The 70957-nt window shown below is 51.6% G+C and overlaps 1 protein-coding gene across 2 annotated transcripts; it reads right to left on the bottom strand.

The window, feature by feature from the left end:
* Positions 1 to 42255: 42255 nt before the first annotated feature.
* HS1BP3 (HCLS1 binding protein 3) lies at positions 42256 to 65141 on the bottom strand. Of its 2 annotated transcripts, none has more exons than XM_033125135.1 (7): positions 65042 to 65141; positions 61829 to 61994; positions 58009 to 58216; positions 57473 to 57683; positions 49640 to 49794; positions 48181 to 48316; positions 42256 to 44521 (listed from the first exon to the last, which is right to left on the bottom strand). In XM_033125135.1, the coding sequence occupies exons 1-7, from the start codon at positions 65071 to 65073 to the stop codon at positions 44257 to 44259; spliced, it is 1173 nt and encodes a 390-aa protein (XP_032981026.1). In that variant the 5' UTR covers positions 65074 to 65141; the 3' UTR covers positions 42256 to 44256. The 2 variants fall into 2 exon arrangements, with proteins under 2 accessions (XP_032981026.1, XP_032981027.1); XM_033125136.1 differs by lacking the exon at positions 65042 to 65141 and adding an exon at positions 64795 to 65012.
* Positions 65142 to 70957: the final 5816 nt, after the last annotated feature.

Below are 70957 nucleotides of genomic sequence, written 5' to 3'. Positions count from 1 at the left end.
CCACATTGTTTGCCTTTGTGTCCTTTTTCCTGTGCCTGAGCTATTCCAACTTCATTGCCCTGGTTTTCTCCAAGGGTCATTTGCCAAACTGGGACTGGCGCCACAGATTGGGGAAAAAACAGGATCCTTTCAGCCCTTAGGACAGCAGACCCCCCTCCCACCCTGCTTCCTCTCCTCCGCCTCCCTCCCCACTCCGTCCCCAGACCTGGCAGGACCCTTGTTCTGGCCCACAGAGCCTCCTGTGATCATTCTCTGGGCCCATGTTCACCAGAAGGTGTCTTTCTCTAGAGCCAGCCGAGTGCCCTAGGGGTACTGAACCCTGCCACGTCCCTGAGTCCCCAGCCAAAGCCAGAGGCTAACCCCAACAACAGCAGGTATCAATTCATGAGCTTGAAATGGAGTCTGCCACGCACCCCCAAGTGCCACTCTCGGGGTACTGAGACAGAGCACTATCTCCTCCTCCGGCAGAGCAGAGCCGCTGAGGAGAACGAGACTGCAGACTGGCCCCCACTTCACAGACTCCAGCACACCTGCTCCACTCTCCTCACATTATTTCCGTGGTGTCCAGGCTCAGAGGGGCTAAATCATTTTCTAAAGTGACAGAGCTGATAAAGCCAGGACTGGCACTTCACAGCCAGTGTTCTTTCCTTCCTCTGTCAAGTGTTGAGTTGGTCCTGAAGCTGGTTCCTTCAGAAGCAGCACAGGCCCCAGGGAGAGGCCCAGGAAGCGTGGCTCAGGCCTGGATCTGCTGCCAGCTTCTTAGGTGGGTCCTGTCAGGCCCTTGCTGGGCTCCGCGACCTCCTTCCAGCTCAGAGCACCAAGATTTCCAGGTTGGGACCACTTTCCTCTGATAAGATCCTCTCTTTGACCAAACCTAGTCAGGCTCTTCAGTACTGTTTCCAACCATGCCTTGGCTTTTGGGCTTCCATGTTTGTCTCTGCATTGTCCAGTTTTGGCAAGAATCCTGCCACATCAGTTTACCCAGAATCCCCATCCTTGTTATCTGATCATCCTTGATACCTGATTGGGTTTCTCATCCCCCAGGTGACATGTGATCACCTTGGCCTGTCTTCAGCAACAATTTTGTTAGTTTGTTTTATCCAGAACCCCATTACTCCTGAGGTTTCCTCTTAGTAATTTTCTACCCACTGACCCCCGGCCTCCACTTCTTGGCTATAAATTCTCACTTTTCCTTGTATTTGGAGTTGAGCCCATGCTCTCCCCCTACTGAGAAACCCCACTGCAGTAGTCCCCATACCTATTGTGACAGCCCCCCGAGTAAAGTCTGCCTTACTGATCTTTAACAAGTGGTATGAATACGTTTTTCTTGAATACCTGGGTTCCCATCCCGCTGCCCCCTCCATCCGTGACCCAGGCCACAGGGCTATAAAGAGTCTGATTCAGGTCTTGGTGCAGCCCTAATCCTGAAATCCTCTCCCCACACCCTCCTCCACCCCATGCCTGGGATTTAGACCTCTTACGTTTGTTCCAATGACAGATGTTGGGGAAAAACCAAGGCCTTGTCCTCTAACCAACCTGAGTTCTTATTTTGGTTCCATCACTTGTAGCTGTGAGAGCTGGTCCAGACTGCTAACGCTCTTAGAGCCTCAGTATACTCACCTGGAAATGGTCAGAATTATTATGAGGATTAAATGAGATAATGAGGAAAAGTACCTGGAACATAAAATGTCCTCAATAAATGGCCTGCCCCCTGTATTCTGCTTCCTGCCATGCCCCAAGGGAGAGGTGCCCGTGCAGCCTGTCACCTGGCACATCCAGACTCCAGTCTCCAGGACCAGAGCCAAAACACAGGGCCTGGGGTAGGTAGAATAGGGTCCCCCCTTAAAAAAAAAAAACCAGGCCCTAATTCCTGGAAACTGTGTTACCAGAGTGGGTTGGATTGTATTCCCCCCTTCTCCCACCAAATACGTCCAAATCCTAACTCTTGGGACCTGAGACCTTATCTGGAAATAGGTTTTTGCAGATGTAAATATGTTAAGGATCTCACCATGAGATCATCTTGCATTTAGAGTGGGCCTTGTCCAATGGCTGGTGTCCATATAAGAGAAAGGAGGAGATCTGACATATACAGAAGGCAATGTGAAAAGGGGGGCAGAGATTTGAGTGACGCAGCCACAAGCCAAGAAATGCCAGGAGTCACCAAAAGCTAGAAGAGGAAAGGAATAGACTCTCAGAGCCTCTGGAGTGAGCAAGTCTACTGATAGATACCTTCATTTCGGCCCCGTGAAACGAATGTGGGACTGCAGGCCTTCACAACTGTGAGAGAATAAATGTCTGTTGTTTTCAACCACTAAGTATATGGCAATTTGTTACAACAGCTGTAAGAAATGAATACAGGGGTGGCGGGCAGAGGGCGCGGCAGGTCTCTCTCCTCAGGGGCTCACCCATATACTCAGGGTTGTCTCACCAGGAGTAGCGTCCTGGACAGTTATCACCCTGCTCCCTCACTTCCCAAGCCCTGGACAGAAAGACGGCCCCTCCCCTGAGCCTCTCTCCCACAATGTTGGGTTCACAGTGTTAGCTGTGGAGGTGAACATGCAAACACTTCTCTCCAACTCCTATTCCTGAAGTTTAATATGAAAGTGGGTGATCGGGACCCTCCCTGCCAATGCCAGCCAGGGATGTGGGGTGGGGGAGAGGGACAGTCTGGGAGCCTGGACACTTGGGGGAGGGGAAACCCTGCCTCACGTGCTGTCAGCCCTGGATACAGGAGCCAGGCCCTGGGGTCTTGAGGAAGAGAGGCCCAGCACATCCAGGACCCTGCCTGGCCTGCCCCCACCTCCTCCTTCCCTCAGGAAAGTCCTTCTCCTCTTCGATCTCAGATGCCCCAGCCCCACTCTCAGTGCCGGGTGTCTCTCCAGGATGTATACTTTGTAACTTACTCTTCCCAGGGAGACCCCAAACTCTTGATTCATTTGGAGTCAGCATTTTATAGACTGAAAACCTAAGATTCAGAGCTTCATGAAACAGGACTAGCTCAAGGTAGACCAGCAGTTCTAACGCAGCCACTGCCTCCTGGCTTTTGCTTGTGGAGGTGTCACCACGTCCACAGTGTCCAGCAGTTAACTCAGTAAGGAGCTAATGGGTTTCCCCTTCCTGTTCAGCTATTGGCTAAGTTGTTTTCTTCTGGTCTGCAAGGAACAAAAACAAGTCATTTTCACATAAAAAATAACAATTAGCAAAGCCCAGATTCCAGAGAGCTTCCAATCAGAGCCAGTAACTTCGTCCTTGTCAGGGGACAGAGAACTTTGCCCCGGGGAGAGCTGAGGGCTTTGCTGTACTGCACTGTCAAGAGTGTTGTAAGGAGAGGGAAAGTGATCCGTGGTGAGACGAATGTCAGAAAGCAACATGTTTGATACTCGGTGTGGTTTTGAAGGCCATGGAGAATGCAAAGCCAGGTCCTTCCTTGCATGTTGTCTTCCCAAATCCAGAGAAATGCCATGTTCACAGCAAGGAAAACAATTGCACTGATTAATTGTGCTTCTGTTTATGCCTCCATTCCCCAGACTTCTGAGTGCATTCCAGCGAGGCCATCTGCCAGACGGAAGTGCTGTCACACACAACTTCTTGGTGCAAGCTGTAAGGCTTGTGAGACTCAAGCAAGCCTGTTAGAATGCCACTTACTAAATGGCCATAATCAAAGAAGCAGCTCTTACTTATCTAGCAGTGAGCTCTGGAAATAGTGGAGTACACAAAAATCATAATTTATGAGTTCAGCAATTTTTCTTTTTCTGCTAAAAATATTAGCCCTTGAAAATCTTACATGTGGGAGGAGATGCAGTCAATTGTTAATGATCTGTAAGTGGTTTATCCATTGCTTCCTTCTTCCCACCACTGGAAAGGGCCCCAGGCGTGGTGAGCAGGGCCGAGCTGGCTTTGGAGCGGGAGTGTTGGAGCCCTCATTCCTAGGCCCCAGCAGGCCAGGGCATCAGTGGGAAGATATGAATGCTGCATGGCTGGGAAAATACGTGGCTATAGACAGGGAAACATAGTCAGTCTGGGCTGATGAGAGGATGGTGGCCTGACCAGCCCCCAAAGCTGGCACCTGGCCTTTGTCAGCAGCACTCAAGGCAGGCAGTGCTGGGCAAGGCTGGCCTCCTGGCCACCTTGCCAAACAGTCTGTTTCCTTATCCTGCTGATTCCATGTGGGAAAGCTCAAGGGAACCAGGCAAGACCCTTCAGACCAATTCAGGCCCTGGATGGGTGCAGCTAACCCCACCGAGCTGGACTAGAAAGAAATGAGGGCACTGGGTTTGAGTCCCAGCTTTGGGGTTTACTACCACTGGCACCCTGGGGAAGTCAGGGGGCCTCTTGGAGCCTCAATTCCCTCATCTATATAATGGGATGCTACTTTTAATCCTGTTTGGGTTTTTGCCACGATTAAATGAGAACATGGAGCGGGTGGTGATTGTTATTGCTGGCATGAAAAGAGCCATTTCCCTACTCATTAATGTGGAAACTGTAAGAGCCTGGACGGCTAGGACAAAGGATCCAATGGCCCTTTCTGCACTCCCTCCTCAGTCCCATATTGTTGGGAATGTGTTTTGATTTCTCTGGAACTTCCAGAACAATGGGCTCTGGGGGTTGGTTCTGCAGCTATTCACACCCCGCAATGGATGCATGTGCTGAGTGGAGGCCACTTGCCAAGGGTAAGGGGGGCCTGGCGGGTTGTTTGCCATGACCCCAAGAGGCCGTGCTGGAGGCAGGAGGCACAGGGACACTACAGTGTCAACCTGCAGCTGGAGTTCCAGCCCAGAGCCTTTGGGGCTTATTTTAAACCATCAGAGGATTCAAACTCAGAAAAGGCCCAAAAGTGCCAACTCCCTCCTCCTCCTCCAACTCTGCCCTTGAAGATGCTATCTGGCCCCAATGCACAGGCCCCAACTGCCAGGCTTTCCAGGGCCCCAGCCCCACTGCTCCCCCTTGTAGGTCCTCAAAGGCAGTGAACCCCTCTTTTGGCATCCCTGAAGTCCCCGCCACAGCGCCAGGTGGCGGCAGGCACTGGCAGGGAAGTCAAGGCTGCCTCGTCCCTCCTCTGCCTTCCAGGTTCGGCGCCTTGACTCGGGGCCTCAAATCACCGGCGTTATTTATCCACAGGCGTGGTGCCCACGTGCCTGGGCTCTTCCATACGGGTCTGTGACTCCTCTGTGCCACTGCCTCCCTCAGGCCCACCCACCCAGGGAGGACAGGAGCAGCTGAGGACTTAATTTAAAGTGAGACTATTAGGCCCCATTTGTGCATTCAAGAGAGGCTGCTTGTTAAAAGATGGATGACCGTGAAGTTTCTGACAAGCCACTAAGGAGGGGCCTGAAATACAACTGATCCCATCTTCCTTCCGGCTGGGCTTCTTTCCCTGCATCGTTGCTCATGTTCTTCCCTCCACCTGGACGCTGCCTGTTCTTCCTCTTCTCCTGTCCTCTGAGCACTAGCTGGAACCTCCCCTCCTCCAAGAAGCCTTCCTGGCCAGACTCTTCTGACACTGAAGTCACAGCACAGGCATCCCATTTTCGATGTTTCACAGTCTTCTCTCCCCCATTGGTCTGGGACCTCCCTGAGACTCAGGCCTGATGCTAGAGGCTCTGACACTTTCTGGCCATATGACCTTCTCTCTAATGTGGGGACAGTGTTCCCTACCTCACAGTGTTGAGAAGTGCCTGGCACATAGCAGGTGCCAGCAATTATTGCTGCCCCTGATATTCTGCAGGAGAGGGAGGCCTTGAACGGTGCCCCCACTGTATGTCAGGGGCACACATCACAACCCAGGATTTTTTATTTCACAACAGAAATGGAAACCGATCCTGTCACATAGAGTGTACACTTTCTTGGGCCTTTCCTGCCTTCTGGGAAGTATAATGTATGAAAGAGACAATGAAGGCTGAAGTTCAGTTTCTGTTTCTGTCTGTGTAGAGCAGTTGTTTCTTAAAAATAAAAATACACCCAGTCATATCCTTTTGTTCAGTGGGAAATAATGGGGTCAGAATTCCCACTAATGAGCGTTTCCCATTGGGATGTCCAGGGTGGGTGGTTCTTGGGAATTCCCTGCATCAGTTTGCTGAGGGTCTCCAGTCCCTGGACAGCCTCTTTGCCTGAAGCTCTATCTCCAGATGTGACCACTCTGGAGGAAGGCCAGGCTTAGACACATGTGTCATTCAAGTGTCTGCAACGGCCGCAGCTCGAGGACTTTATGCTCAGAGTCCACATTCTGCTAGGCTGTGGCCAGTCTGACTCTGGGGGCCTGTTTGGATTAGTGTCCTGTACATAGTATGTGCTAATTACATGAATTAGGCCGGGGCCAACTCTGTGGAACAATCAAGCCCACGGGGCTGCAGAGGAGGGCAGAATCATGGAGGCTACATTGGCTGAAGGAGGTAATGCGGGAATCTGAGAGCTGTGCTGGCCCTAGAAGATGGCAGAGGTTTGATGGGCCAGGCAAGAGGGCGAGAAGAGAACATGGCAGGTGGAGAAAAGTCAGGGTTGGAGGCCCGTGGGAAGAGCAGGGACTGTGAGGGGCCACAAAGAGGCCAGTGGGCTCGGAGCAGAGGGTGTAGGTAGAAAGGCTAGATGGATAGGTGTGGCCGTGTCACCGGGGTACTAAGTGGCAGGCAGTGGACAGGAGTGGGCCTGAGGCTGTGTCTGGAAGGTGGAGTCATGTCATTAAGAAAGCTGGGCTTGGGGATTACTGACCTGACTGTTTCTGGTGTTGGCTGGCAGGCCGAGGCTGCAGAAGGCCATGAGGTCCCACGTAGAGAGGATCAGAACCTAAATTTGGGCCCGGGCAGTCTCAGGTGGGGTGTGTGGATTTGATGACAGACTCCAAGTGGGCTGAGCTGGGCTGAGAGGAATAGGGACATCAGAAAGGGAAACACGTCTGATGCAGGAAAGACATGAATCTTGAGATAATTGCACATATTTCTCATCTGCATACGCACCGAAGTAACGTGTACATTTGGCCATAAGCGGGTCTAACAGAGTGTTCACTGCCGACTCGGGGTAAGAGGCCCTGTGGTCACTCACGAACACTCTGGAGCACATTCTCACCACGTACTGTGGGCGGAACACTGCGGTAAGCTCAGGAGAAAGAACAAAAAGCAGTATTTGTTTAGCGTTTATCGTACGCCAATCTTCCCCAGAAAAGAGCCACTGAGCTGGGTTTGTAGGGGAAGTAGGGAAGCGCTCTGGGGTCTTCATTGAGACATGGGGTGGCTCAGTGCAGGCTAAGGATATGGGGCTCTGGGGAGGTTAAGAACTGGGACACTATAAATTGATACTCTTTTACTATTGGTTCAATATTTATACACAGGGTTGAGGCTGAAAATGGAGAGGGAAGGAAGTAGGAAAGGAGGACGCTTTCTGTGCACCTGAGCAGTTCAGCTCTGGCTCCACGTTCAGAAAGACAAAGGTCTTGGGCCCAGCCTCCTTGGAAATCTCCAGTCGTCTGCTGGGGCTGAGCGAGATCCTTGGGAGTCTCCCCTCCACCCTGTATCTGGTCCAAGCCTCCCTTTGAACCAGACGCAGTATCCTCCCAAAGAGAAGCTCCAGTCTATGCGGTCTTCCCATCTCCTTGCATTTCCTGTGATTCGTCAGTGACTTTGACATATCAGTTGGAGCTGCTAATACAGCTCCAATGTGGGCAGAAGGGGGCATGGGAAAGAAAGACCCTATAGGCCGAAGAGGGACCATCTGAGAAGTGTGAGGGTACTTCTCTGTGGCTGGAGGGGAGACTGGGACGTAGAGATGGGCAGGAGATGGAGACAAATGGGGCCTTGGTGCAAAGTTGGAATTCTGGCCTTTTGAACCTTAGGCTAGGTCCCGTTCTACTGCTACTCCAGGAAGGCAGGAGGAGGCAGGGGGAGAGGTATAATGCAAGTCCCTGGTACTGGGGCTGGGTGGAGATGGGCCTTCCAGAGACTGTGGGACGCAGGTCAGTAACACACATGCTGGCTATGTCAGAACCACCTGAAAGACATTTCCAGGCCCTGCCCCACTGTGTGGCCTCTTTCTTCAAACCTCTCTAGTGTGACTCTTCAATTCCCTTCTCAGTTGGGTATTTTGTGGCTGGGGTTGCCTATAGATTTGCAAAAGCCATGGTAAGGCACCCAGCTTCTCCTGATGTTCCACCAGGCTGGGAAACTGAATGGGGTACTCAGTGCTTCCCCCCAGGGCACTTGCTGATCCCTGGCATGGAGTACAGGAAGAAGGCTCAGGAGCACAGCTCCTGGATCTTGGGGAGTGATACAGGGTACAGGGGGGCAGGCAGCCCACTGAGAACGGCTTCTCTTACACAGTGCCTGGCGTCTGACCTGCAGCTCCTCAGCTGCTCCAGGGCTGCCCTTGGAGGCAGGGCAGGCTCAGTCTAGGCAGGACGGTCCTTGGTCTTAGTGGTTTCTGGAGCCAAACCCTGGGCTCCCGTCATACCTCTCCCCTGGGCCCTGTGGACCTGGACTTTCCATCCTATAGTGTTTTTCTCTGGGCTGTCCTCTGAGCAATTGCTCACCATGGTCACCAACCAGATGTGGACCCCATCAGAAGGCAGTAATGACCTCATTCTCGGGCCTCAGACTGACTGGGCTGGTTCTTCCTCCAGAGGCTCTGGCAGGTGGCCCATCACCTGCATCCGGAGGAGAGGTGGGTGTTTCCAAGGAACATGTTCAGGCCACGAGCCTGTCGGAGGTGAATCAGAATAGAAACCCAATCAAAAGCTACCTCAAAGCTCTGGGGGGACGAAGGGAAGTGAGAAGACCACTGTAAGGGCCAGCCATGAGCTAGGCACCACAACAGCTTATGGCCACACCATCATCCCATTTTACAGAGAAAGAAACTGAGGCTCAGAAAGGTAAAGTAACTTGAGCAAAGCCACACAGTTAGTGGGTGTGTGGCTGTGTGACCCTGGAACCACACTCTGTACCAGCCAGTGGGGATACTTCCAACAACAACAGCCATGTCCACATTCTGGGAATGGCCTCAGGAGCACGTGGCTTCTGTTTCTGAAATTTCTGTTGAATTCAGCCAAGTGGAAAGTCCGGCCCTCGTTCCCTCCCAGGCCTTACAGGCTAAACCAGTCCTCGGCTTCCCGCCAGTCCCAGGTCAGCTCCCCTTGGGGATACTCTTAATGCACTTGTCTGGGGCTTCTCTTGAGTCCAGGAAACTCCACAGGACACAGCTGAGGCTGGGTGGCCACACACACGTGCTGTGTCCGGTGAGAACAAAATGGGGATTTCCCTGGGCTCCACGAGCACAAGGGTCTTTTGCTGGCTGGCTTTCTCTGCCCAGCATCCACCCCCGGCCTCTAGCAACCCTCTCAAGGTCAGGGGACCTGGACTCTGGGCCATTAGTGGGCGGTGAGCTTCCCGGGACTGTCCAGTGACAGGGCTTCCCCCAGAACAGCCGATGAGATCATCTGCCATTTCAGGCTGAGCTGAGAGCCTCAGGCACAACAAAGCAGGCTTAGGAGATATCCTGCATGACTCATCGGTGGGCCACGCACCAGGGGCTTCCGGCCCTCAGGAGAAGCCAGACACAGGGCCATTGTTTGCCCGGAAGCCCCCGCTGACACAGCAGGCTCAATGGGGTCATTTGTGTTTTCTCCCGCGTTCTCTGTAACCATAGTCCTTCTGGGGCATGGGGGTCTACCAGGCTGCCTGGGTCCCTGTAATGGGAGGAAAATCAATAACCAGTCTCCCCCCCGCCCCCCCTACACACAAATCCCCTAAGGATACCCCTGATATGGGCCAGGGCCCAAGCCTGGGAAGAAGGAAAAAAACCAAGTAAAAAGGTTGTAAATCAACAAGAGAGACAGCTATGGAATATTTCTGTCGTAAGCTCTACAGACCTTCCTCTAGTGTAGGAATGCCCTGCGCTCTGCCTTACACGTGGGCACACGGACCCAAGGAGCTGGTGCAGAAGGCACAGGCCCGGTGGAGAGAGCTGGGCAGAGGCGGGCAATAAGGAGGGGAGGGCTGAGTGTCTGCCCCTGGGTTTGGACCAAGCTTGGACACCTCCAGCGGAAAAGAGCAAAAAATCATTTTTTGAGAGGAATCAAAGGACATAAAAGAATCCACAGAGAGGGAGATCGGAATGACTAATAATTTTATGAAAAGGTGATCAACCTCACTAGTTATCAGAGATGCAAATTAAAACAAGGAGACACTATTTTACGCCCCTGAGCTTGGCAAAAATTACCAGGATGGATAACATCAAGTGCTGACAAAGACGTGGGCAAGAGGAAGCCCTCAGGAGCTGCTGCTTGGCGTGAACACCAGGCAGGCCAGTGATGAGCAACCGGGCAGGTTTTGCTGAAAATGTTTACACATGTTCCGTGTGCACAGACCGGCCACTCCTGCTGAGTTCACCCCAGGGGTACTGGACCAGGCCCTAGGATACCACTGCAGAGGACCCCTCCCCAGGTGAAGGCCCCACACAGGTGCCAGCCTAAGTCAGTCGTGCGCTCCTGGCAACACCCTTCCCCAGCATGCAGGCTTTCTTCAGCAAAGCCTGGAAACCAGGCCAAAGCGAGGGCCCACAGCCCTCCCCGCGGAGCCCGCACAGTCCAGCTGCTGACTGTGGGCCCGACAGGGGCATGGAATCAGGGCTTGGACCCTGAAGAAGGCAAGACATTCCACTCCCTTTTCAAGCTTCAGACTGGCATCCTGACCCTTCCACCTCTCAGCTGGTATTCGTTTTGTATTGTTGTGTAACAAATTACAACCAATTTAGCAGCTTGAAACAACACACCTGTATCATCTCATGGTGACCATGGGTGGGGAGTCTGGGCACAGCTCAGCTGGGTCCTCTGCTCAGGATCACACGAGGCTGTACCCAGGTGGGAGCTGGGCAGTGTGCTCCTTTGGAGGGGCACGCCTGCGTCCAAGCTCAAGCGTTTGCTTGCCGCTGTATGGCTGCGGCCCCGCTCTTTGTCTGTCCGCTGGAGGTCACTCCCAGGTCTTAGAAGCCACCTGTGGTTCTTTGCCATAGTGGCTTCCTCAGCACAGCTTATTCTATCAAGCCAGCGGGAAGGTTCTCAACCAGGAAGGGGCCAATGCCTCTTTGAAGGGCTATCACCTGGTTAAACCAGGCCTACACAGAATAATCTGTTTTGGTGAACTCAGAATCAACTGATTTGGGATCTTAATGACACCTGCAAACTCCCTTCACATTTGCCATCGCCTATCAGGGAGGAGCCCGTCACAGATCCCGCCCACACCCCCGGGGAGGGGATTATACTGAATGTAGGGCAGGCGACACGGGGCCCCCGGAGGGTCTGTCCACCACAGCACCTGACGGCCTTCCTGAATGAAAAGCCCCCCTGTCTGCGGAGGGCGATGAAGCCTCAGCACAGCCCTGGAGACACTGCCCTCCCAGTGCAGGGTGGGAGAGGGGCAGGGCTGCAAACCTGGGAGGGAGGGCCAGAGGGCCGACAGGGGTGGTGTGGAGGAGGCAGGGTGAGAGGTCCTGAGGGAGGCCTGGCTTCTCAGGCAGCATCCCTAAGTGAGGAAGGGGTGGGGACCCGGGGACGGCCATTGACCTTGTCCATTTCCAGCTGAGAAGGCCCCGAGATGGGGCCCCTCTCCCCCTCTCAGGTCAGCCCCTTACATTGTAGCCTCTTCCTCTGTCCCCACCATCCTTGCCACCCACCCCCTCTCCACTTGGGTTTCACAGGCACCTAAGAGGTCAGCTCAGGGGCAGCTGGGAGGGTGCTATATGTGCCCACAGATATAGTGGGAGGATTGTCACTAGGCAGACGTGACCTCAGCCCGCCAGGCTCAGCTCCTCCTGCTCCAGGGAGGAGCTCTGGCAGACAGGGACAGGCACCCACTCTGCTGGGGTCAGACCTGGAGACACTCTCGGAAAGGTCAGGACCTCTGGCGCCTGTGGCCCTGCCCTGGGAGCCCACACTCCAGGCCTGCATGCCCTGCTGAGACAAGGCACCAGGGGCTGGTGGCCCAGGCAGCTGTGAGCACTGGAACATGCCCACCTCCCAGTCCTGGTTTAGTACTTCTGTCTTCCCCGCCTCTATGCCTTGACGACCTTTGACCTCTGTGCCTGCCAAGCTGTCAGTTGGTGTTGCGGGCTGTTGGGGTACTTGCCTGTTCTGACCAGGCCGAGGAGGAATCCCAGCCCTGAGTCATTCACCAGACCCTGGGCCTGCGTCAGTGTCCCCTCGTATTCTGGCCTACCTGCCACTCTTAGCCTAACCTGAGAGCTTTCAGGGCCAGTTCCTCCACCCAGAACTGACCACCAGTCACCCCAGCTTCTGCTCATGCCCTAAGCAAGCAAGGATTCTAGAGCAAGTTGTATAGCAGCAAAGGTGGGGTCCTGGCATGGGGGACGACCCCCCTGAGCTGTCCTGAGCCCGGCTCTGTCATGACCAGGCCTTGGCACACACCAGTTTGTTGCACTTGGCCTTCATATGCAAACCACAGAAACCAGCTTTGGCTAATTTACTTAGAAAAGGATTTTAATGGAAGGATATTGAGCAGCTCACTGGATTATCAGGAAGGCTGGAGAACCAGGCTGGGAACAGGCAGGAGCTGGGGAGGTGAGCACAACTGCAACTTTCTTCCCATGGGGACAGTGTGCTAGGACCTGCCACTCCTGGACGGACACTGCTGGATTCTCCAGTCCTTCCAGCCTCTCTCTGAAACCTGGCATCACTCTCTCCAGATTGGAAGGCCCAGGGAGCAGGGTCTGACTGGTCAGGTGTAACCATCACTCTAGCTGAGGAGCAAGGAGGGGACGGCAGCTACACATCACCTTCCACGGTGGGAGGGGGTGGGGTCACCTTCCCTGGAAGTCCTCTAACAGAGGAAGGGTGCGGCCACCACAGGCTAGGTGAGGTCCTCCTGCCTTGTCTGTCATGGCCTCTGCGGCCCGGCCCTGCCCGTACACGCCAGGCTGTGCCGGAGACGGCAAGGTCTCTGGCCTGTCTGAGGGCAGCTGGAAGGCAGATCACTCTTTGGACCCAACCAGCACCCTGTGTCTATATATGGTGAGTGGCTGTGTCTGGTCCCAGCGCTGGGACCCCCCGCCAAGCTGCCCAGGCCTCTGCTTCAGGCCAAAGGTCTTACGTTTATCAGCCTTCTTTTACTTGGGGCTTTTGACTCTTTCCATTTTTGGCATGTGCTCATGGAGTTAGAGTTAACTAGTGTTTTGCTCCTTAAGCAAATGGCCACCCTCACAGCCATCAAATGGGGGGAGGGGAATTATTCTGTGATTTTAAGAGAATCCCTAATCAATTTCTTGGTGGTTCTGAACAATGACACAGCTGTGTCCCCAAAAGATCCCTGGCCTAGCCTGGGCCTGGTGGCACTGCCCCCTGAAAGCAGCCAGCATGCTGGAGGGCCATACTGGGGAGGCAGGACAGAGACTGCTCTCTGGGTCCAGATCCCGAGTCACCTCCTCTCTCCTACTGCTCAGGGGATGGGCCAGGGAGGGACTGGGGGTGCCTGTCCCCACCATGGTTCTGCTCCCGGCCTCCTCCTCCCCTGCTGACTCAGCCTCCCTGCTCCACTGATCTGAGCCGTAAATTTGAACACGGAAGGAGGTCCTTGAGCACGCCCCCAACCCCCGCACCTTCCCCCACCCCAGTACCACAAGGCTCTGGGGACCTGAAGGGGAGGAATAGAGCCAAGAGGCTGCAACTGTAAGAGGTTGTTCCCCCAGAGTCCGTCCAGACCCCCGACACGGGATCAGACACTGGAAGCAGCAGAGCTCCTCCAGGGCTGCTTGGCCTGGCCAGCTAGCTGCCTACCTTGGGATGAGGAATTTGCCCCCCAAGAGAGGGGATCTGATTGCACATTCCTGAGGCCTGAGTCACTCCTGGTTCTGCTCCGGCTTTAGGAATGTGTTTATGCTAAGGGGGGGTGGGAGGCTGAGGGCCCAGGAGGGACTGCACACACCACATGTCTGTTCACTCTATATCCAGTTGGCTTGGGGCAAGGGATGAGGGGCCTTCTCAAGGATGAGGGGGATGAGGCTGTGACCTCTGGAGCTACTGAGATGCTGTTCTGTGGGGCCCCAGAGGACCAGACGAGGGGAGGGCCAGGACTGAAGCCTTTGCCTTGTCCAGAGCGGGCTTGAACTTGCTTCAATGGGACAGAGAGTGGAGAGGAGCCAGTAGAAGTGAGGCCTCCCCTGCAGCGCCCCTGGGAAAGGCACGTGCTCCTTCATCGCCTCCTCCCACGCTGGACAGCCTCCCAGAGGATCAGAGGGCTCCTGGCTCTGCCCTCACAGTCGCAGCTGGGAATCCTAGCCCCTCACCCCTCGCCCCCCCCCCCACCCCATCCAGGGCTCTCTATTGAGAGGTGGATGGTTCTTTTTGGTCTCCAACATGGGCCACCCAGCTGTGGAACGAGTACACACACACTTACTTGGGTGACACGGGCTACTGTCACTGAGGGCACGGACAATTACTAATAGCACCTCTTTCCACTCTCAAAAGGGTCTTGGTCTGGAAGATAACTATATATGTGCCCCACCTTTGTAGATATTGTTGTATTTAATCCCCACAATGCCCTACAAGGGTGGGTGGAGCACTGCTAATAGCCCCATTTTATGACTCAGAGACTAAAGCTTAAAGAAGATAAGTCACATGCCCAAGGTCACACAGTTAGAAGGGGCAGATCCAGAAACTTAGGAACTCAGCTCTTGACTTCAAAGCGTCTTTGCTTGGCCACAGCATCGAACTTCCTGTCCTAGAATCCTTTGATGCTTTGAAGAGCTGAGAATCTAGTATCTGCAAATAGCAGAGAAACAACAATTAAAGTCCTGAAGTTATCTTGGCTCTCTTCCCAGGCCACACGTTGGCCATCTTTTCCCTGATGCTCCCTTTTCGAGGGATCGTGCACGCAAAGCTGGTTAGCTCATTGCCAATGGCAGCATCCGTTCGTCAGGTGAACAGGCATCATTGCACCTACTGGCTGCCAGGCACTGTGCAAGGTACAATCATCTGATCCACACAGCAACGCTGCGGGTTGGATGTTATGGTCCTCCTTCCAAAGAAAGGAAGCGCCCCAAGGTTGAACAGCTGGGAGGAGGCAGAGCTGGGCTAGAACTTGTGATCCCAGCTTTGAGCCAAGTGAACTCCCCACAGTCTGCCTTCTTGGTGCACGTGCTATGGAAACTCAGCAGTGGGTTGCCATTTGGGCTACAAGGGAATGGGGTTCCAGTCACCCCATGGCACCGAGGGAAACGGTTAAACCAGGTGTATGGGCCCTGGCCCCTCAAGCCCCCCAGGCAATCTGGCTATGAAGCAGCAGGACCTCTTGCCCAAGGGGACAGAAATGAGCCCTTTGAGTTGGTCTGACCCCATCATGGACGGTCTTCCCTTGCTGATACATCACGTTTAAGAGGTTTTTAGACAGCGCTCTCATTTCTTTGGCGGGAAAGATCAGACATCTTTCAGAACACAGCACGGCCTCCTTGAAGGTGGAGAACAAGCCATTTGTGGAGTCCAAACCTCGCTGTCCTAGTTTCTCCCCCCAGAGACCGTCACACTGTGAGAGCCTCTTCCCGCCCCGAGGCGCTGGCCTGAGGGACGGTGAAATAAAAGCAAGCACATCCAGATGTCCCGGGGAAAACGGGATTGGGGAAAAGGATGTTTGTTCAAAATTTACCAAAAATAGAGAATCAGCAAGAGGAAGAGGCAACCTCTTGACTCATTTAAAAAGCCATTTCCCAAGAAGGACTTTCTAAGTAATGGACAATGTCACAAAAGGAAAAGCCCGTGGGTTTGACAATGTAAAAATACAAAGCTTTGCTACATAAAGAACCACTAAAAACAAAAATAAAAGTCAATAATACACTAGTAAAATACATACGCCACAAATGTCACAATGGAAATGTATAGAGAGCTCATAAAATGATTTTTAAATCCATCAAATAACTTATTAGACAAACAGGTGAAGAAACCAGATAATTGACCCCAAAGTTTTTAAATGTCTTAATAATTATGAACATTTTTGTCTCATTGATGATCAGATGTTATAACTTTGAAATACCATCATTTGCCTTGTGGGTAATAGGATTGGCTTCACCAGTGTTACCATAAACTGGTGCAGACCCGTGACCCTGGCCCTCTCAGACTTGGGCTGGTGATGCCATAGAAAGGGGCAACCCTTCCCGAAACACCGTGGCAGAATTTATCAAGGATAATTAACTGGAAAACTTCCATGTCTTGGAATTTTCTCTGAGGAACTAATTAGAAATTCAAGCAGAAAACTATGGACAAAGATGATCAATAAAGGGAATGTTGAATAGCAATAAAGTGGAAGCTCAGATGCTCCAAAATAGGTGAACAATTGAAAATAATTTATATTCGTTAAATGGCAATTTAAAGAATATCATTATACCCAGAGTCTCCACTCACCCCCGACTCTCCTCTGTTCTGCATCAGACCATGCTTACCCTGCAGAGCCCGAGTGCTGGCAAGCATGCGTCTCGGAGCAGTGGAAAGCCTGGGGGAGGGCGGAATGCCAGCCTCAAAGGCAGGACAGGGCAGGATGGTCATGCTGGGGGCTTGGAGCCAGCCATCCAGGCTCTGATAGTCGACAGCTGTTCTCATGGTGCAGGAGGAGAATCAAAGCCTGCCGCAGACACTGAAGAGGACGTCTCCATCTGTGCCCGTGTCCCTGTCATGCCACCAGTCCCTTCCTCCGTGGGAGCTGCCAAGGGAAGAGAAACCTTCTGTCATGTTCCTGGGGCAAGAAACAGCCCTCCCGTGGCACTCACTCCCCACACACCCTCTCTCTTGCTTTCCAGAAACCAGGACCAAGTCTTGCTTGAAGCCTCCCCACCGCCAGGCCACACAAAGTTGTTAGACTTCTGTTGGCTCTTTGGAGTCCCATGTGTTCTTGTCTGAGATTTCTGAGCAGCAACACAGCCACAGGTGTCTGCCTGGGGGAGGCTATGGAATCTGACAGCAACTGGCGGATGCAGGGGGTCGTTTCAGCATCACCTCCCACAAACCGTCAAAGGACAGCACAGCCCTCCAAAGCTGTACTCCCTCTAGAGGCTAGAGGGGAGAACCCTTCCTTGCTTCTTCCAACTTCTGTGGCTCCTGGTAATCCTTGGTTTATGGCTGTGTCACTCCAACCTCAGCCTTTGTCTTCACATGGCATGGCCTTACCCTCTCTGTGTGTCTCTTACATGGACACTAGTTGTTGGGTTTCAGGCCACCTGGACAGCCCAGGATGATCTCACCTCAAGGTCCTTAATTTAATTACATCTATAAAGACCCCCTCCCCTTCCAAATAAGGTCACATTCACAGGTTCTGGAAGTTAGGATCCACCTTTGGGCGGGGGGTGGAGTAGGGGCACGATTTAACCCATGACAAGTCATTACATTCCACATCCCAAGTCTTTACACTGATCCGTGACGCCTGCAAATGGGCCATCCAGCCTATGCACCTCCCACTTGCCCCACGGCACCCAGCCCTCAGCCCTCTACTCTCTACCCCACGACCCCTCCCTGCCCAGGGCCCTGCAGTTCCTCTAGGCCACCAGGTTCCCTCCTACCTGGGCTTCGCAGGGCTGGTCCCTCTGTCTCAGTTACTCTTTCCCTGAGGTCCACACGACTTTCTCTAGCATTTTCTTCGGATTCAATCAATCATCTGTTACCTGTGAGGCTTTCCCTGGCCACCTCATCTACACGTGTGACCCTCTCGCAAAACTCTCTCCCTCCTCTCTCTCACTCTCCTCTCTCCTCTCCCTCTCCCTCTCTTTCCTCTCTCTTTCCTCTCTCTTTCTTCTCTCACTCTCTCTCCTCTCTCTTCTCTCTCTCTCTCTCTCTCTCACCTGCTTTATCTTTCCCCAGCACTTATCAGCATTAAACATGCATGCGTTTTACTCGTTTATCTTGTTTACTGTCTGCCGGCTCTACCAGAAGGCAGAGATGTTTTTTTTTTAATCCTTTTTGTTCACTGTTGTGCCCAGCAGCGAGAATAGTACCTGTGCTAGTCAGCCTTGGTTGAATGAATGAAGGAAGGAATTAATGAAGGAATGAAGGAATGAACAAGCCTGAGTGCTAAGCTCCCAGAAGCCCTCATGGACACGCCAGGCCACATTGACCCCATTTCTCTGAACTCCTGGTACACCTGGACTATCATGAGGGCTGAACAAGTCAACCTCTAAGTATTCTCCTTTTCAGGTGTGTGAGTCTAGAAGGGGACATTGTTGATTCAGCAAACAGTCCCTGAACCCCTACCACATGTCAGCCTCAGGCCCTGGACCCTTCCTGGCCCCTCCTTCCCCACCTGGCTTTCTCTTGCCCTTGTCACATTCAGCCATGTGTGCCCAGGGACCAGTGTGGGAAGGTTAGGTGGCCCCTGCTGCCCCTGGCCACCTCAGAGCTGCCATAGGCGTGAGGGGTGCACATTCTTCTGACCCACTAAATCCTGGGATGAGGGCCTCCAGGGTAAACATGGAAGGACTGCACATGGATTGGCCCCAAGGCCTTGCAACCCTAACTGGGGGGACCCCCCAAAACACAACACCCATTTTTGGTTGGAAAGTCCTACCACCACCACAGTGTCCATTCTGAAGTGACAGACTGTGGTCCATAAGAGAGAGCCCTGGGCCTGGAGGCAGAAGGGGCCCTGGTTTCCAGTCGTGGCTCTGCCAAAGAATGATTGATTGGCTGTGGGACGCTCACACCTTCCTTCCTGCTGTTGGTCTCTGGTTTCCTCATCTCTAAACCCGGCATTTGATCACATCGAGGATGGCTGAAATAGGTTTCATCTCATACACCCACTCACGTAGGTCTGCTGTGGCTGCCCGAGCACTGAGTTGAGAAGGATTCTGAGGTTGTGTCCAGGCTTAAAAGGAAAGCAGTTCAGGGTCGGTAATTGTGATGTCTGCCACGGGGACAGGGGAGAGGGGTGAGTGCCAAGGTGTGTGGAGGCCTGATAAGATGATTTGTGAGGGTGCTTTGGCCTCCATGAGCCTATGGACGTGTACGGTAGAGAGATGGGCCTGCAGTGAGTGGCTGGTGGTACCAAAAATCCTTGCTGAGTTTAGCTGGTGACTGTGAGGCAGCTAGTGAGGGCTGCCAGCAGAGAAGGCCTCCGTGACCCAGTGGAGAGATGGTGGAAGCCATGGGACAATAAGCCAAGAGCTCTGCTCTGCATTTAGACTTAGGTGTGGCTGTGGAGCTCACGGCGGAGGTGGGCCTCTGGCCTGGGGCTTGGATCAACGTGGCCGGGGCGCTGGCTGGGTCTGGCCAAGAGCCCTCATGGCTGCTGGTCGTGGGGCCTCCTCAGCAAGACACGGAGCCCAGCACACCTCTTCCCGGAATGCCAGGGAGACCTTCTCTCAGCCAGAGCAGTGAGATCAGGGCAAGTGCCTCAGCAGCCTTGAGAGGAGGTGCCCCCAAATGATTAGAGCCTCAGTTTCTCACCTGTGAAGAAGGAAGGGATCATACCAGCCATTGACTTTTCAGGTTGGGCCGGTATAGCTGTGCCTGCAGAAAGGTAATGTCTGAGGGCGCCACATGCCCTGGGGCAGAGCCGTGCCTACCCAGAGGTAGAGGCCTTTTCCTAATTTCTAATTTGCACAGAGGTGCCCTGTGGGCTAGTGGCAGCTCTGGGTTTCCACGTCGCGTGAACCACTATGTTCATCATTACAATTACTGTCATGCCGCGTCTCTGGTCCCGCTCTCCACACAAGAATGCAGGACATGGTAAGGACAAAAAGGAACACCCACGGAGCCATAGATAGGGGAGTCATACCACTAGATTCTCCCTGGTGGCTGGGTTGGAGACACAGGAAGCAGGAGCCACACGATCCGCAACCTGCCGTCCGCTTCTCTGCCAACAACCAACCCCTTGCTAATTGCAATCCGCTCTTGCTAGCCCAGCCACGGCAGTTATATTAGTGGCTAACTGGTTACAGCTGATGGCCAACTAGTCACAGCTGATGGCCATCTACTACCTGAGCCAGCGCCTTTCCACGTGAGATCGAGAGCCTAGAAACTGCTCTCTGGGACTCTGTCCCCACAATTACTCCTGCTCTACCTGAGGCAGGCAGGCCCAGAAAGCGGGACGCATTCCCATGTAGCATTGGGAGGGCTGCATGGAGGAGGGGGAGTTGTGCTGGACTTTGCAGGGCCTTTAACAACCGTGATTCCATGCATAGTCCATAGTCTGGCCAACCGACGTCCCCCAGAGGGGCTGTGGCCTGCTCTGTGCTGCTACCCTTCCCAGCACAGCTGTTCTTGTTCCCATTTCCATACTTTGGTTCCTGTTGACTCTTCTATAACATAAATGCAAATGAGACAACAGACACACCAATTTCAAAGCCAAGGAAGCCTGCTGCTGGACTCTGCTGGGCAGGGAAGGTGGTTGAGGAGACAGGCACAATGTCCATCAGTGCCCACCCTCCAGGGCTCAGCAAGGTGAGGAGGACGTTTCAGGGTCCCGAGTCCTCTGAGTGGCCAACAAGAGGCAGTCGCTAGAAGGCAGAGCCCTGGTCTAATCAACAAGAGTGTCTAGCATGCCTTATGACTGGATTTCTCATGTTGTTTTTAATCACGGGGAATTTAGTTCAAAGGTTTTCCTGCCCCAGAATATAAAATGGAGGAAGGAGTGACCCAGCACTTCCCACCCTGCCCACACCTTTGGAGCCCTGCGGCATTTCCACCAAATCTAGGGCTCCTTGGGCCACCAGTGGTTCGAAAACAACTGATCCACCAGATGTAACCGAAACATCAAAATCTCATAACTTCTTCCTCCATCTCCCCAGCACCTCTCTAACCCCACCTCTGGCCACAGCAGACACTCCCTGTTCCTGACCTGGCCCTCACATATTTTGACATTGTCTGCTTTGTCATTCTGGAATGCCCAGTTTTTCTCCCTTTCTTCCTCCCTCCCTCTCATTCTTCTCCTGGGAAACTTCTAGTCATCCTTCAGGACCCCAGTTCGGATGCCACCTCCTCCGAGAAGCTTACCTTGATCTCCACCACCCCACCCCCACCCCCGTCCTCCCACAAACACAGGCAAAGTGGTCCCTTCTTCCCCTCCCTGTCTTCCATCCTCTCCATCAAAGTATTCCTTCTGCTGTTTCTGAAGTATCCATTTCCTTGTTCCCACACGTGTCTAGGCTCCTTCATAGCCTGGTATCTTTTCACTTCTTTATCCCCTGAGGTAGGCTCTGTAAATGCCTATGGGTGACGGCTCCACGCAGCCCTGAGGCAGCCACAAGGGGGCTCAGCAACCTGGACTCTGGGTGAAATGTGGGCCACTTGAGTGTGTTTAGGGTCTAGCTCAGGGCATCCCCCGTGGCCACATAAAGCGGATGAGCCTGCTTCCTTGTTAATCTCTACTTGACGAGAGAGGCCCACAGAAGGCAGGGCCTCAAGACCAGGCCCCCAAAGGTACCTCATCCCCCATCCCAGGGTCTCTGGGTTCCCTCCATGTTTATGGCCCGGCCTTGGAAACTGAAGTTTATAGGCCCCAGCCCTGGCCATGTCCCCCGAGCCCAGCAGGAAACAGGCAACTGTTCCAGGACTCTGGAGCAAAAGGTCACTTCCTGGGCCAGGGGAATCACAGCAACACCATTCCCCAAAGCCTCAGACTACCAAAGTGTCCTCAGAAACTCTAATTTTGTCCAAAGTTACTGTTTCAGGCTAAGGAAGGACTTGGGCCAGCTTTTGAGCCCTGGACAGATTTCCAGGTCTCCTGGGCAACCTTGGATCTTCCACTGACTTGGGGGGCTTTAGCGGCAAACCCCCCACCCTGCCCCTCCCCCCCAGCCTTCTACCTCCCTTTTCTTAGCTACAAAAGAAGGAAGATGATTTCAATGAGAGGGGATCTAAATTGGACTGTAGTAATCTTAGGGTTTCCATAGACATTAGAGTACGGTTGCCAAGCAAAATACTTTGCCTGGAGATGGCTTCTCTTATTGATTTTATATGTCAGACATATTAAATGCCTGGGTAAGATTTTGGGCTTGAGAAGAAAATAAAGATTTTTACTGATTTAACAATAACAACAACAACAACAAAAACTCTGAAAACTGCTGGATATGATTTCCACACATTGAGAAATCTAACCTGAAATTGTGGTAGATTCTCAATGACTAGACTGGCAGAATTCAAGGGAAGACCTGCTTCCCTACTGAGAACAACAACAGCTGTAAACTATTGTTGTTTTCATGACTCTCATTATCTTTCCCTGCGGCCTCCTTAGCCAGGGCCTCACTGCCTCAAAGTCTGGAACAGGGCTCAGACCCAGGTGGTTAGGCAGCCAAAAGTGGGGGGCCCCAAGGACCCCCATTTGGTGTGAGGTAGGTGTGCGAGGAAAGCCTTTTCCTTCCTTGGGACTTGTCCTCAATGTTGGGCTCTCTCTCCTGTAAGACTAACTTCTTCAGATATGTCTGAAGTTCTTTAAACGATTCTTTCAAACATTTTTCTTTCTTCTCCAGTGGGTACTGAGATGGGCAGCTGAGCTTCTTCCTGGCAGAGGATCCCAGATGCTTGGGAGGGAGGGGACAGATTCTGGGAAGGTAGGGTAGGGGTTGGGGAGTGGCGGGTATGGGTGCTAGTGGAAACCAGAGGCGGGCACAGGAAGCTGAGCACTGTCCCTTGGGGCCTGCGGCCTACTGGACAGATTGCTCAGCCCTGCTGGAAAAGGTTCTATTTTTCTGCTCAGACTCCTGGCATCAATCCAGGTGAGTAGCAGGGGCTACTGGGATTCTGAAACAGGAACTGGGGCAAGAAGATGGAGGAGCTGTCACAGACCCAGGCTGAGTGAGGACACAGCAGTGCCAGCCTGTCCCATACTCCCAGCCGCACTGGGACCAGAGGGATGCGTCCCAAGTGGGCATTCCTGCCAGACAGCACAGTGAGATGCCTGGGCTCATGTCCAGTGAGAGACATGGACCTTTGTCTCCCCAATTGTCCTGGCCACCCAAGTCAAGCAAATGAGATTTGGGTCCTTCAAACCCAGAGAGTACTGGGATTGGAGACAGAGGGCAAAGGGGCTTTGAGACTTCTCTGCAATGTCTAATGTCTTTTTTTTTTTTTTAAGGAAAATGTATTCATTGACTTCTTGGGTAATAACAATAAAATAATAATAATAATAACAACAATAAAGTTTTTTTTAAAAATCATACTTAAAGAACTTACTGTAAAAATATCAATTGTCTTACACGAGACTCCAAACATGTTCCTTTTCAGAGATGGGGCTGGGATCGCCTGGTTCAGACAGCGCTCCCGACTTGCCTAATGGTTTGGTGTCAGATCTGGCTCCTTGGGCCTCAGTTTCCCCTTCTGTACCACAGGGAGATGGACCCGATAGTCTCCAAAATCCTTCCGCACTGACATCAGGTGACAAGAAACTTCACAGTGCGAGGTAGCAGACAGTCTGTCTGTCTGGGCTCCTCTGGCTCTTCTCTGCAGTGGTGGGGGTTCACTTCAGATGCAATGTCCTCTGAGAGAGTGGGGACTGGTCCCAGAGCCATGGAGTGACAGCAGAACACCCCTGGGGCTCTTGGGGCAGGTGAGCTGAGCTGTTTTCCTGAGGACAGTTTGACAGGTCCCCAAAAGCCTTCAGGGTCCCCCAGCCTCAGGGCAATCAGAGCAAATGCTGGCATTGGAGCAGGTTAGTCATGTCTCTCTCCATGTTTGGGATTTAACAGCCGTGACCGGCATGTGTCATTAAGACAGAGATGCCCTGGTTAGGGCCATTGCCCCTGTGACCCTGCCCCCACACCAATCACTATGACAACAGCTCAATAGAGTCCCAAGGGCCTAAGAATCCTGCTTCCACTGAGAGTGAGGTTGGCTGAGGTCAGACAAAGAGGGATTAATAGAGCCCTGTTCTCATTAATCCACAAAGCGCCATTATTACAAGTCGCAACAGCCCTACCAGCAGATGCATCAGGCTTTCAAGTCCCTGAGAGCCCAGGACACTGAAGAGAGTGGTTCCAGCGTCAGCCTCAAAGTGACCCTGAGCCCAGATCAGAAGAGGAGGAGGAAAACTAGAAACAACCCAAATGTCCAGCAGATGGTTACATAAAGCGTGGTACAGCCAAACAATAGCACAGGTTGCAGTCATTCAAATGACAACGTTGATTATACTTATCACATTAAAGTTTTCATGATACACAGACACAAGGTCACAGAAACTGTCAAAAAGATGCCATTTTTATAAAAAAAGAATCATATACATATATATACACAGTAAAAATATAGAAGAAAATATTTCAAAATGTTAGCAGTAGTTATCTGGAAAGTGTGATCATGTGTAATATTTTTTCTTTTGGTTGATCTGCATTTTCTTTAATAAACATGTATTTCTCTTTATACTTAAAAACTTTTATTTTCTTAAAAATTGGTGCCAAGCATTAGACGGTGGTCATTCTTTTTCCCCCTGTAATCAAACTTCAGTTAATGATACCCATGAGAAGGCAGTTTTGGAGACTCAAATTTTCTTGATAACAAATATTTTATGAATTCAAGAACTATTTTTTTAAAATTTGTTTTACATTAACCAGTGTTTAAAAAAACTATTCTAAACAACTGTGCATATTCACATGCCCTCTTACAACAGAATGCAATGAAAAGAATTTGCCTTTTGTCATTGTGAAGGGTCCAAATTCTACTATATCATGTAAAAGGCTCATCTTCGGGATACTGGATGATAAGAAGAATTTGCGCTGCACTAAATAACTAGAGATTACTCTACTTATTGAGTATTTAGATTTAGTATTTAGACTGTAGACTTTATCCTGAGGGCCATTGGGAGCTATTGAAAAATTTCAAGAAGGGAAGGAAGTGAGGTGCTCATATCTGTGTTTTCAGAAGATTCCTACAACCAGGACAATTTTATGTGTGGCAACACTGTTGGCAGGAAGAGATGTGGGTCTGGAAACAGAAAGAAAAGGAAATTTTGCTGTGAAAAGATAGGTCAGCAGGGACATTATATATGTGACTTCTTCTGGCTGGTAAATCCAAACACATTTCCCTTCAAGAGGAGCCATAGGAGAAATTTATTTGTGGCTTCTCTGCCAGGAAAAGTGATGCCTCCCCTAAGCAATAGATATATCTTTATGTCACAGGCCTGTGAATCTTATAAATAATTGCATTTTCCTCTTTGCTTTGGCCACTATGAAGCCCTGTATGTAGTAATTCTACATGCTGATTTTACCGTTGGTTCCAACTCAGATACAAACTCTGATTTTGCCTAGAATTCTTTATTTATGGTATCCTTGTTATTATTTGAATTTTCATAAGCAACATCAACTCATTTTTGGAATAAAGTGGAGTATAATAAAATAATGATTTAAATGTCTCAGCTTGAAAACACAACAAAAAAGAATCAATTGCTGTTTTGGTATGGGCATGGTTCTCTATGTTAAATATTTCTTTAAAAAACTAGGACGTCTATGACTTCCAAAAGCATAAACTACCAAAAAAAAAGTGGATAAGTTGGATTTCATAAAACTTTAAAACTTTTCTGCTTCAAAGAACACTATCAAGAAAGTGACAAGATAGCTCACAATGGAGAAAATATTTGTAAATCACATACCTGATAAGGGACTTGTTTTAAAAGAATATATGTACCTCTTACAACTCAACAATAAAAATCCAAGTAACCCAATTTAAAAATGGACAAAGGATCTAAACAGTATTTCTCCAAAGAAGATATTCAAATGGCTCACAAGAACATGAAAAGATGCTGTCAGTTGTCACCAGGGAAGTGAAACTTAAAGCCACAATGAGCTATATCACTTCATATTCATGAGGATGGCTATCATAAAAAAGACAGATATTAACAAGTGGTGGAGAGGATGGGGAGAAATCCGAACCTTCATACGGGCTGCTGGCAATGTAAAATGATGCATCTACTTTGGAAAAGTCTGGCAGTTCCTCAAAGAGTTGAACATAGAATTACCATATGATTCAGCAATTCTACTCGTAGGTATAATCCCCAAGAGAAATGAAAATATATGTCTACACAAAAACTTGCACATGAATATTCATAGCAACATTAGTCATAAAAGCCACCAGCGAATGAAAAGATAGACAAAATGTGGTACATCCATATAATGGAATAGGATTCGGCCATAAAAAGGAATGAAGTGGAAGCGCTATGCTAAGTGAAAGAAGCAAGTAACAAAAAGCCATATATTTTATCATCCCACTTATATGAAGTGTCCAGAATGGGCAAATACAGAGAGACAGAAAATAGATCAATGATTGCGTAGGGCTGGGGGGAGGGAAGGGATTTCTCCCCCATTTCTCCCCCATAGCTAAGGGGTGTGGGGTTTCTTAGGTGATGAGCGTGTTCTTTCTAAAACAGGTTTTGATAGTGGTTGCGTAACTGAATATAATAAAGACTATTGACTTACATACGTTAAATTGAATTTAAAGTTAAGTGAATTTTAAGTGTACAGTTTGGTGCATTGTGCAGTATGTGAATTAGCTCTCAATAAAGCTGTTAAACAAAAACGACTGTGAAGTCACCATGCTTGGCCCACTCAGCAGGCTGAATAGTAATGGGAACTCAGGTCTACGTGACGGTACAGAGACGGGTTCCAACTCCAGCCCAGCCACTTCCCAGCTATGCAACCTCCTCAGACAAATAAATTCATCTCCCTACAATGGAGACAATGATGTGTGACGCACAGTGGGCTTATGCGGGGCCTAAGAGTGTCCGCACTCGTAGAAACTGAATGCTCTGCTCCCCAGAGGGCGGTCCACAGCCCCTGCCCTTCCCTGCAAGGTGCCAAACGTCCTTAATGCGTGGGACTTGCATATTCTCTTTGTGGGGATTGACTAACATCGATCTGTTGTATAACATTGATCTGTATTTAAATAACAATTCATCAGATCTTCCTGATCTGGGAAACTCAGAGAAGGTGCTGGAAAGCAGGACTCTAGCTGGGGCCACCTCTTCCATCTTTGTTTCCAGGGAGCCTGGGCCAGAGTGGGGCTGGGTCTCATTGTCTCTGGAATGGTCTGAGAGGTGGCTGTCCATCCACCTTTCAGTGGTCATTTAACAGCCTGACCCTTAGCTGAGGAATCAGAAGCTTTTTAGTCTACACCCCGCACCCTGCTTCTCTCAGTCCCTGTATAAGCCACCACACTTTTGGACAATCCCCAGGGTCAGCCTTGGGTCTGGAGTTCTTAGTTATAAAATCACAGAAAGTCAGTGCCAGGCCCCCTTGTGTCCAAGACAAGGAGACTGAGCCCCACAGACAGGCAGGCCAGGCCACAGTGGCCTCTCAGCCCAGTCTCTGCAGGGTTCAGAGCATTTACGAGCCCCTCCAGTGCTACACTCTGCTCATGGGTCACGTGCGTTCCCTCACTCAATCCCAACAACCCTGTGAGGTAGATATGATTTCACACGTTTGCAGATGAGAACACAGACTCACTCACCCAAGGTCACTCAGGGAGAAGCAAGCTGGTATTCAAGCCCAGACTGTGAGATGCCAAAGCCCGTGCTCTTTCTCCTGGACCTGTCCCCCAATTTCTCTATTTCAGAAGTCAAGCAGGTCACACAGGAAAGACCTGTCCTCCACCCCTATCCCTCAAGGGGGACTCTGCTCCAGACTCTGGATTTTCACGGCATTCTCAGGCCTCTTAAGTTTGTGCTGCCTGCCCTCCCGTTTCCCTCCACTCTCCGCCCCCGCCCCCACTCATTTCTCCCCCAAATTTGGATTCTACGCAGCCCAGGCTCCTTGGGTCTGACCTTCTCTAAACTTGATCTTGGGAGCTTCCGTTGAAACTCCCATGCGAGAAAAGGAGAAGAATTATGGATGTTCCCAATTCTAAGCCTCGAGTCTCTCTCTCTCAGGATGCCTTTTGTTGCCAAGGAAAATGAAACAGATGTCTTGGCAACAGCTTCAAGCGTTTCCTGCCAAACCAGGGGAGAGCTTGTCTTCAGTGTAGACGCAGCCAAGAAAGACAAGTCCCAGCCCACACCATTCCCGGGAAAGACACAAACACACATGGGCTTCTTAAACCTGGAAGGCCTGTACTCCCAGCAGCCTCTCTCACCGGCACTTCAACATCAGCTGTAGAAACGAGTTGCCTCCCTCTCCCTTCTCTTGCCTCACACCTTCCATCCTCCATGGGCCCCCAGATTTCCCACCATCCCCCTGTTCCCCATTATCCAGTGACTCCGCAGCCTCTTGGCCTGGCAAGCAAGGCCAACTTCCTTGCCGGGCTTGTCCCCATCATGCCCTACGTATTCTTTTGTGTGTGTGGTCAAATACACATAACATAAAATTTACCATTTTAACCATTTTAAAGTGTACAATCCAGTGGTGTTTAGTACATTCACAACACTATGCCACGATCACCACCATCTACTGCCAGAACATTTCATCACCCAGAAAGGAAAACCCATACTCATTCACTCCCATGCTCCCACGCTCCCATCCCCGGGCAACCACTAATCTGCTTTCTGTCTCTGAATTTGCCTATGCTGAACATTTAATATAAATGGCATCATGCAATATGTGGCCTTTGGTGTCTGGTTTCTTTTGCTCGGTTTAATGTTGTCAAGGTTCATCCATATTGGAGCATGTTATCCATACTTCATAGCTGAATAATATTCCATTGTGGGGATGTACCACATTTTGCTTATTCATTCATCAGCTGATGGGCATTTCAGTTGTTTCTAACTTTTAGCTATTGGGAATGGTGCCACTATGAACATTCTTCTGCAAGCTTTGTTTGAACAACTGTTTTCAACTCTGTGGGGCGTACACCTAGCAGTGGAATTGCTGGATCATATGGTAATTCTATGTTTAACTTTTTGAGGAACCACAACATTTTTTTCTACACCAGCTGTACCATTTTAATATGCCCACAAGCAGTGTATGAGTGTTCCAATTTCTCCATATCCTCACCAACACTTGTTATTTTCCCAAGTTTTTTTATTATAGCCATGCTAGCTACTGTAAAGCGGTATCTCATTGTGGTTTTTGATTTGCATTTTTCTGATGACTAATGATGTTGGCATATTTTCATGTGCTTGTTGGCTATTTGTATATCTTCTTTGGATAAATGCCTATTCAGGTCCTCTGGGCATTTTAAAATTGAATTACTTGTTTTATTTTATTGCTGAGTTATAAGAGTTCTTTATATATTCTAAATACTAGACCATTATCAGATATATGGTTTGAAAATACTTTCTCCCATTCTCTGAGCCTACTTTTCACTCTCTTGATGGTGTCCTTTGAAACAACATTTTAAATTTTGATGAAGTTAGTTCAATTTGTTTTTTCCTATTGCTGCTTGTGTTTTTGGTGGCTTATCTATGACTCCACTGCCAAATCCAAGGTCATGAAGATCTACCCTTATGATTCTTTTCCCTAAGAGTTTTATATATTTAGCTCTTTTTTTTTTGAAATTTTTATTTTTTTCTTTTATTAGTTTCAGGTGTATAAAACAACATAATGATTAGACATTTACACTCCTCATAAAGTGATAACCCCAACAAGTCACCTACCCAACTGACACCATACACAGCTATTACAAAACTGTTGACTATATTCCCTATGCTGTACTTTACATCCTGTGACTATCATATACATTTAATTACAGTTGACATTCAGTATTATTTTATATTAATTTCAGGTGTACAAAGCAGTGGTAAGCATTTATATAATTTATGAAGTGATCCCACAAATAAATCTAGTACCATCTGACACTATACATTGTTTTTACATTATTGACTATATTCTCCACACCGTATTCCATATCTCCATGGCTATTTCGTGACTACCAATTTGTACTTTCTAATTCCTTCACCTTTCTCACCCAGCCCGCCAGTTCCCCTCCCATCTAGCAACCATCAGTTTGTTCTCTGTTTCTATTTATCTTGTTGGGTCATTTATTCTGTTCTTTAGATTCCACATATAAGTGAGATCATATGGTATTTGTCTTTCTCAGTCTGATTTATTTCACTTAGTATAATATCCTCTAGGTCCATCCATGCTGTTGCAAACGGTAAGACTTCATTCTTTTTGTGGCAGAATAATACTCCATTGTATAAATGTACCACAATTTCTTTATCCATAATCAGCTATTCCAGTTGTTTCCATGTCTTGGCTATTGTGAATAGTGCTGCAGTAAACATAGGGGTGCATATATTTTTTCGAATTAGCATTTTGGATTTCTTTGGATAAATACCCAGGATTGGGACTGCTGGGTCATAAGGTAGTTCTATTTTCAATTTTTTGAGGAACCTCCATACTGTTTTCCATAGTGGCTGTGCCAATTTGCAATCCCAGCAACAGTGCACCGGGGTTCCCTTTTCTTCACATCCTCGCCAACACATCATAAAACAGTTTTCTATCAGCAGCCAGACGTTTAGAGGCCAGAGTCTTGGTAACATGATAGAAGGTAAGTAATGCTCTGTGCTGTCGAAGATCATCTTGGACTTTCACAGATTCTATTAGAGTGGGAATTAGCTCAGGCCACTGTCTGGGACAGTCCAGTCGAGCAACTTTTGCAATCAGCATGGCGATCTGAGTTGCAATCTGGTTTATTCGTTCATTGAAGTTGGTGATCAACCCTGCACGCAATGTCGATTTCTCCTCCTTTGAGAGAGCACGACGTGCTATTCATGTCCAGTAACGATCAATTCCATTTCTAAAATATAGCACAGCAAGCCACCTTACATTTATATCCAGAGCATGGTTTGTGAAAATATTCAGCAGTACTGAATAGAAATCTGGCCGTGTCTTCCATTGTTTCAACTGCTCTTCAGCTGGTTTTAACACAGCGGTATCCTGACTCGTGGCCTGCATTAAGACCTGGAGAACAACAGTGCTGGCACTATTGAGATCCATGGAAACCGCTTAGTTCAATCTGGAACAGCCCGGCTCTCTGGCTTCCACTCCCCAACACCAAGCGGTGTCGGTTGGGCCCGCACCCCACCTTTCCAGTCCACATGCCGCTGCCTACTTATATTTAGCTCTTATACTTAGGTCTTTGAATCCATTTTGAGTTAATTTTTGCACATGGTGTGAGGTAGGGTCCAATTTCATTCGTTTGCATGTGGATACCTCCTGTGGTACCATCTGTTGAAAAGATTATTCTTTCTGCATTGAATGATATTGGCACTTCTTTCAAAAATCTATTGACCATAGATGTATGGGTTTATTTCTGCACTCTTAGTCCATTCCACTGATCTATATGTTTATCTTTGTTCCAGTACCATACTATTTTGGTTACTATAGCTTTGTAGTAAGTTTTGAAATCAGGAAATGTGAATCCTCTAACATGTTCTTGTTTTTCAAAATTGTTTTAGCTATTCAGGGTTCTTTGCAATTTTATGTAAATTTTAGGGTTAGCTTTCCCATTTTTGTAAAAAAAAAAAAAGCCATTTGGGATTGCACTGAATCTGTAGATCAATTTGGAAAGTATTACCATCTTAACAATATTAAGTCTTCTAATCCATGAGTATAGGACTTTTTTCCCACTTATTATTTCCATCTTCTTTTATTTCTTTCAACAATGTTTCAAAGTTTGCAGTGTACAAGCCTTTCATTTACTTGGATAAATTAATTTCTAAGTATTTTATTGGTTTTGATGCTATTGTCTATGTAATTATTTTCTTAATTTCCTTTTCAGATTGTGTATAGAAATAAAACTAATTTTTGTGTGTTAATCTTGCATCCTTCAACTTTGCTGAATTCATTAGCTTTAATAGTTTTTTTGTGAATTCTTTAGGATTACCTACGTACAAGATCATGTCATCTGCAAATAGAGATAATTTTATTGCTTCTTTTCCAATTTGGATGCCCTTTATTTCTTTTTCTTGCTTAATTGCAGTGGCTAGAACTTCAAGTACAAGGCTGAATAATAGTAGTGAAAGCGGCATCCTTGTCTTGTTCTTAATCTTGCGGGAAAGATTTCAGTCTTTCACCAAGCACTCTCTTGGCTCTTGTTGGCTTATCTCCCCACTGTCTCCAGGGTGTCCAGCTCCCTGCCTTTGCTCACCCTGCTGCCCAAAGGGAAGTCACTTTCCAGTGTTTGCCACATCCTCCAGTCTCCACCTCTGTCCTCTGCATGCCAGTTGAGCTCCCCATCCTTTAAATTAAGAGTTTATTGAGGAATTCCCTGTGCCTCAGTCATGTGGTCCCACCCAGGCAGGTAGCATCTCTCTTCCCTGGCCTTTACCCTTAGTCCTGAGCATGATGGGGGTAGGGACAAACTTCATAAATGCTGAGGTCTTGAAAAGCAACTGGTTTTCAGGAGCCTGAGAGGTCAGGCTTGCTGAGAGGAGCTATGTCTGGGCCTGCTTGGCCACTAGAAAATCAAACCACTAGCTCTTGCTGGCATGATTGGCAGGATCCCAGAGAAACTGATGGCCATCCAAGAAACCCGGGTGTTCCAGGGCCCTTGGCTCCCTGGGAGGTGGAGTCTGCTGACTTGGCATGGAAAACCCTATGTGTGGGCAGGACCTTTTGCTCCCTTCTCTCTTAGCTGGAGGGGAATCCTGTAAGTGCCCACCTTAATGCCCATGCTCCTGAGACCAGGCACCTCTGTGAAGACAATGACTTCAGCCACACAAAAAAAGTGGGCTTGGAGCATAAGTCCAGAGACAGAAGCCAGATGAGCCCAGGACCGTGAGCACCTTTGGCTAATATGAGGTCATACTGTCACAGGAGCCCACAGCATCTCTCTGAGACCACGCCAGAGACTGCTGAGGACCTGCAGCCAGGACTGGCACCAAACAACTCCCAGTAGAATTGGACAGTGGGATTTCTACAATCTTCCCTCAGAAATGAAGGGTCAAATGAACTCAGAGTAAATAAAAATACAGAATTCTGACAAACATAATTAATAATTTAACAATTACATGTATTCTACAAACAGAATATGTATTTTAAAATATCCATTGAACATTTATAAAAATTGGTTATGAGCTAAGCTATAGAGAAAGATTTTTAAATTACAGCAAGTAGAACACATACAGATTCCCATGCTCAGACCATAACACCATGAGACTAGAAATAAATTACAAAGGGATAATAATAAATGATAAAACCTTGGAAACAAAAGCACAAACATACCAACACTACTAGAATTTAAGATACCTTTTCAGTTTTAAACAGGTAATAAAAACTACAAATTTTGATTTCTTAAAGATTAATGAGAACACTACATGATAAAATCTAAGGGAGGAGGCCAAACTGTGCTAGAGGAAATTTTATTGCCTTAAGTGTTTTTTAAAATTAACAACAAAAAAGGGAAATAGAAACTTGATGTGATTCTAAGGAAAGAACTAAAAAAAAACTGAAAAGGAGAAATGGATAATAAAGTTAAAATAGAAAGTAGTTAATTAGATGGAAAATATAGTGAAATAGATCTTTAAAACCAAAAACTGGGTCTTTGAAAAGATGAATAGAATAAATTTCTGACAAATGTAACCAACAAATAAGATTAAAAAAAAAAAACCCGTAGGAAAGAAAATTAGACTATAACCACAACTGTGAAGACAATTTTTAAAATTATAAGAGAATATACAATTTATTATAACAGAATAGGCTTAGAGGAAACTAAGTGCCCTGTGCAAAGCTCCTAGCCTGTAGTGTGTCCACTCTTACGTGACCTTGGGACCAAACAAAGCCTGCCCCTTCTCTGGACAAAGCCTGCAGGAGGATGAGATTGTACTGGGAGCCAGAGGCCAGGCCTGTCCCACAGGACCCTGACCTGTTGCTTTATCAGGGCCTGGGAGCACTCTTGGCTCTCTGCTCCTTGAGAACAGTACTTCCTTGATCCCAGCAAGCAAAGTTCTATGCACTTTCCAACTCAAAGGGAGAGCTGGTGGAAACCTTTAGCAGGACTGAGACTTCAAAGCCTGCTCCATGGGTCCACGTGGACTGCTGAGTCCCCTATGGGAAAGGCTCATTCTCTTGAGGACCATGTAGCCCAAGCCCCTGGGGCTTGAGGAGGGATTTGGGAGCAACCTGGGCATCACCCATGGCGGGTGTTATGAGGACCCTCAGCTTCATTCCACGAGGGCAGAGAGGATGGAAGACCGGGCTGGGCCGCTCTGTGGATTTGCTCAGGGCATCTCACCCACCTCCGAAAGGCCGTGAGCCACCTTGCAATAAATCCTCTCCATCTGCCTGTCTGGACAACACAGGGTAACTACAGGGGAAGAAACAGAGAAGGTGGAAATATACAGAGGAAGAAAGATAGGCTTTGGATGAACCAAGGCCAGTCAGTGTCCTGGGGCTTCCAGGCCAACTGGGGATTCTGACCCCTCATTTCCCCAGAGGACTCTCAGGCAGGTTCTCCCCTTCATTGGGTGGTCCCCCCACCCGGAGCTTACCCACCGTTTTGCCCATCCACTGGACCAGAACCCTCTTCCACCATCAGTTGAATGTTTGGGAGCCTCAGATGGAGCCCAGGGCACCCTGGAGACTGTAGGGGATACCCCTGAAGCTGGAGCTCAGTCTGGGGCGGGGCAGGGGTGGTGTCCAGGAGTGGTGAGTACTTCTTGGGCTAAGGAGCCTCCTCCTTGTGGGTTTTTTTTTGTTTAAATAAACTTTATATTTTAGAGCAGTTTTAGTTCACAGCAAAATTGAACAGAAAGTGCAGAGAGTTCCCCGTCCCCACACATAGGCAGCCTCCCCCATTACCAACGTCCCCACTAGATGGGCCATTTGTTAGAATCTGTGAACCTGCACTGACACACACCGCCCAAAGTCCGTGGTTTACAACAGGGCTCCCTCTGGGGGTTGCACATTCTATGGGTTTGGAGAAATGTATAATGACATTGTAGTATCATATACAGTCTTTTCATGGCCCTAAAAATCCTCTGTTCTTCACCTATTCATCCCTCCTTCCCCCCTAATCCCCGGCAACCCCTGGTCTTTTCAATGTCTCCATAGTTTTACTTTTTCCATAATGTCATATATTTGGAAGCATACAGTACATGTAGCCTTTTCAGGTTACCTTCTTTCACTCAGTCATATGCAGTTCAGGTTCCTGAATGTCTATTCATGGCTTGATAGGTCAGTTCTTTTTAGCACTGAACCATATTCCATTGTCTGGATGGACCACAGTTTGTTGATTCTTTCACCTGCTGAAGGACATCTTGATTACTTCCCAGTTTTGGCAATTATGAATAAAGCTGCTATAAACATCTGTGGGAAGGTTTTTATGTGGACAGTTTTAATTCACGTGGAAGTACAATGACTGGATCATATGGTAAGAGAATGTTTAGTTTTGTACTGTGGTTCCTTTTTCAACATCTTTATTGACGTATACTTTATGTGCAATAAAAGTCCTCCATTTTAAGCATATAGTTCAATGATTTTTGTTTGTAGTCATGCTCACGTTAGAATATTTCTGTCCCCACAAAAAGTTTCCTCATGACCTTTGCAGTCAATCTTCCCTTCCCTCCGGCCCCTAGCAACTACAGATATCATTTGTCTCTATAGTTTTGTCTTTTCTAGAATTTAACATAAATGGAATCACGTTAGCGTAGAGTTTTTGGAATCTGGTTTTTTTTCACTTAGACTGTTTTTGAGATCCATCCGTGTCCTTATACCTATCAGAATTTTCCTTTTCATTGCTGAGTAGTATTGCACTGTATGAATGAACCTATTTATCTGTTGACCACTGATGGAGAGGTGAGTGGTTTCCTTTGGTTGGGGGCAGGGGCTGTTATGAATAACGTTGCTACGAACATTTGCATATCAGTCATTGTGGGTGTGGCTTCTTTTCAAAGGGGAATGAGGGAACACCCTACCGCACTCCCATCCATTCTTCTACCCCTAATCCTGCCCAGAGTGAACAGATTGGAGAAGGCCCGAGGCATAAAGAAGAAGTGCAATCAGTGCTGAGGCACCTCCAGACCCCCTCACTGTAAGGCCACGAGGCTGCCAGAAACCTCTCTGTACTTGACCTTCCCTTCTCAGCCCCGCCCAGCCAGGCGCTCTGAACAAAAGGTCAGGGGCCAAGAGAGGGACGCATGTGTTTATTTCCTTGTCTCCAAGGCGCTAGGAAAGCTGTACTTGGGGTGGAGTGTGGGGTATGCTGGATGAGCTCCCTGCTGCCATGGCCACCTGGTGTAATTAGTAATCCTCATCAGAATGATGTCTTTTTCAGAGGCTCGTTTCCAGCATGTTTCATCTACCCTCCCTCCTGAATCCCTCCATGGCCCTTGCAAACCTAGGACCCTGGTCATATCCCAGAGCCCCCAAACACCAGACCTCTCTAAGTGCCAGGGACCCTTGTGGATCTCAAATGGTTTTTCACGTGCCATCTCCTGTAATCCCCATCCAATGTGAAGCAGCAGAAGCAGGCTGTGTTACCCCACTTGGCAGGTGAACAGAGAAGACAAGTGGCTGGCATAAAATGGCACAGCCTCTCATCTTACCTACAACCACGCTCCATACAGCAAACCTCACTGGCTTCCCTTTCCACCCAAAGGTCTGGCTGTCATTCTTAGATGAAGAGAGGGAGCACTTGAATCCTGGAATTCCTTACAGTACATTAAACAAGTGAGTAACAACCCAACAGAATTTTAATTATTTACACATAATGTATACCTAGGCACCCGGTGTTGATCAAAGGACTTTACAAATATTAACTCATATAACTACCCTAATGAAGCAGGTACAATTGTCATCCCCATTTCATAGATGAGGAAACTGAGTCACTGAGAGAGTAAGTGGCCCAGGGCCACACGGCTAGGAGGCCAGAGAGTCAGAAGTTGGGCTACACTTCTAGCCATTGCACAATGCTGCCCATAGAGTTTTCTGTTTGTTTCATTTTCCAGCCATTAACAGTTTTATTGAGGTATAATTCAATGGTATAATTTAAAATGCACCTATTTTAAGTGTACATTTATATGACTTCAATAAATTTACAGAACTATCCAACCACTACAACAAACTAATTTTAGACATTTCCATCACTCCCCAAAAGATCCTTTGTGTCCACTTGCAATCATGTTTATTTCGATTTCCAGCCCAGGGCAACTACTGGTCTACTTTCTGTCTCTGCCAATTTGCCTCTTCTGGAAATTTTGTATAAATAGAATTATACAACGTGCAGTCTTTGGAGTCAGGCTTTTTTCACTTAGCCTAATGTTTTTGAGGTTGATCCATGTTGCAGCATGTGTCAGTGCTTCATTCCTTTTTAGTGCTGAATAATAATATTCCATTGTGTGGCCATCCCGCATTTTGTCTATCCATTCACCAGCTGATGGACATTTTGGGTGTTTCTACTTTTGGCTATGATGAATGAAGTTGTGAGCATTTGTGTACAAGTCTTTGTGTGGACATATGTTTCCTTTTCTCTTTGGGTATAATTCTAGGAGTGGACTTGCTGGATCGTATGGTGAATTTTTGTTCAACTTTCTACAAAACTGCAAAACATTGTCCCCTAAGATGCTGCAGAATTTTCCATTCCCGTGCCCATGGATTTTATAGTCTGTGAGGCCAGGGTTCCAATGCCAGGGCCACCCGTGCAACCAGACATAGCCAACTTAGAGTCCTAACCATCTGGGCAGTAAAATGAGGACCTTGGGGGGCACTGGGTCGGGCTCAGCCTCTCTGCTCCTCCCGATGGTCTGTCTGAGAAATAGGTGGGCAAGACATCAGCTGTTCTACTTTCGCATCTAAAAAAAATCGCCCTCTGAGACTAGCTGCACTTCATGGGGAAAATCAGCAAAGTGGTTATTAAATCAAAAGGAAAAACAGAAACATGCATATGGAGAAGTCAGGAAAGTTCTCACCAAGCGAAGCAAACCAACTTGAGAATGAGAGGTGACCCCTTAAGTGCCCGGGGAGTTAGCCAGCAGCAATCGTGCTCTGGAGGCTATTCCTACCGCCAGGTTTGTCAGAGCCTTTTCCAGCTTCCTCAGAGGCCCAGGAAGAGGATGACGGGTTACAGTGGGAGGGTAGCCCCAAGACCATCTGCCTGGGAAATCCATCAGGCCATTCCTGAGCCAAGGCTCTGAGCAGGAGGAAAGGCCTTTTCCAGAGCGACCCTCTAGGAAGGAAGAAACAGCCTACTGTCAGGACGTCTCTGAGCACCACTGACCCTCCATTTTGTGCCACAGGTTGCTCCAGAGTAATTTTTAGTGATATTTGAAGTTTCACTATTTAATAAAGAGATGCAATTTTTGGTTAAGAGTTTCGACATTTCTGCCGGCAGCTGCAAATGAGAAAACTCTAACACTGGCACATGCTGGGGGTCCAACAAAGGCACTTTTCTCCCAGCTCCCTCCCGACAAGTTCTCTCCTCAGACAGAATGGGAGACAACAGGGTACTGCTGAACTCTTCACAGACCCCACAGGGATGGCACAGAGGCCAAAGCTTGGACACTGCCTGCCTGAGCTTACTCCTGAAAGCCAACCACTTAGGACAGGAGGTAATTAGACCCATCCTGGGCCTGCCATTGCCCTGGTGATGGGGGGATAGAGTCGCCCGGGGGTGAGGTGTCAGTCCACACCTTGGCCACATGGGGAAAGGCCTGGTGCTCCACAAGTCACATACTCAGTAATCTGGCTCCCACCATCAGTCACAAGCAATGTCCAAAGGCTGGTCCTATTGTCGGTGGCTGGGTGATTCCAGCACCTCCCAAATCTTGTAAGATAACAAGGCCACAAGACTACCTGGTACCTGATGGCACCCAGGAGGCCCTGAAGCAGAGACAGGAGATATGCAAGTCATGGCTTCTGCTCTCAAGTGACTCAGCCTTCTAGAAGGTACAAGACCCTGAGTGACTGAACTGGGTTGAACAGTGTACCCCCCAAATTCATGCCCATCTTGGATCTGTGAATGGGAACTTACTTGGAAATAGAATCTTTGCAGCTGTAATTAAGCTAAAGAGAGATCATACACTGGATTAGGGTGGGCTCTAGTCCAATGACTGGTGTTCTCACAAGAAGAGGGAAATTTGGACACAGACCCAGAGGACACAACTATGTGAAGATGGAGACACACAGGGAGGTGGCCATGTGAAGACAGAGGCATATTAGAGTGATGTAGCTACAAGCCCTGGAACTCCAAGGATTGCCAGCAACCACCAGAAGCTGGAAGAAGCAAGGAAGGACTCTCAGAGAGAGGGTGGTTCTGCCAACACCTTGATTTCAGGCTTCTGGCCTCCAGAACTGGGAGGGAACACATTTCTGTGGTTAAAAGACACCCAGCTTGTAGCACTTTATTATGGCCGCTCTAGGAAATGAATTCAGTGACCAAGAGCTGGGCTTGGGTCGCATACAATACACTGTACATGCTGGCAAGTGTCAGAGCGGGAAGCAGAGAGGGCTGCATGGAGGAGCAGGTGCCTCTTTCAGTTGTGTCTGATGTTTGGGCAGGAGGCCCCAAAAACGGAACCGAAACTAAGGGCTCAGCCTGGCTCCTAGTAGATTCGGCTTTAATCATTTGTACTTTTTCATCTTTGCGTCCTCTATCGTGCCTGGTACAGATACTGTATCCAGTGGGTGCTCAGGAAATGTTCATGGGCTGTGCTGCCCTGATGCCCTCCCTGTGTTCCCCGAGCCCCAGAGCGGTGCCTACCACACAGCCCTCAAACTTTCTGCTGTACGTTGTATTGTTCGTGAACTTGTCTTGCTCCTAACAGCTTGCATTCACTTACCAAACTGTGATTGCTGCCCAGTGTGATGGGTAGCTTCTAGACCAGAAGGCCCCATCTGCACGTTTCCTGCTTCCCTCTGCCTCACCTCACCTGATTCCCTGTGCTCGACATGTCACAGTGCCGGTACACAGTAGGTGCCACTAAATGCTTAGTATTTTTGGATGAGCTGTGCATGTGAGGAGAGAGACAGCGTGGTGGGCCAGCTGGGCGGGAGGGAGCTAACCCACCTTTACTGAAAAAGAGATCTAGAGGCTGCTCTCTGCTGAGCTGGCAGAGAAGCATCAGCACCTCAAAACTTGTCAATTGGGATTCTGCTCACTGAGGCCACATGCTGAGCCCCTAATCCAGGCTCCAGAAGCCACAGCTTTATTCTCAGTGCGACCTGACCAATGAAATGCCTGGGCTCTCACCTGTGGCCGGAGCCATGAAAAACAAGAGGCAGAGGGCAGCCGTGAGGAGAGGGACCAGCATTTGCACTCAGGCTGTGTTCACTATGTTGCACACTTGAATCGTGCTGTGTTGTACGTAGCACAACACTGGAAATCAAGGGTCAGTGACCGGGGCTGGAGGCGAGGCTGAGCTGAAGTTGACAGCACCTTCTGACCACCCATCCAACAGCCTGCCACTTCTCATCAGCACCCAGCTTGTTCTGGGCACAGGTCCCTCTGTGACAAACTAGAGTGACTGTCATGCGGGGTCTCTGGTCCCGCTCCCCACACAAGAATGCAGGACATGGTGAGGCCAAAAAGGAACACCCATGGAGCCATAGGTAGGGGAGTCATACCACTACAGTCTCGCTGGGGGCTGGGTTGGAGACACAGGAAGCAGGAGCCACACGATCCACAATCTGCCGTCTGCTTCTCTGCCAATCAACCCCACTTGTTAGCTGCAATCTATGCTTGCTAGCGTAGCCACAGCAGTTATATTAGTGGCTGATGGCTTAACTGGTAACAGCTGACGGCCAACTAGTCACAGCTGATGGCCATCTACTACTACCTGAGCCAGCACCTTTCTATGTGAGGCCGAGAGCCTGGAAACTGCTTTGTGGGACTCTGTCCCCACATTAGCCCATGGAAACCCCTTCTGGCACAAAGATGACATTAGTCTACCTGGCCTCTTCACAGGAGCCCAGGGAAGTCTCTTCACTTGGCACAGAGGCGAAGGGACGTCACAGAGACAAGCTGGACTACAAAAGGGACCCTTCCGTGTTCACAGAGCCTGAGAGCTGATTCTTCCCCTGGCCGTTTGGTCAGCCACCCCAACCGTGAGGACTCAGGGTGCTGAGTGGGGAAAGGTTTGGAGCAGTCAGTTTTCCCGAAAGGCACCATCCAAAACTTGACACTGAAAGGTCAGCCACTCAAATGGGGTCCTGAGTGTGGACCACATCTGGTCGGGGCAGCCAACAACCCACAGGAAGACCCAGCAGCCATCTAGTCACAGCCACCATCCAGGGGACAGAAGCGCTATTGTCCTTCTCTCTACCCAGGATATGCTCAGCTGGGCAGTTGGTGAATGAGAACTGAGCATGACCTTCCACGTCAGGTTTCCCTGGCGACTGCAGGTGTGGAGACAAAGCAACGCCTAACACTGGGTGTTAAACCACTGCACAAAGTGGGTCGACACAACACCAAGGTGGCAGCCTGGCATTAAGGCCACAATGCCCCCAAGAGTGGCTGGACTTTTGCTATCTTGTCTGCGTCCGGTGTGAGGGCTCGAGCTGTGGGGCAGTCCCCAGCACACGTGAAGGTGACCTGGGTTCCAGACATCTTGCGTTGCGCTGGTCACGGAATACCAGAGCTTGGAAGGGTGTGCGCTCTCTAGCGAGCCCCCTACCTGGGCTGGCTAGGACAGGCCCAAGATACGGACTTACCAGGGGGCTGGCCGGAGGCCCTGGCTTCCTGAGAGGAACACTGCGGGAAGGCAGTGGGACCCCTGCCATGGACGGCACATCCTGTCCGCGGGACTCACAAGGGCTTCAAAACAAACAGACGCTGCTGCCCCAATTAAACTTTTGTTTTCCTTCTATGGTGAAAGCTCCAGGCTCGTGCGCTGAGTGGTCCTTCTCAGAACGACCCAGCTGCTGGTCCGTGGGAGCCAAGACCCCAATTTGAGCTTAGCTACAGAGCCAGAGCCGAGTGGTGGGGGAAGCGGGCCAGCTCCAACCGCCCCCGCACAGGCCTCCCTGGCTCCTGGGGACGTCAGCTGGCAGAACTGTCTGCTCAGAACCTCAGGGTCCGGGGCACAAAGCAGCCTCTGGGCTCGGGCAGGAGTGTGGAGGCCAGGGCAGGTTTGTGTCCGGATGGACAGGGCCTCTGGTGTCAGAGCTGGAAGGGCCTGGACCCATCCCCACGTGGAGGAGACTGCCGGTGAAGAAGGGAAGGGTCCTCATCCCCTATAGGTCTGACCGAGCAGTTACTAACCGGACGACTCCCCCTGGGCCTGGGCCCCCGGTTCCTCTGCCTCAGTTTACACAGTGGAATTCTCGCTTTGCCTTCACCCTACCCTCCTGAGCAGCAGCCTGGGAGGCCAGGCAGAGCCTCCAAAGACACGGGGCCCTTCAAGGGCAGCTCCTCTCGTTGGGCCCACTGTTACAGAGCTAATTCCCCCACCCCATCATCCTTAACACAGAAAAGAATGCCACCAACAAATGCTGGAATGAGTGACTGACATAGGCTTTACTGCATGACAAAGAGTCACCAACTCGTGAGGAGGTCACAAGCCTGCAGTGACAAACAGCCATAGTTCAAGCAGCAGCACCTGGGAAGTGCACATCCTGGCCGGGGTGTCAAGAGCACTGGGCGCCCAAGGAGGCCGGGCCACAGTGGACAAACCCACACCCGAGGGGCAGGTCCCGTCTGTGACCCCCGCCAGAAGACCAGCCCCCCACGGGCACCAGGCCCCTGCTGGCTGCACCCTCTGCCCCCACGTCACACGTTGGTGACAGGTGGTGGGGGGAGGCAGGCATCTAGGGAGGGGCAGGGAGCTGGCATGGGGCGCGGAGGACACAACAGGGTGGGAAGAGCCCAGGCGGAGCTGGCCCAGCATCTCACCACTTGCTCCTTCCTGCAGTCAGCAAAGGAGGGGGGCCGGGCTGGGTGGGGCGTGACGGCCTGACAGTGAATGAAGTGGCAGGTGCTGGTCCCTGGGGCTGAGGCCGTCCCAGAGCCAGCTCAGTGCCCAGGGCGACGGGGCCCTCAAAGCTTGGGAAAGGCAGAGAGGAGGAATTCAGCTCTCAGACCCCAGGACTGCCTCTTTCCTCTCACCCTGGCACAGGTGGAGGGAGGCGGGCAGCCTTTTCAGGACTGGGCAGCTGACGAGGGTGAGTGGGATGCAGGACAGATTAGAGGGAGTGCTCCCCCCTTCAGGTCTTGGCACAGGTCCTGACCAGCCCAGGTCCTGGCAGCAAACACCTAGCCCGGGTTAGGGAGGCCTCCCCCAGGGTTGGCTGTTGGCCCCAATCGGAAAAGGGTCTGGGGTCCGAGTCCCAATTCCCTTTCCAATGCCTCTGTCAGGCAGGACAAACCAAGGAACAAGAGTGATTGTGTTTCATTAAAAACTAGGTCTGCACATGAAGAATATATTAAAAAAGAGACATTCTTTGCTCCATTAAAATCATTCATTCACGGAGAATTTCCTGAGTACTGTGCCAGGCCCAGACTGTGTGCCAGTCGTGCGGGGTCCAGAAGTGTAAGGCACTGGCCTTGCCCTGCTCAGGGTTCCTTCTCCCTGGGAAGGCCGCTCCCACAGTGGAAGGCTGGCGAGCAAGTCCAGACCCGGAGGACAGGGAAGGCCTGGCAGCACGCACCACTGGACAGACTAGGCCTTCGAAGCAGCAGCCGGAGAGCATTCTGTCTGGGTCCATTTGAATACAAGGAACCCGCCAGGCCGTAGGCCCGGGCAGAGCACTGGGGGATGCTGTGGCCATTCTGCTCGGATCTGCAATGGCAGATACGGGCCCTGTGGCCAGAGGCCCAAGGGGGCCACGGTCTGTCCAGGCCTTCCCTGGGAAAGGAAGAGAGGAGGGAAGACCTGGGTTGTCAGGCCATGCATGCTACAGAGATGTAGGCTGGGCCTGAGGTCTCTAAGTTGAACAGATGGGAAAGCACCCTGCTTAGCACCTGGTAACCAAAGGCAGCTCAGGGACATCCCACCCAGCCAGGCTCTCCCAGGTACTCATTCATTATCCCTGTCCTGGAGGACCCTCCCCGAGCCTACAGGCCCCAGGAGCCATGCTGCCCAGAGACTGGTTCTACCAAACCCACCTCAGGATGGCAGCCCCTCCCTCCTGTGCTGGGTCTGGCAGAGCAGGTGGGCACAGTTTCCCTGCCCCAAGGAGCCTCCCTGGGCATCCCATCTCACTGTATCCTGGGGGCTGGGCTCCTGGTTAGCAAGGTACCTCACATGCTCTCCCCTCCACTTGCACGTGGCTGGGACAAGTAGGATCCAATGCCTATGGTGACCTCTGCGCCCTGCAGGGTTCCATGACCCCCAGGCCGGACAGAAAAGAACACGGTAGCACAGGGGTGCTGTGACCTGGGCTTCCACCCTCCGTCCCTGGGGGAAGAGGTCCTGGCCTGCAGGGCACAGACCCCACTCGCTACATGCCCCACCACAGGAGAGGGGCTGCTGGCCCAGGGCTGGCACAGGGGAGGGAGGGTCAGAAGAGGCTGGGAGCAGCCTGGCCAGGCGTGTCGTGGTCCTGGATGTACTGCAAGATGTCCATCTCATCCATGGCTTGGATTTGCGGCTGCGGCTTCTGCTGCCCAGCCACAGGCTCCGAGGGGCCCACTCTGGGGATAACAGCTGGCTTTCTGGGTAGCACTGGCTTAGCTGCCACTGGCGGTTTGGGCTTAGGCTGGGGCTGGGGCTGGGGTTTGGTCTCAGTCCTCAGGTTCAGAATCTGATCCAAGGCGTCGTCGACTCTAAAGAACCAGAGGGAGACGCCCTGAGTATGACCTCCTGCAAAACGAGCAAGGCCACCTCCCAACCCCAACCTGCCCTTCCACTACCTGCCCCGGGGAGGGAACTGAAAGGCAGGCTTCCCTTCCCTGCAACCCCGCAAAACAGTGGGGGCAGAGCCCGCCCCTCAGCAGCCTCCGGGGAGCTGCTCTGCAGATGGCCCCACTCTACAGACACTGACTGGCCTCTTTAGGTGACTTTTCCTTCAACCCTCAAGAAATAACAGTCTGACAACAACGGACAGGTCTTCCAGACAGAAAATCAATATGGAAACAACAGTCTTAAATGATACATTGGACCACTTGGATCTAATCGATATTTTCAGAACATTTCACTCCAATGCTGCAAAATACACGTTTTTCTCAAGCGCACATGGAACATTTTCCAAGATAGACCATATGGTTAGGCCACAAAACAAGTCTTGATAAATTTAAGAAAATTGAAATCATACCAATTGTCTTCTCTGATCACAATTCTATGAAATTAGAAATGAACTACAGGAAAAAAACTGGAAGACACACCAATTCATGGAGGCTGAATAACTTATTACTAAATAATGAATGGGTCAAGCAGGAGATCAAGGAAGAAATCAAAAGATATCTCGAGACAAAAGAAAATGAAAACACGACGACCCAAAATCTATGGGATGCCGCGAAAGCAGTCCTAAGAGGGAAATTCATAGCTTTGCAGGCCTACTTAAAGAAACAAGAAACATCACTAATCAACGGTTTATCTTCACACTTAAGGGATCTGGAAAAAGAACAGCAAAATAAGCCCAAAGGGAGCACAAGGAAGGAGATAATAAAGATCAGAGCAGAAATAAATGAAATAGAAACCAGAAAAACAATACAAAAGATCAATGAATCCAAGAGTTGGTTCTTAGAGAAGATAAACAAAATTGACAAACCTTTAGCCAGACTCATTAAAAAAAAGAGAGAGAGGACCTAAATTAATAAAATCAGAAATGAAAGAGGAGAAGTGGCAACGGACACCTCAGAAATACAAAAAGTTTTAAGAAATTACTATGAGCAACTATATGCCAACAAATTTGACAATCTGGAAGAAATGGACAATTTTCTAGAGGCCTACAAAAAAAAAAAAAAAAAAAAAAGAAATAACAGTAAGAGCTGCCAGATAAGGAGCCCCCGCTCTGTGCCAAGCACTTTAGACACATTATGTTGTTTGGGGGGGCGCATGGCCAAATCTTCACCCTGCAGATGTAGACACTCAAGTCCCAGGAGGCCAAGGGACCTGCCTGACATGACGCTGAGCATGTGGCAGTGTGAGTTGAAACCAGGACGTCTGACTTCAGAAGCAGAACTCTCCTCTGAACTCTCCTCAGCCAGAGCGAGAATAAATGAGGGGCTCTGTGGTGGGATGGGGTCTGCCTGCCCACGGTGCCCCTCTGGGGGCCACATGGGGGCTAGACAGAGCCCGCCGAGGGCTGAAGCCAGCCTTAGCGGGGCCTACCAAGACTCCTTCACGGCCCTGGACCTACCTCAGCCATGTGACGGTCACACAGAATCAGCCCCAGGTACCGAATGGCCGTTAAAAAAGGCGGGCTACAGCCCAACTCTGCCCTTTGCCTGAGGGAGCTCTTGCTGCCAGCTTCTGGTGGAAGAACTCAATTCCCGGAGACCAGATGCACAACGGAAGCCCGTGAGACCCATCCCACCACCCACCTACCCATGAACAGCTGTCTGGGGTTCAAGGTGACCTACAAGGCGCTACCCAGGGACAGGCTGCTCCTGGCAACCTCAGCTCAGAAGTGCCTGGCTCGCTCCACATGGCAGCCCTGAGCTACCCCGGGGCAGGTGCTAGCTCTTGCATCCTCCAATTGGAGACTGGGTGCCCAGAAAAGGCTCAGAGGGACTGAATTATCCTCAGACAAGGGCCCTGGGGGAAATAAAGCAGCAGCTAAAAGCCCGTGTCAGAGTTCAGGATTTACACTGCTTGGCAAAGCACTGACTCAGCGAACTAATCAGAAGCTGGATTTGCTCTGAGGTGGGGGTGGGGCTGTCTCATCTGGGATACAAGCGGCAGCGTGGGCACCCCTTTCCACCTGGGTTCCTGAATCCTGGCTAGAACAGGTCCCACGAGCGCCGTGAAATGCTGTGCGGTGCTTCCTCTTCAAGCCACCACGTGCACAGGGTCCTGCTTACCACTGGTTTTGCCCCGGCCGCCTGGCCACAGAGCCCTTTCAAGGCAGCACCTTGGAACACGCCCCGAAGCGATGCTCAGCAGAACTCAGGTCTGCGAGTGCCGGGGTCACGGATTTAGGAAGATCCCACTGGAACTGCCCCCCGGGACAAGCTGAGTCCTGGAGACAGCAGAGGCTCCCCAGGGGGTGGGGGGGAACATACTCCGCTGGGCCCTGCCACTCCCCAGGGCTGACCCTGTACTCCGCTTCCCTGTGCCTCAGTTTCTCTCCTAAACCTGTAATAACAATCCTGGCTTCTCCCAGCTGGCTGTGATGTCAGGGGCGAGGACACAGAAGCGTGAACAGATGCCAGGGGCCATGGGGAGATGTAAAGACAAGAAGCCGTCCTGTGACTCAGGCACGGCGGGTGCTTCGAGGGCTGTGTAATTGCCTGTGGCTGCTAACAAGGGTGCAGATGACAGCCTCCTGGGACTGCACGCCTCGGCGCCCTGAAACTGTTCCTGGAAAGAGACAGACAGCTCAGCTTCCTGTAAATCGCCAAGCACGGCCTGCATTCTAGGGGGCATGAGCAACGCGATGGAGAGATGCACAGTGCCATGCACGCTCAGAGCACGGGGTGCTGCAGAAGCCCCAGGCTGTGGGGTGGCGGAGGGGAGGGAGGCACATGTCCCAGCCTCTCCTTCTCCAAATGCTCGGAGAGTCCTGGACGGGGTGGGGAGGACAGGACACAGGCAGGTGGACCTGGGTTCCAATCCTGCTCTGCCACTTGGGAGCTGTGGTCGTGGGCCAGTTACCTCTCCCACACTCTCTGTTTCCTATAAAACGGACGTAACAGCACCCACCCACGGGACTGTTGTGAGGATAAAATACGATCACATGGGAAGAGCCCACATGCTGTGGGACACACGGCAAGCGCTCCATAAGCAGTGGGTATCCCTTCTGCACACGTTCTGCCAGTCGCCCTCCACGTAACAGGTAAGCCTCGCTCTCCCCTCTGAAAAACCAGCAGATGGGACCCTGCTGGCGACCAGCCACTGTCCAGCACATCTGCCCTCTGCTCCTTCTGAGTGGCTGCATGTTGCCAAGAGTTAGTTTTATTTGTTCCCAAAGCTGTTTATCCCAGTTATACTTGCTCTTGCAATTATATAACTATTTTTTACATAAACTAATAAAATGTGAGTGTGGAAGGAAAAGAAAAAGACTTAGATGCACACAGTTCTCTCTTTCTAGAAACTTCTGAGCTGCTGGAGCCCATCCCCGCTCATCCAATCCCCAATGCTGCCTCCTGGCCAGCTCCCACCCACAGGCTCCTGCCTTCCCAGGGCCAGGATTCCCTCCCTCAAAGGCCAAGGCTGGTGAAAGATCCCATGTTGAAAGATCCCATGGTGAAAGATCCCAGGTCCCTGGCTCTGTCCCGGCCACTCTCGGAGCTGGCAAAGCACTGCTGGGGGCAGGTGGTACCTGAACAGCTCTTCAGAGGCCTCCCTGTGGCCTGGGCGGGATGTGGGCCCTCCACTCTCACAGGCGGCTGGCAGCAATAAGGGGTCATCCAGGGGGACGGCCCCACCGAGGTCAGGATCGTCAAACAACTTCAGGGCTGTGGAGAGGGCAGCAGCAGAGTGATCAGAGGACGTCCTGACCCACCCCCAGCGGCCTGGAGTGTAGCGTAGAGACGCCTTGGCCCAGTCTCCGGGCCCCACTGGTAGAGAGCAAACAAAGGACTAGGCAGAGTGCAGAAGAACCCAAGGAATGGGGTGGGGGGGGCGAGGGACAGGAGCCGGTTGGGGCCGGCACAGCGGTGTCCCCAGCCCCACCCCCACCTGTCTCTGTACTGGGCCAGTCACCAGATGGCATCACTCGGTTCAAGTCCTCGTGGTCTTTCCACTGCTTTTAGGAGGAAAAAGCCTCTTCATGTGCCGGCCTCCCCATCACCCAAACTCAGCCCTCATTACTACGCTCCAGACTTCCAATGAGCGCTTACTGAGCGCCAACCACCGGCCAGGGGCTGCTGCCTGCGGGGAGCAGTGGTGAGCTGACTCCGTCCCAAGTGCAGTCCCTGCCTTCCAGGAGCCTGGGTCTATGCCCACCCTCTCCTCGTCTCCGCTGCGCAACGCTGCCCTTGAGGAAAGGAGATCGCAGCCTCCTCACCTGGAGTAGCCTTCTTCAGCAGGCCAGGCAAACTGCGCTTACCTTTCAGGATCCAGCTTGAGTGCAGCCCCCACCGGACACCCACCCCAGGAAGCCTCCCCTAGTGTCCCCACAGGCACGACGTTCTGCTCAGACCTGTTACAGATTCAGGCTACCCTGTAATTGTCAGGAGATGTACTTTCTCCCTTGAGAGGTCCTGAGGCCAGACTGTGCCTACTCAGGGATATGTTCTCGGGCCCAGCACAAAGCCTGGCCCTCGGTGGGTGGTCACCAAGTGCTGGCTGGAATTAATGGGTGACATCAATTCCCGGCCTTGGACGAGGGCCTGGGCAGGGTGAGGAAAGGTCAGACTCAGGGACAAGTCCAGAAGTCCTCAGCCTGCTGAGTGTTCCCCTTTCCATCTCTGTACAGAATCCTCTGATGTGATCTATGACGTGACATAAAACCTCCTGTCACAAACCAACCCTACAGTTGCAGCGCGTCTGGGGTCCCCGTCTGGTCACGACGATCCCAATCCACACTTCTCAAAGCAACAGAGAAAACTACCCTCCCCTTCCAACGGATGATGGGAATAAACATACAGCCCGGAATGTTCCAGGCTGTGGGAAAGGAGGCATTAGACTAGATTTCTCCAGCAGAAAAACTCCATGAGTGAGTCTGTATCATGTCAGACTTCCATCCTGCTCACGTGTGGCAGGTCAAAAGCCACTCACAGGCGGTCGGGTCACCGAGGGGACACCACGCGTGATGAACACCCAGGGGCACTACTTACGGTCCCTGTGGAGCATGTCCTCTGTGGGGTCCTGGGGCTTCCTGCCTGGGCCAAAGAGCTCCTCGTCAGGGTCTACTTCCTCGTCAAAGATGGTGAGCCGCGGCGCGGGTCTGGGCTTCACGGCCACGTCAGGCCGTTTCTTGGGCTTCTTGCAGCTGGAGAATCACAGACAAAATTCAAGGTTAGGACATTTCCGGACAGCCCCACCAGCTGGCCCAGGTGGCCTGGTCAGACCCACACAAGTGCTGGGTGGGCCTGAGCTTGTGTCCAGAAGGAACTTTTCAAGGACCTGACACTGGAGGTGGTGAGACCCTGCTACTGGACTGGACAAGCCCTGTGCCCAGGAAACCACTGCTGTCGGGACATAAGGGGGACAGGTGGGCGTCTGGACTACAAGGCCGACAGCTTGCATGGTCACAGGTCAGAGAATGCACTGTCCACCCAGAGGCAGTGGGGGCGGCCTGACCTCAGCACCCCCTGGGCCCAGACGCAGAGTCACTCCACGCTCCACGCCAGTTGCCAATGGGGGTGGATGCAGTCTGAGGCTGCAAACCTCAGGGCCTGGCCCCAGGGGAGAGCACAAAGCAGCCGCGGTAAATGCTCCCTGTTTCTCCACACACATTTCCCCATCCCTTGAGTGGTGTAACCTCCATCAACCTAGAAAGCACTTCAGTCGCACTGAGCAAACCCTACCTCCTTCAAGAAGCCTCTTAGCTACTCAGAACCCCACTCAACTGTTACCCCTAAGGTGGTCCAGGTCCTGCGCTGGGCCAGACACTGCTGCGGGAAACCGAAAGGGGGCAGGAGGGAAGCTTCTGGGCCGTGGGAGGGCTTCGTTTCCTGGTCCGGGTGGTGGTTACGCAGTGCACACGTAAACATTCATGAAAGCTGCAGATGTGCACACGTCACTGTAAGTCACACCCCAGTAAATACACTTGGTTTTAGTTTAACAGGTGATCCAATCCCTGGGGCTGATGCCTAATTTAGCCATTTCAAGGCTCCCGCAAACGAAAATTTTTATTGGAAACAGGATTTCTGCTTTGCCTGCCTTCCTGGCAGGCAATTCCATTGGACCAAGGTCACCGTCTGAGCTCATGCTGGCAACACAATGTGGCTAAAGTGCACCGAGAGGCTGGTTCTACCCCCAAACATTGGCACAGATTAACCAGCAGCAGATAAAAATAGCAGCAGGACGGCCCGGCGCGTGGAAGAGGAGGGTGCCCAGAGGCGACCATTCCCACGGTCTGGATGTAGATGCCTGGTAGGATGTCAGGCTCCCAGCTGAGATGGGGGAAGCTACCTGCAGGAAGGTCACAGGACAGAGCACACCTGGGCGATTAGGGCTGAAGCCTCGGCCATAGGCTCTCTGTTGTTGGGCAGATTGAAAAAACTGGTTCAGAGAAGCTAGGAGTCTGCCCAAGGCCACACAGCAGGCAGAGTGACACTGACAAGTGAGGGCAGTCATGCTGACAGTCGTCTACTCCTGCCCCCTCCAAGTGTCGCACAAGCAGGCAGGAGACACAGGACAGGGTGGGATAACAGCCTCGACCCTGCTGTGCTTAGGGGGACCGTGGCATATTTGGGAGGCAGCGAGAGAGAGCAGAGACTCAGTGGCAGGGGCTGTGGCTGTGCCAGGAAGCCCCATGCACCCCAGTCCCTGTGCTTTCTCTGTTCCAGGCACCAGCCAGATGGGCTCACATCACGGGCTACCAGGGACGTGCCTTCACTTTGGCACCAGCTTCAGGCCCTGCCTGTGATGCTGGGGAAGGCGACAGCAGCCTGGACTCCCTCCTAACAGCAAGTGTTTTCCAGAAACTTCAGCTGTACCCCCTCACACGCACTGAATCAGGGTGGCCACTCTTACTGGGATGTTTCCCTCTTTTATTTCATTGATTAGACAGAGTCACTTCAGCTCTACTGAGCCCCGGGAAGTGGGTTCAAAGACAGGCCATGGCTCTCGAGGCAGGCCACCTGGAGATGGCCCCAGCCAAGTCTTACCGGTATCAGAACCCCAGGGGCGGGTCCAGGAAGCTGTGTTTGAGTCCCTGTGGCATTGATGATCAGTCTGGTTTGGGAGCCACCGGACCAGCCTGGGGCCTGTGGGCTCTGCCCACTGCTGTCCCTCAATTACCCTTCACTTGGCCCTGCTCCTGGGTCTAGCAGGGACTGCAGCAGTGAAGGGCGAGAGCCTCCAGCCCAGGGAGGCAGCTCCCCAGGAGGGCAGGGCTGGGCCTTGCCACTGTGCAGCCACTGCCCGCTGGTCCACAACCCAGAAACTTAGCAGGTCCTGAAACAGCTCTTGGGGAAATCAAACTCGCATGCTACCCAGCAAACGGGCCCCTTGCAGCAGGGGGGGTGAAAGGCTTCCCATGGACCAGAAATCTGAGGAAGCACTGAGAAAAGGAAACCGTATGAAGAACAAAGGAAGTGAGAGCGAACCAACGTGATTAATTATCGCTGGAGAAGCCACATAGAGCTTTCAGTGATGTCCCTTCTTACACCTAGTTCTGGATCTGAGAGCACAGATTAGGGCGGACTTTTCTGCTATGTGAGTTTTCCTCTCAAACTGAATGAATGTTGTTGTTTTTCTCCCTGGAGATGTCTGTGATCTGCTGTTGTCTTGAATTGAAATAAAGTGAAACTACAGCACACAGGGGTGTGCCATCAGGCACCATCTGTGTGCTCCACCCCTTGCGACCCTGGGCCATCCTCTATCTCCCTGACTCTTCCCTGACCATCTCCGGGGCAGACAGAATAGGCAGAAATATGGAGCTTTGATGGCTAAAAGCCCCAGGGTCCTGTCCTGGTTGGTCCCCAAACTTCAGTCTCTGGACTCAGTAGTATGCCTGGTCCAGAGCAAATACTCAGCAAATATCAAATGTAAAAATGGATGGATGGATGCTGGATGTCAGTAGGAAGGAAGGAAGAAGTGGAAAGGAAGGACAGACAGATGAACAGCTAGATGGTTAGACAGGGTGACAGTGCAGCTGTTAGCCAGACTTATTTCTCCTACCCCTCTCCCCGCATCCCGAGAGGAGGGGAAAGGGAGTGGAGAGAGAGGGACTCTCGGCATCTGTCTGAGACACGAACCCACATTTAGAAAGCCCTCTGCCCCATCATGCCTCCTCCAGAGCTCGCTCAGTCACCTCAGCTGGTCTCTCCATCCCGCCCCTCAGCTGTTCTGTGAACAGCTAGCTCATCCATTCACTCTGAGTGCCTTCCCTGACCCAGCGCCTCCCATGTGCAAGAGCCTGTGTGGCTGATGAAGGAACAGAGATGAGTAAGTCCTGCCGCTGTCCCCAGAAACGCATAGCTGAGCAGTCAGACACATAACCTAATTATTACCACACAGAGCACTAATTCCAGGACAGCTGGAGCATAGAGGCGGCTTCCTCGTGGAGTGAGCAGTGACCGGGGTGGGCTAAGCGTGGATGGGTGACTCAGGCGGAGGAACAAGAGACCCTCGTTCCGTGAGGGTCTGTGGGAGCATGACTTGGGTGTGACCGGGAACCCAGTCCCCGCGGAAGCTTTGCTCGTGGTCCATGGAGAAACGCCCAGGGCCTGGAGGGGGGGAGCAGCGCTATGTGAGGGGGAGACGAGATCAGGGAGCGGAAGGGGGATGTCTAGGATGACGGCAGATGTCTGACCGCAGGTAGCGGGTCAGGCAGTTCACATGTGAAGCAGTCGCTCAGTCTCCAAGCCCAGTTTCCTCCCCTCACTCGTATGTCCTGTGAGCATGGATGCAGGCTGCTCACTCGGGCTACGGTCCTGGCGTCCCGCTGCCCCCGCCATCAGCATCCACCCAGATGTCTGGAGGACGCACTGCCCAGCTCTGCATTCCAAAGACATGTCCAGTCTCTTCACTCAAGGCCATGGCACCGGGCCCTGGTTCCAGTTCTCTGAGCAGAGTGTGGGAAGCCCAGCTTTACAGGAAAGCGTGTTTGTACAGGAACCAGCCTGTCCCTGGGAAGCTGAGTGACAGTCCTCAGGGACAGGGGGCCTGGAGGGTTCCCTGGGCACCAGGGGAAGGGGGAGGCAGGCAGTGGGCACTGTGGGTAGGCAGGGGACGAAAAGGCAGAGAGGCCTCCCCAACAGAGGGTATCAAGTCCATAAAGAACCCTTCACTGAGCTGGTACGGCCAACACCCCTGCAGAAGCTTCTGGGACCCTGCTCTGGGGCAGGCATCTGGGGCAAAGCGCAACAGAATAACCACTCTGTACATGAAAAAGTTCCTCAGTGCCTGTGATAGCAAACACCTACAGAAAACACAATGTCCCCAAGCAGGGGCCAGGCAATGTCATTTACAGCACACTGACCTGATGGACGGGGGAGCACAGAGTAAGAATGGATCAGTCTAGTGATTGCTAAGGAAAGACTAAGCATATAAACTTAAACAACAACAAAAGCAAATTGTGGACTGGCACACGGGACACAATCCCATTTTGCTACTAAAACACGAATACCCCAAAGTGTCTACTTTCATGACAAAAGGACTTTTAACTGTTTACAATTTTTATATGCTAATCATATATTATTCAAGTTATAATTAGAAATGTTTCTAGCAGAGTATTTCCAGCAGAAGGCAAAACTATTTCCGTAGAACTTCGTCTTTCTCAGAACTGTGAAGTCTCTAAAATAGAAAGTTAAATACGAGAACTATGTACGACGTGGAAAGCGACTACGAGAGGGCACTAAGTGAAAAAACAGTACAAAAAGGCACACGCGCTCATGTCTGCAGCTACGTGGTAACGCTGGGACCTGGACCCAGAAAAATCCCCTAAGTAGGAGAGCGGAGTGTCGGGACGGGCAGGGTAAGGGCTTTTTCTACCTTTAAGGCTTCCTAATCATGTAGTTACTCGTCTTTTCCCTAATCAAAACCAGGTTTGAAAGACAAAGAAAAGCCAGGCGAGTCCTGCTCCTGGCTTTGTGCTGCCGGCTCCCACCCTTCGAGCAGCCCTGCAGCGGAGCAACAGCGCCCTGCTGTGGCCACCGCAGGGAGGACCGACGCCAGAGCCAGACCCAGACGGGCACTTGGGGGTGGCGTGCAGGCACCGCTGGGACAAGCAGCGAGACTGACAGCACAGAATGGAGAAATACACATGCAAAGCAAAGTCATTTGCAAAGAACAGAATGTTCCCCACCAAAAGACGGAGTGCGAGAAAGTCAACAGGCCTACCTGGGTGTCCCTGGAGAGGACAGGAAATCTGACTTCAAGGCGTGACTGCCACAGCACACAAGGCTCTGGCCGAATCCCCACTCAACTCTGTCCTCAATTTCCCCATCTGTGAAATGGGATAATTCTAGGCCCCTGCCACCTCTTGGACTGCTGAAAGACTGGAATCAAGGGACAGCACGGGTGGGTGGCATCAAATCCTGACTCTGCCATCTGTATCTGAATGAATTTCGATGAGCTACTTGACTCCAAACTTCAGCTTCCTCAGACACAAAATGAGATCGTGCCAGTCAGCTTCCTAGGGCACCACTTCCCAAACCAGACCTACAGTGGACCTGAAAAGCAATTTGGTGCATTGTGACCTTTAAGAAAAATGAAGGAGAATAGGAAATATTTGTTCACATAAATTCTAATCAGTTTGCAACACTTAATAATCTCTCAAAAAATGTTGTTATTGTTCCTGATGAGGTGACAGCACTGACTAGTGTCACACTGGTCACTAAATGAAAAACTGGCAGAGGATCTTAAGCTTTCCTAGGATTCAGGAGTGAGACCCCTGGGATGCAGGCCAGGGATGGCGTTGGGGGACAGGTGGTCGCGGGACAGCTGACACGGCTCCCCACAATCTGCTTCTGAAACAAGTAGGAAATTCAAGGCAACCCTTGCCGTCCCTAAAGAGCATTTTCCTACCCAAAAAAGGAGCCGCTTTGCTAAGCATGTGCTTCAGCCAAAGGCTGGCACAAACTACCAAGGTCCATCTCAGCTTGGCACTGAGTCTGGCAACTCAGAACAACAGAGCAGAGAGCGTGAGTTCAAACAAAGCCCCATCCTCGCAAGGTAAAGCCCAAGAAGGGCCTGCAGGTCATGCCAGGCTGAGGACGTAACCTGGCCATCCTCGCTGCTGCTCTCTCACAGGGCCACTGACCCCACTCCAGGACAAGGCCGGCCGTGGAGAGCCAGGAGGGGCCTGACTCCTGGGTGCCAGGTGCCACAGGACCCCTGGCTCCGGTCCCGACTCCCTGAGCACCCGGGGCCCCTCCCTGAGGACGAATCCTCCTCCTCTCTAGGCTTGTCTCACAACCACCCTGCAGTGCAGGCGGCCCTGCCATGGCCCTCATCCCCACCCTCTGCGTCCACACCTCACATCCCCCCAGGGGAGGCCTGTGGAGATTGGGCAGTGCTTTCAGGACTCTACTTCTCTTGTAAAGCTGCCCCTGCCTGATTTCTCATCGGCTCTGATCCCTTTGTGGAATATGACCTGCGAGACAGGCCTCCCTCATCTGTTGACTGAACTTCAGTCAGTCTCATCGTGGCAAAGAGAATGTCACCCAGGGTCTGTGGTCTGATTCTGTGGAGGTATCGGGGCAGAAAGACGGGTCCTTGAAAAGAGCTAAGCACCAACATTCATGTTAACTCACTTACCCTTCACGAGAGCCCCAAACATAGGTGCTTTTATTACCCTATTTTTGCTTCAGAAAACTAAAGAAAAGGGGTAAATTGCCAAGGACACATGGCTGGTAAATGGCAGAGCCGGGATTTAAACCCGGGCAGCCTGGCTCCACAGTCCAGGATCTTACACTTTGTTCGAATCCCAGTAGCATTATTTACCAGCTGTCTGATCTGAGGCAAGTTACTTGCCTCGGTTTATTTAATCTGTAAAATGGGATAAGAACAGCTGCTTGCAGGGCATTGCTGAGACACAGTGTGCCAAGTACAACGCCCAGCTTGAAGTAGGTGCTCAAGAAATATTAGTTCCTACCTTGTTTCCTGCATGTTTGGGCCAAGAGGACACAGTGAGGGCTGTGGTGTGTTTGGGCTGTCTGCTTCCCTCTCATCTCCTTCTAGTTGGGAGGTCCTGCCCAAACACCTCGGCCTTTGCCCACTGGGGGGGTCCTTAGCAGCGAATGTCTGGCTCTCCAGTCTCATCTAGCCTGGAGCCCCTCCCCCAGCACTGGGTGGGCCTTGCTGTGTGGGCTCAGGAGCAGCTCTGTGAAGGCACTCAGCGGGCAAGGAAAGGAGAAGGAATGAGAAGGTGGCAGAAGCAGGACACCATCCAGAAGGGACAAAGACCTCTTCTCCAGCCAGTGTACGTGTGTGCGCCTGTGTATGCGCATACGTGTAAAGGAAAACACGCCATCGGCCAGGGGACCCCAGGATCACTATACTCCTTGCATCACACCGTTGACACCTCTTGGGCCACCAGTCCCTTCCACACATGTGATTCACGGGAGCCTTACAACCACCCTGTGGGGAGGCAGGGCCAAGGTCAACACCCCGTTTACAGACAGTGAAACCCGACCCAGGGAGCCCCAGTCACATGCTGCATGTCACACACAGGCTGCCAGTGACGAGCTGCACGGAGAACCCAGGCTGAGGGGCTGGCTGGGTGTGTTCAGGCCAGCTCTGCCAGGCTTCAGTGCAGCGCCGGGGGGCGGCGGGGGGGGCCACCCTGTGACCAGGGAGGGGCAGGCGACGCCTGAGCCCAGCCCTGCAGACACGGGCCATGTGGAGGGCGAGCAGACGGCCGGTGCCCCGAGCACAGCAGGCCATGCAAGGTGATGGCCGAGAAAGACGGGGTCTTCTCAGATTCCCGGGGGGGGGAGGTGTCCCCAGAGCCTGGAGCCAGCCCGAGGGGGCCCTCCCCAGCGCGGGACACCTACCGCAGGATGCCCAGAGGGTCCAGTGCCTCCTCCTCCTCCTCCGAGGACGGCCCTGCATCCTCGCTTCTCTGGCCGGGGATGAGCGGCCCTTCTGCTCGTTCCCGCTGCGGGAAGAAGTCGAGCGCCTGCCCGTCGTCCCCGGCCTGACTGTCGGCGTCCAGGACTGAGACGCCTCTGATGCTGAGATCTGCAGTCCCCGGGGATCTGGTGCCTGTGGGGGGACAAGAAAGACAGCATCTGACACCCAAGTGCCAGGGGACAGGGAGGCGCCTCGCCACACGCAGGGCTTAGCTTCCTGTGGAGTCCTGGGTCCAGGACGCAGGTCTAAGTGGATGGGGCCAGCCAGGGCTCCAAGTGCCTGCTGTAGCCCCCCAGGGTTTGTGGGTGACAGCGAAGCCTAGACTGCAGCCGTTCCAAGTGGGAGCCTCTGAGCAGAGCAGAGGCCGCGGCTCCTGAACGTCTAAGGCTCAGGGCCTGGCAAGGCCTAGCCCTGGGCAAGGGGAGACCTCAGGGATTTGGGACAGAACCTCAGGTACCTAAGAATTCTAGCAGCTCTGGGCTGCTGACCAATTCAGCGTCCTTGGAGACACAGCGCAGAATCTCATTGAACACAGCTGTCCTTTCCCGGATGTCAGACTCGCCAACGAACAGGACCTTCCTGGGGAGCGGGGGAAGGCTGGCCAGTGGGTAATGACGGCTCAGTTTCTGGTAAAACTCCTCAATCTCGCTGTACTTTTTGGAGACCTGGAATGACAGAAATACACAGTTTCCTGAGTGAGGAGTGAAGCGAGTGCTGCTCCTTTCACCGCACCCAGAGGTCCCGAGAGCCAGGGTATTCAGAGCCCTCGCTCAGGACCGGCTGCCACAGGAGTGTGGCTTGGCTGTGCCGGCCCCTGACCCTCTGCCCAGCTCCCTGCCTCACGCTCCGTTCCTTAAGTCCCCGAGGCAAAGCTGGGCTGTTACGGAAGTCTAAGTGGCCCACAGGAAAGATGCAATCATGGTGCATTCTGGGCACTGTCACAGGTACAGACAGAGACATTTGATGCAGAGACCCCAGGCCACAGGAGCCCATGGCCACCACTTCCGTTCTAGGCGTTCTGTGCATTACTAGATGACCTCATGGTCTGGCCAGCTGCTAGGTCATCTTCCGTTCTCAGCATGGATCTCTGGATCATTCTCCCATGAATTAGCAGTGGAGCCCGTCCTTACAATACCCAGGTGGAGAAGAGCCAGGTATTGCACAGTTAGTTTCTCTGCCACCAGCCAGGACCTGTCTGCACAGCAGGACTTTGGAGAAGCAGGCCAGGGCTCGGCTGGCCATTAGAAGGTGGTTCTGGCCGTCTAAGTCACCCTGGGGCAGCACTCAGCTTCCCTCCTCTCAGCCTCTCCCCAGGACTCCCAGTGCAGCTCAGGGACTGCTTGTTCACATAGCAAGCTCTTGCCGCATGTTTACTCTGCATGGGGTCACCCCAGCATGTCTCGGTCTCATGTGGGCGAGCGGCCATAGCAGTGGTTTGTGCTGTCATTGTGGTCTGTATAACCCAACGTGGGCAAAGAAGACTCACTCGCTCTGCACCACACACCCCACCAACAACCCAGCGCCCTCCCTCGGTCCTGGTCTCCTCTGTGCTCTCCTGGTATGCCGGGCCTGTCTCCCCAACTTGTCTGTGGGAGCGAGATGACGACATGGATATTGCCCTTCTGCTCCCACGCCATGGCCACGCCCGCAGCACACGCTGCGGATGGACAGCAGGGCATCTGGACGCATTCACACGGGACCCCAGGCAATCCCGTTGTACAGCTATGTTGGAGCACACAGTCCTGGCACACCCCCTGAGAGGGGTGAGAGTTCCAGAGGCAGGTGGCTGGCTCACTGGGAGACTTCAGCAACTGCCCGTGGGGATCACCTGGGACAGGGCACTGCCGCCTGCAGTTGTCAACACAAGAGCCTGGCCCGGGAGCTTCCCTGGGAACAGCCCTCACAGAAGGGGAAGAGGGTGCCTTCAGGAAGGTGATGCAGGCTCCCACCCAGGGTGGTCCTGAGAACTCGAGGCCAGAAACCCCACCCAGCAGAGCCGGCCAGGTGGGGGCCGAGCGCCCTCTGCTGGCCTGACTGCTCCACGCAAGCCCGGCCCAGGGAGCCACCAGGACCTGGGTTCTGGACCAGAGGAGGCTAAGGGAGAGGCACTGTGAGCTGAGGGTGAGAACTCCCATGTACTGGTGGCTCGCTGAGCCGGCAGACAGTATCACCACCCCTATCCCTCTGACATCAGTGTGTGTCTGCACCGCCAGCAGAGGTAGGGGTGTCTGCTAAACCGTAAGCAAATACCACGGCCTTTCCCAGAGGCTGGTTAAGCTGTGGTTAGTAATTAAATTCACTTTATAATATAACATGTATGTCCTTTTAAGGAGTAGGATGCAATATGCTCATTTGTTTATATTTTAAGCTAAATCATCAATCTTCAAAGAGATTCCTACATCCCATGGGAAGTAAATGTGTTCTTTGCCCTCACCTGTGCACACACATGCACACCCCACAGGGCACGGGTGTTACTGGTTAGGAAAAAGTGGCATTGGCGTGAAGCATGGGGGAGTTAAAGATCGTCACACACACCCTCGCATGTGAGGCTGGGCCTTTGTACAGGATGGAGCAGGCGGCCGGGGCACTCCGCGCGGGCTCCCGGAATGCTGCCTCTCCGTCATGCAACAGATGGTCCCCCTCTTCTGTTCCTGACCCTGAAAGCTTGGCTGTGTTGAGCTCCACTCTGGGTCAAGTCAGATCACCAGGCGCTGCAAGCCACCCGCAGAGCAAAGCAGACCCAGAACTACCACTGGCATTACTCCTTGGTTCTCACCAAAAGTCAGTCTAAAAAGCAAATGACAAACATCGTGCTCTTTTAGATACGTCCCATGATGTGGTGAATGTCCCTTAATGAAAGATTTGTGCCATAAGCTTTTTCTCCCTTACACTCTGGTGTCTCTTCTAAGAGGTCACCAGAGTGAGGTAATTCCCTGTTTCCCTTTCTTTCTCGGCTGCCAGGAGATGGGAACTCCCTCTGTGCAAACCTGCAGCCGGTTGCTCCTGTCTGGACGGCAGACTCTTGCTCATTTCACCTTTACCTAACAATCCTGTGGCCCGTCTCTCCTTTTACAAGAAGCCAAAGGTAAATACTAAACGAATGAGATTGTGATCTTGCCCCCACCAACCCTTCTTGTAACTCACTGCTCCCTGAAATCCTGACTCCATGATGCGCCCTTCTCTTCCCTCAGACTCCAGGAGGCTCCTCCTTCTCCATGACTGTCCCTGGGCTGTGATGTCCCTGGGGTTTCCCGCTCGGTCCTTCCTTCCACGCTCCATGTCCATTTTCTGGGCCACTCCATCCACTCCCAGACTTTTAACATCACCTCCAAGCCGATGCCTCCCAATCCCACCGACCTTGTGTTCACTCCATCCTTGTGTACCCATCGGTGGACACGTCACACTTGACCCTTCCCGAGACCTGCCCCTCCACCAGTGCTCTTGATTTCAGTTAGTGGAAGCAATCAGCAAATTATGTGCATGGTACCTCGGAACTATTTTCAGCTGTCACCCTCATTTCCATCCTAAGTACTGCTGGCCTGCTCCTAGCCCTCACCTGGGGTATTACTGTGTGAGCCTTGTAACTGAGTTGCCACCCCCGCTCCCTGATTCCTTCCAGTCCAACTCCACTCTCCCACCAGACTGGCCAGGGAAAGGCAAAAGGACCATGTCACTTCCCAACTTAAAACCCCTCCTTGGCTGTAAGACAAGCGAGGCTCCCTACACACAAGACAAGCGAGGCTCCCTATCTCTGAGGGGATCCCTACACACCTTCCATGACCTGGATTCTGCCCGTCTCGCCTTCATCTTCTGTCACTTCATCCAGGCTCACAGGTCCCCACAAAACACTGTTTCTGCCTCCATGCCTTTCCTTAGGCTGTGACCTCTGCCGGGGACACCCTCTCCCCTTCTGCTGCCGCTTAGCTCCACCTGCTCTATAAAACAGCACGGTCCTCACCTTTTCCGAGAAGTCTTCCAGAACTCTTTCTCTGTGGTGGGTTAGGTGCTTCTTCTCTACACTCCCACAGCCACGTGTGCTCCTGTCACTGCCTGTATCTGTCTCTTTATCAGTCTCTCTCCCCATGGACTGTAAGCATCAATTTACTTGTGTCCTTACTATCAGCATGCTCTGGCACTCCCAGGCCCTGAGCGAGTGTTGAAGAAGTGCCCACTCCCTGATGCTACTCGAACCCTGGTGGCAGGTATGCCTGCCCACGTGGACCCCTGGATCCTGGGCACCCTCGACCCCCGCCCTCCTGGCAGATCCCCCAGCTCACCAAGAACTGGACGACATCCTCAGGTCTGTGCTTGGCAGATTTGAATGCAGCCAGCCGGGTGACCACCAGGATCTGGTACTCCACGTGGCCTGACGTCATCGTGCCCCGCACTTCCTGGTGCTGGGGCACGCTCAGGTCGAGGCCCGTGTGGACATTCTGAACTTGCCTGTCAAAGGGAAAGAAGGCAAAGGAAGCTCAGATTCCAATCAGCAGGCTTCTTGAGCAAAACGCAGGCAGGAACTCGGCCTGGGTACGAGGCTGCTTCGTTGGCCAGACTCAACGGTCACGGCTCCAGGCTACCGGCTCTGCCACACGCCAGCCCCTCACAAAGCCTGGCTTCCTGGGCCTGGGACCTGTCTTGGGGTTGGTCAGGGACAAAGGGCTGTTCCCAGCAAGAAAACAGGTGAGAGCAGAGAAAGTGGGGCTGGTGGAGAATCAGACAGCTAAGTGTCTTACAGACTCAGCACTTGAGCTCCTGCAGGGTTTGTGGGGATGGCATCCTGGGTGCTCTGTTCACACCAAGGAAAGTGCCTGGCTCCTGTGCACACAATGCAGGCATGAAAGCCCGCCGTGAATCTCAAAGTAGCCAAAACTCCTCAGCTGACCAGAGGGGCGCAGGGCTGCTACAGAACCTGCCTGGGGTGGTGGTGGGGAGATGGAAAGGGCGCTGGACGCCAGCCAGGCACTGAGGGGCCCTTACAAGGCACGAGAAGGCTGCTGTCGGAGGCTCTGAGGGGATCCTCAGCAAAACACTGCCGCTCTTGGAGACTTTGTAAATGCTACGTAAACATACTGAATGATATGCAAGGCAAAGAAGTGATGGAATGTTTTCTCTGAAGTTAGAAAAAAAGCTAAATGTGATCCTCATCCTAAGTAAGGGCAAGGCAGACCCATGCACGCAACCTTACGTCACACAAACACCTATGACAGGACGTGCCAGAAATGGTATCACGGTGGAGACCTACCATGGGCTGGGCAGGACTTTCAGAACACAAGAAAGGCGAGGCCCTGGGGGGAGGCAAGGGGCCGGCCAGAACCGTGCGTGGAGCAAGGCTCTTTCCCTCTCTGGAATTATATCCCAATCCATCAAATGACACCCTGCCCCCGGTACTCCTTCCAGGCAGGTTCCTCCCAACTCCACATTAGGCATGTGACAGTCACCAATGTGAGGCCATTTATCACCAAACGGGGAGGACAGCCACCATACGCCTATACATGAAGTGTGTATATACATTCACTGACCATACAAACCTGTGCACACGCGAACACCTCCTGGGTATGAGGCACACCATAAGTACGAACAACTCAGGAGGCCCCGGCGGTCCTGCCTTCTGTCGGATATTAAATGAGCCCTGATGTACATGTGCATGAGGCAAAAGCACACCACACAAATCAGCTCTCTTTCCCTTTCACCAGTTAGCAAATAAGCATCCCTGGCCTTACACTGAGTGTGGACCGTGCTGCTGCTGGTGTAGCACATGGGTGTTACTGTTAGGAGTGTGGGAGAGCAAAGCCAGACTAAAGGTTAAAGGTGGGTGTGACAGAAGCTGGCACCATTGCAGGCTCTGTTCTAAGGACCTCACCTGTCTAAGTCACTCAGCCTCCCGCAGCCCTACAAAAGGGCACTGGTATTTAGATTCATTTAAAGACAGGGAGATAGTGAAGACAGGCTCGGGGTCTCTGCAGGTCAGAGGCAGAGCCACGGCTCATTCCCAGGCCGCTCCCCCAAAGCTCCCCACCTCCCTGCTGACCATAGAGTAGGCACCTCCTGTCCATACCAGGCACAGAGTAGACCCTCAGTAAAAATCTGCTGGATGAAGGTGGGAATGCATGTGGTGATGGAGACGGGAGGATGGGCCCTGTGCTTGCACGTACCCTGCTGGCAGCCCCTTGGGTTTCCTGGTGCCTACGAGCAAGAAGGAATGGGCACCACAAACCTGGCCTTCCCCACCCGCACCTGCCTCTGAGAACAAGTCCTGTGCAGGTGGGGCAGCGAGGAAAGTCCCTCCCAAGCAGCCAGGATCAATCACACCCCCCTGGTCTGTGAGTTGCTGAGAAGGCTGCCTGCTGAGAGCTCTGCTCATACCTACCAATCTCAAACCTCGTTCTTACAGAAAAGGAAACCGAGGCTCAGCGAGGGGAGGTGACTTTTGTGGCACTGGGGAAATGTCCTCCGCCAATGACGAGATGACCTGCAACCTCACTGGACCATGCAGGGAGACCAAGCAGGCTCTCACATCAGGGTTTACATAAAGAATCCTGTTTTTCTAGACCGGAAGTAATAGGGAAGTTCAGTTACAGCTGGAAAAATAGCAGCTGAGCTGGGTAACACATTCATTTATGTAATAAAATTGGCATCTTTGCCCAAGATTTTGTGTGGTGGGGACAAGGGTAGAGTACATGAAAATATTTGAAGTGAGTCACTTTACAGATATTAAAAGGGGGGAAATAAGAGTAAAACCATGTCCATGCCGGTCTTTCCAGGATCCATCTTGCACCGGGTCCTTCAGGCCTGGGCCAGGGTGGGCCCACACTGCATCCTCCACTTCCCAGGGTCCCCTCCAAGGTCTTTGCTATAACTTCATTTCTCCTGAGTTACGTCTTTGAGGGCTGCCCCTCTCTCTTCCCTTCAGTGGTTAAAGTCCACTCTTCCTGCAGGACCTGACCTCATTCGCCTGCTCCCAGAACCCTGGGTACATACCTGCACTGTCTTCCCATGGCAACCTGAACTTACTACCCCGCCCAGCACCTGTGCCCGCGGGCCTGCCCTCATCGCAGTGTCTCTCCCTGCAGAGCCCGGCCTTGTCCAATTTACTGGTCTGGTCCCCAGGGCTAAGCACCGGGCCTGGCACACGGTGAGCACTGAAGGGATGCAGAACTGGATTTGGGGGCCAAAAAGAAATGAACGCAGGTCGGCAGGGAAGAGAAGAAGAGGGTTCCCTTCCACAGGGTCTTGAGCTCATCACCTTCTAGGGGCCACAGTTTCCCCATCTGTAGGACAGCGACACTCGATGCCGCCCCCCTCTCCTGTATAGCGATGGAGGGGCCGAGCCTAGACAAATGGTCAGAGCGCAGGCTTGGCCCGACATGGCGCGGTTCCGGGGCCGCCGCCCTCCGCCGGCTGATCCGCCCGGGCGCCTCGGGTCACGGCTCGCGAGCACCTGGACCCCACGTTGTGCAAGACGTGGCGCCAGGCGCGGGGGTCTGGCTCACCTGGAGGTGACGAGAACCGGTGGGGACTGCATTACGGCGGCGTCTCGGGGAGGGGCGCGACCGGTCACGAGACCACGGGCGCCGGCGTCGCCGAGTCCCCGCCCCGGGCGCTCTGCCCGCCCCCTAGTGGCCGCCGCGCTGGGCCAGCGGCGAGGGGCGTTGCCAGGCCTGTCGGGAAGTCCCGCCCCCGCCCCTTACACGCCCTCCGGTGCCAGAGCGAGGGGCCAGAGCCAGCAGGGTGCCCGCGGTGCGCGAGGAAAGCGAGGCCTTCCGGTTGGTAACCGAAAGTCTTGATTTGCGCCTGTGGTCCCGGCATCGTTAGTAATGGTGTGGAAAAGAAAGTTTGTCCGCCCTGCGCTAGCAGAGCCAAACGCTAAACACAGAATTACGGTGGAGAAAGACTGGCTACTTTGTTATGAATGGTGCCACCCAGGAAAATAGGAAGCGGATGTCAAAAGCCCTAATGCTCAAAAGCCGGATCTCCCGGGTGGTGTGTAGTTTATAGATTATATAGGGCAAAATCACAAGACCCCATGGGTTAGGGGGTTGGGGTCATGCTGGGAGCTGATTGGTCAGAGGTGACGTAAGGGTAATGAGTCATTTCTTCAGCTCTTGAGGACAGTTCTGAGGTCTGTACCAGCGTCCCTCTGTCTCGTTTCTTGGGAAAGTAGCCAGGGAGTTGTTCTACCTTAGGGCTCAGAAGCTGACACGTGACTTAGGTCAAGATGTTATCTTTAGCCTGTCCTAGGTCCAGACCTGGTGATCATTAGTCAGGTCCCAGCAAGTGTCTTCGGCTGCCTTCAGACTGCTGATTATAGAGGAAAGATTAGGTCTCTAAGGGTTATATCTCTGTCTCTATCTCTCTATCTATCTATCGTGCTAAAAAAATGTATACAAGTGGACACTGGTCAACGTTGTTCAAGCAGTAGTTCGCTGTAATCAGAAGTATCTGGACGCTGATGGGAACCACTTTGAGCACCTCTTGTAATTGCAGAAGTCAAATGTGACTTGTATTCATCTTTTGTTATCGGTATATATTGAGTATTACAATTTTAATACAGTTTTACTTTCTTAAAATGTGTATACATTTTTTGGCACCGTGTGTGTGTGTGTGTGTGTGTGTGTGTGTGTGTGTGTGTTGGGGGAGGAGAGAGAGAGAGAGAGAGAGAGAGAAAATGTGTGCTAGGATTTGAAGTTAAATTTAATCAAAGTCATAAGGACCCTCAGTTTCAGTAACAGTGCCTGTTTCACTCTTAGGAATTTCTGGACTGTCCTAGTTCAAAGGATAAATTATTTGGTCCCCTGCCTTGGGGGAAAGTGTGAGGGAAACAGTGCATCCAGTGCTCATGGCCCAATGGATGCTCGGAGAGATGTTAGGAGGGTCAAATGAGGTGATCTATGACCCAGCAAAGAGTATAAACTAGACCCCTTTGTGAGGCATCAGCTAAAGAAACAGCAGCCTGACTCCAGAGGCCTTCCAGTGGCTTTCCTGAAAGGCGAAAGGGACCTTCCCAACAAAAGCTTCTGAAAACTGTGTGTCTTTCCTCTCCCTTCCTAAAGAAATGTTAAAACAGTAAGGAAGACTTTATTCAAGACTATCACAATAGGAAGATAGGGCTCAACTCTGAACGCAGCAAGGACAAGTGGGGATTTACAGCCAAGGAGCCGGGTGGGGGTCAGTGATGAAAAATTATGGGAGGAGACAGCAAAGGTTGGGGGCTTCTTGCTGAAGGTGGGCCAACGACATATGGCAAAGGTGAGGGATGAGGAACTTGATCAGATATCCAGGGTGATCAGATTTCAAGAAAGGGATTCTCTCTAAACTGACTTAGCAGCATTCTTACTAAGACTGGACCAGGCAGGCCAGAGAGGGAGGGGGTCGGGGGTCAAGGTCAAGGCCTAGTGAAGGAGAGAGAAGGAGAGAGTTCAGAGGAGTCTAAAGTTTGGTCAAGGAGAGTCTTTGTCGCCCCAAACTTCCCTTTCACAGAGCTGCTAACACCCCCACCCCCTCTATTTGGTACCCCCCTCTCCAGGTACCTTTCTGGACACCTACTTTTCCTCCTTTCCTAAGGACACCCACTCCCCGAGCTGCTCCCCACCCTCAGGGAAGAGAAGGTGGGGCTTCTGCTTGACTACATTTTCCCAAAGAAGCAGTCCCCCTTCCCCATGCCCACCACCCCGGAATCTGATCAGCAAACTTTCCACCTCTTCCCAACCACCTGTGAAATGCTTAGCCAGGGCCTGGCACAAAGTGACATTTAATCAGTGTGACTGTTTGTGTTGCTCTAATATGTGGCAACTATAAAAAGACAGAACACTCTTCTGTTTCTGCTGCTAGTTGGACTCTATCACAAAACTACTCTCCTCTCTCTCATGGCCTTTTCATTCATTCATTCATTCATTCATTCATTCATTCATTCATTCAATAATATCTACTGAGCTGGGCCTCTGTTCCAGGCCCTGTGGAGGCTCTGAAGCTTCTCAGTGAAAGGACACTCCATCCAACCCTGTGCTCTCAGAGTGTGCCCATGGACCTGCTGCCTCCAGCTTCCCCTTTCCTGTCCCCTTTTCAAGGTTCTGGCTCCTTCCTACTGCCTGGCCTACCTCTGATGGCTGCCTTGGGGCCAGAGCTGGGGCCAGTTTTCCTTGAAAGGAGGCTTAGCGGTAAAGGCGTGCAGGATGTAGTAGACCCTCTCATAGTAGACTCGCCTCTCCTTGGGATGAGAAGTAGCGGTCATGTCACCTGCCAAGTGGCCCAGGAGAAAAAAATCTGAGACTGGAAACATACAAACCCCCTGCCCCGATTCTGTGCTCTCTCCATGGAAAACTCCACTGACAACGACAGAAGCTGCGCTTAGTTCGAGGGCTTAGAATGCATGACGGGATCGTGTCCCCTGAACCTCATGCAGGAGGAGCAGAAGAGTGTCCCCTGAACCTCAACTTCACCACCACCACCACCACCACCATCATCATGACCAACATGGTTATTAGCTGTTTCTGAGTCAGATTTTCATGAAGAAATCCTACAGCAGAAAGTTTTGAAAATGGAATCAGGTTCCCCAATGTATGTCTTGAATAAATACATACACTCATGTGCTTTATTAGATTTGTTTCAAATGTGTTTGCAGACAAGATGAGCAATAATGAATAGAAAGATGGATGTATGAATGAATGAAGAATGGAAGTTCTGCAGGGGACCCAGTACACTGCCTGCTCCGCCTGCCTACCTGCCTGTCTTATCTGGAGGGCAAGGTTCATGGTGGCAAGCGGTCCGTCTCGTTTCGATTGACATGCCCCACTTCAGAGGAAGGCAGAAAGAGTGTGGGCCTCAGTGCCCCTGGAGTCTGGCACAGTGCAGCTCCCGGGAAGGACCAGCGGGACGTTTATGGAACATACACTACATGCTGGGCACTAAGCATACGCGGTGAATAAGGCCTACCACTGCCGTCAGTGAGCTTCTCTGCCCTTATACTTGCGGTGGGGTGGGGGTCAGAGAAGGCTTTCTAAAGGAGCCAAAGTTCAAGGTGACCCTGAAGAAATAAGAAGGACTAGGACAAAGTAGAAGGAGTATCATGTATGAAGCCCGGAGACATGAAGGGTCATAGAATTCAGGGAATGAGGGGTGAAGGGAGGTCAAGGGGAAGGGACAGGCAGGAGTGCACCGGGCGAAAGGCTTCAGGTTGACCCTGAGGCCAACGTGAGGCCATCGCGGGCTGTGAACATAGGAGGGGCCCGAGCAGCCATGTTGTAGACAGTGGTTTGGAGCATGTGATGCTGGAGGCAAGAAGGGGGGCAGAATTGCAGAACAATCCAGACTGGATACAATGGTGTCATGAACTAGGGTAAGGGCTCCCCAGGTTGAGATAAAGACACAGGGATAGAGAGAGAGAGAGACAGGAGATGGAATTGGCCAAGACCTGAAATTGAGTGAATGTGGGCGGGGCAGGGAGTTAAGAGGCCACTACTAAAATGTTTGGCTCCGGTGAGTGGCTGGAGGGTGGTACCATTCTCTGGGGCAGGACATCTGGAGGATGGACACACTTTTGGTGGGGTGTTGGGTTCCGCTTTGCACAGGTTTGAGGGCCTGGGAGGTGGAAGTGTCTGGATCTGTGGCTCTGACCCTCAAGGAGGCAGGCCTGGGCTGGAGACCCTGATGGGGGATCACAGGTAAGAAGCTGTTGACGCTGAGCGAGGCTGGCCCACCTGTGAGAGCCCGTGGAGAAGACAGCCCAGGAGGGCTAGCGAAGCACGTCTGTTCCAGGGGCAGCGCAGGTGGGGGACCGTAAAGAAGGGGACTCCCACTGTTGATGAAGTTGGCAGCATGCCTGTCATCAGTGCTTTGCAAGCAAAGAAGCCCCACTCCTGGCCCCAGGGTTCCTGAGTGTACACCGCAGGGGATCTGGTACACCTGGTGCACCCCAAGCATGCAACTGGCTCCCCAAGAAAATGACCCCGACCCTGAGAGCAATCCCATTTTCTGCCTCTGTGGGTCTCGCATGCTCCTAGGTGGCTCCAGTGGATAATTATACACAATGCATGGAATGTGGGATCTAAATCTGATATTTTCTGCTTCCTGCCTGACTCAAGCAGCCCATTCCATGGCTGAAGCTGCAGTAACACGAGCCACATTGCAGAGCGTCCCCCTTCCCACTGCCCCGGGAGGAAAGCTCCAGGCCTCAGGGACCGTGCGGTTAGTTAGAGACACCACAGCCCGCGAGCTCTAGATCTGAGCTCTAGCCGTGCCACGCACCTACGCTGCCCTTCTCTCTGGTGGGACAGGTCTTCCCGGCACTTGCTGATTTGTCTCTGCCCTCTACAGTGATGCTTTCGTTCTCCAGGGGTAATCACCCCAAGTGACCTACGGTGTCACTCAACAAATGTTCCTGGGCCTAGTTCTGGGCCTGTGACCCTGCCAGGTGCTGGGGTGCAGAAAACACAGGCTGTGAAGGACAACGTTCTAGTTCTAAGAATTACTTAGAGTGAGGTATCATGATGCCTGTAACTCTTAAATGTTTCAGGAAAAATGGGGGTGGGGAATAGAGCAAATGTGGTGCCTTTAACCACGGTGCAGCGTCTCTGTGACTGAAGGGCTATGCCCCCCCGATATTGGGAGTGCTGGCAGTTCTCTGCTCAGTTCTCCCTGGGACTTGCCTTGGCTGAAGAGGGCTGCCTCACCCAATTTCAGGCCTGCCCCCTGGGGTGGACCCCATCCAGCAGACTGGTGGGGGTGACGAGTGTGGCACCATGTTCCAGAAGCTTAATTCTGAAGCAGAAGAGACAAGCAGAGGATTTTATGGAACTATTATATAGAAATAATTCATGCTCACTGTAGAAAAACTAGAAAATATGGATAGTAAAAAAATAAAATCCACCTCTCACACTATCCCAGGCATAACAATTATTAACACTTTGTTATTCCTGCCCTCCTTCATAGCCACAGTGTAACAACCACACCCAGAAAATCTGACACTGATACAATACCATCAGCTAACATGCAGTCATACTCCAATTTGCCCCCGTCCCAACAATGTCTCTTACTTACAACTACTTCCCCCCTTCTCCAATCCCACATCCTGCTCTCTGTCAAGACTCAAATCGAGCATCATGCGTTGTGTTTAATACTCACACCCCTTTCGCCTCCGTTATTCTAAGTTCCCAGCCTTTCTCATCTCATCGTCCAGGACACTGACATGGACGTCCACGCCCCTTGTGCATTTATGTCGTAGGGCCATTTGGGGGGCCCTAAATACTTAGTCAAGCACCCAGTACTTGGTAAGTTTATTGGTAAATTTTATTGAACAATTCTTCCTTTCCTCCACTGGAATTGTCACCATTATTATATTTCAAACATTTTCAAACACTGTTATTTGCTTCTGGACTCTATGCTGTTGTCTTGATCTTTCAATTCTGCTTCAA

This window comes from Rhinolophus ferrumequinum, chromosome 13, assembly GCF_004115265.2.
Source record: "Rhinolophus ferrumequinum isolate MPI-CBG mRhiFer1 chromosome 13, mRhiFer1_v1.p, whole genome shotgun sequence".
NCBI classification, from domain to species: Eukaryota; Metazoa; Chordata; class Mammalia; order Chiroptera; family Rhinolophidae; genus Rhinolophus; species Rhinolophus ferrumequinum.
This window is presented reverse-complemented; position numbering and strand designations above follow the sequence as displayed.

Coding starts and splice junctions, on each gene's coding strand:
- HS1BP3 (XM_033125135.1), bottom strand. CDS start 65,073: ATGCAGTCCCCACCGGTTCTCGTCACCTCCAG. Junction 57,684..58,008: donor AGAGCTGCTAGAATTCTTAG/GTACCTGAGGTT, acceptor GTCCCCCCACAG/GCACCAGATCCCCGGGGACT. Junction 49,795..57,472: donor GACCCTCTGGGCATCCTGCG/GTAGGTGTCCCG, acceptor GTGATTCTCCAG/CTGCAAGAAGCCCAAGAAAC.